The 71013-nt window shown below is 49.0% G+C and overlaps 2 protein-coding genes across 4 annotated transcripts; one reads left to right on the top strand and one right to left on the bottom strand.

The window, feature by feature from the left end:
• Positions 1-3472: 3472 nt before the first annotated feature.
• On the top strand, positions 3473-23746 carry RBP3 (retinol binding protein 3). The gene is made up of 4 exons (XM_073354890.1): positions 3473-6520; positions 13638-13828; positions 21852-21994; positions 23418-23746. Exons 1-4 carry the CDS (start codon positions 3473-3475, stop codon positions 23744-23746), a joined length of 3711 nt encoding a protein of 1236 aa, XP_073210991.1.
• A 9533-nt stretch (positions 23747-33279) lies between these two features.
• On the bottom strand, positions 33280-65803 carry ZNF488 (zinc finger protein 488). Of its 3 annotated transcripts, XM_073354887.1 has the most exons (5): positions 65631-65803; positions 56826-57019; positions 44035-44257; positions 36652-36880; positions 33280-34678 (listed from the first exon to the last, which is right to left on the bottom strand). In XM_073354887.1, exons 3-5 carry the CDS (start codon positions 44248-44250, stop codon positions 33510-33512), a joined length of 1614 nt encoding a protein of 537 aa, XP_073210988.1. In that variant the 5' UTR covers positions 44251-44257; positions 56826-57019; positions 65631-65803; the 3' UTR covers positions 33280-33509. The 3 variants fall into 3 exon arrangements, with proteins under 3 accessions (XP_073210988.1, XP_073210989.1, XP_073210990.1); XM_073354888.1 differs by lacking the exon at positions 56826-57019; XM_073354889.1 differs by lacking the exons at positions 56826-57019; positions 65631-65803 and having other exon boundaries at positions 36652-36876; positions 44035-44107.
• Between the last annotated feature and the right edge of the window lie 5210 nt (positions 65804-71013).

Genomic DNA, 71013 nt, shown 5'->3' with positions numbered 1-71013 from the left:
GGCCCAGCTGCTGCCTGAGACAGCAGCAGACAGAACATCCTGTACTCAGCACTTTGGCCACAGAATGTTCCTTCCTTCAACAGCCTCCTGCCCTGGCTGCTTTGCAGGGCTGCAAGCCGTTGGGGTTCCCCCCTTCCCTAGTTAAATCTCAGGGGTGACACCGTGTATTTACGGGAGACGCATCATTACCTTTAAAGAGCGTATTCTTTTGGTAACGGCAGTGTTCTCTATCAGTTTGGATAAACATGGCAGGCCCTGAGTTTCGCAAGCAAACTGAAAGTAGCTCAAAAGGCTAAACTGTTTGAGTCACTCTCGCAGCCTGCAGCACTTCCACTAGCTGTGATTAGGGTTGGCACGTCCCTGAGTGCCACTGCAGCAATAGGCTCGGCCTATACATTGTACGTTTTAGGGCCAGGATCAAAGGGAGGTCCTGACGCTCTTGTGCAATTGGAGATCCCATTGCTTCAGGGACCAGTCAATAGGTCCAACCCCACAATTCACTGGTGGGATGAAAGTTAATGTTACATTTAAATAGTTAGGACCCAGAAGGGGTGAATACCTACATACTGGGTCATATCAATCCACTGGGGATCTGGCTCATTGAATCCAATGGGGCGACACTGATTTACAGTGGCTGGTGTAAATTAGCATCGCCCCATTGGAGCTAATGAGCTAGCTCCCCAGCTGGTGTAAATCAGTGTAGCAATACTAAAGCCGAGGATCTGGCCATTGGAGTTCAGGTTCAGGGTGGAGATGCTTCCTCGGGGTCCAGCTGCTTGTCAGTCACAACCTCTTGAGTCTGCGAAACTGGACTGGAAATTTCATAAGAACATGCTCTCTTGCCAGATTTCTGGCACTGTGATTCTATTTTTATCTTGGGTTCTTGTCTGGCCCGCCCCATCACCACAGCATCTGAGCACCGCACAGCCCTTAATATATTTATCCACACAGCCCCTCTTTGAGGCAGAGCAGTGCTATTATCCCCATTGTACAGATGGGGAACTGAGGCATGGAGAGACCAAGTCATTTATCCAAGGTCACACAGAAAGTCTGTGGCAGAGCCAGGAATTTAATCTGGGTCTCCCAAGCTTGTGGCCAAACCGCTGGACCATCCTTCCCTCCTAGGGTACAGCCTCTTCGTAGTATTTCAGTAGTTTCAAGTTGAATCTATCAGCGCTGAGTCCTCAGGAAAAAAAATTGGCCAAACAGCTCCAGACCTCATGCGTTCATTTCTCAACATGAGCCAAGGTTCAACAGGGAGCCAAGGTCCAAGATACCAGTGACCAGAAGTGAAGCTAGACACATTCAGACTGGAAATCAGGTGTAAATTTTTTATAATGAGGGTAACTGGACCAACTTACCAAAGGTCATGGTGGATTCTACATTACTAGTGATTTTAAAATCAATATTGGAGCTTTTTGAAAAGCTCTGCTCTAGCGCAAACAGAATTATTTAGGGGAGATTCTCTGGTGTGTGTTGTGCAGGAGGTCAGACTGGATGATTACACTGGTCCCACCAGGCCTTGGGAGCTATGAATCTATGGTTAGACACGGCCAAAATTCTTTTTCTGAAAAAAAATGGAAAGCAAAAAATGTTCAGAAGAAATTTTCAAGACTGAAACTCAAAAAAATATCTATATTACCAAATGCTGATTTTTTTATTTTATTTTATTTTTTTTTACTGAAAACAGTTTTTGTTTCAGCTTTTTATCAAAAAAATTTTCATCGGAAATTCCAACGAAAATGACAAAATTAATTCCCCCCCCCCAAATTTCCTGAGAGAAAATTATTGGTATTTTTTAATTATCTCAAGCTATTATTAGAAATTATCTCTGTCTATGTCTATGAAAATGATTTGCCACCTCACCCACCCCCCTCCGCCCAGCTTACAGAGTGGTGGAGAATTCAGATTTGTGACAAAAACCTCATGGAAATGTTTCTGCATTTTTCTAGCAGCTCTGGTTATTCTATTAGCTAAATCCCCACCCTTATAGCTAATGCACACTCATGTGTGACATAAACTACATTCATACTAGCCTACAGAAAATGCCTGCACCACTGCCCATAAAGGACACAGGCAGAATATGAGTCACTGGTGAAGCAGATCCCAAGGCCAGGTAGGACCAGTGTGATCATTTAGTCTGAGATCCTGTGTAATGCAGGCCGTAGAACTTCCTCAAAATAATTCCCATTTGAAGTAGTGCTTTGATCAAAGCAGAAGTCAGCTAGAAGTCAGTCACCACTCCATGACACTGAGTGGGGATGGCCAGAGCCCCTGTGCACCCACCGGAACATGGCAACAGGTTGATGCACATTCTTCATTCTGGAAGCAGGTGAAAGGGCTGCAGCTCCTTCTCCCTGGGCTATTCTTGCATCTGCCGCATGGCTCAGAGGATCATCACTCAGCCAGCACTTGTCTCAAAGGTAAAGCCAGAATCTGGCCCCGTCGTGTATCTTTGTTATGTCACCCCGTAGCTCGGTATGTTGACAGTTCAAATGGATGCCACCATCAGCTGCATCCCGCTCGTGCTGATCCGCTTTCAAACTCTTAATACAATGGGGTTCCGAAGACACTGGAGAACAAAGTTCTATTTTAGTATATCAAGTCGAATGTCTATTGGCTGGAAGCTGTGGCCAGACACGACCATATGTTACCCAGTGGTATTACCAGTAAATCCTCATTGAGTGCAAATTATGAAGATTAAAGTCACCTCAGATTTAGCTGCAGTATGTTGAGGCAAATGTATTTTACACAGCCCCATTCAAAATTATGGGAATTGTCACCACTGAAATGAATGGGCTGTTGTTACCTTGCATTTAATAGGCTGTTTCCAAATGTTCTATGTTTCCCTTTGAGACGCCGTAGCTGCAGACTGTAAATAGAACCTGTTGCAGTCAGTGGGCTGGAAAATACCAAGGACAGAGAATTATAAGTAATCACCGGGGCAAAAATACCAAATTATCTGCTGATCTAGCCTAATTCAAAATGTTCCAGGTATTATTTTGCCACAAGTGACAATAATAGATTGGATTATTGCTCTTCTAATTGTGGTTCTCTGCCAAATGGCTCTGCATTTAAATGATTTGAGGTTGATAAGTCTAGACCAGTTTAAAATGGGCAGTGGTGTATTGAAAGCAGTTAACTGTCAGAGGGAGACCTATAAGTCTAACAACTTGGAATAAACATCTCCTTGAGTGTTCTTCATTACTGTTTCATAAGAGGTTTGGAAAGTGGCATGATGCTGAACTTCATCTATTCATGCACTTTGGCTGATGCACTCCAGTTTAATGAGATTAGAGGTTTAATGCAGATAAAAGACTTATCGAGTCGGTACTCCCAGATTTAACACTGGGCTTTCAGTGCTGATTCACAGACAGAGAGGGTCAGTGGAGAGCTAAACGTGTCTAGATCTACAAGCATCTCTGGTTTCTTATCAAGGTGCAATTTATTTTCCTCCCTCTAATGATTCAAAATGATTGGGGGACCTCTCTTGTTGTTATCAGCTCTGGTTTTCTGCAACGTATGTACTGAGGAAATCTTCCAGCCAAATCTGGTGCGGGACATGGCCAAGGTCCTTCTGGATAATTACTGTTTCCCTGAAAACCTGGTGGGGATGCAAGATGCTATTGAACAGGCCATCAAAAGTGGGGAGATCCTGGACATCTCAGATCCCAAATTGTTGGCCAATGTCTTGACGGCTGGTGTACAAGGTGCCTTGAACGACCCAAGACTGGTGATCTCCTACGAGCCGTTGGCTCCTGTGGCTCCAAAGCAAGAAAATGAGGCTTCCTTTACTCGGGAGCAGCTCCTGGATCTTATCCAGCATGTGGTCAAGTACGAGCAGCTGGAGGGAAACGTGGGCTATCTGAGGATTGATCACATCATCGGCCAAGACGTTGTGCAGAAGATCGGGGCTTTCCTGGTGGACAAGGTGTGGAAGACTTTGATGGGGACCTCTGCCCTGGTGCTAGACCTGCGCTACAACACTGGGGGGCAGGTCTCCGGCATCCCTTTCCTCATCTCCTACCTATTCGAAGCCGGCAAGGTGCTGCACGTGGACACGGTGTACAACCGGCCCTCCAACACCACCACGGAGATATGGACCCTGCCCCAGGTGCTGGGTGAGAGGTATGGCAAGGACAAAGATGTCGTCGTGCTGATCAGCCGGCATACCACTGGGGTGGCCGAAGATGTGGCTTACATCCTCAAGCACATGCACAGAGCCATCATCGTGGGGGAGAGGACAGCTGGGGGCTCACTGGACATCCAGAAGCTGCGGATCGGTGCCTCCCATTTCTACATGACAGTGCCCGTATCACGGTCTGTGAGCCCTCTGAGCGGAGGTGGGCAGAGCTGGGAGGTCACTGGGGTGCCGCCATGTGTAGCCAGCCAGATGGAGCAGGCCCTGGAGAAGGCACTGGCCATCCTGTCAGTACGCAGGGCAGTGCCTGGCATGATCAGCCGCCTCATGGGCATACTGCAGGACTATTACACCCTAGCAGAGCGGGTGCCCGTGCTGCTGCAACACCTCTCTGCCTTCGACTACTCCTCCGTCCAGTCTGCCGAGGACCTGGCCACCAAGCTCAATGCCGAACTGCAGGCTGTGTCCGAGGACCCACGCCTCCTGCTCCGGGTCACCATGCCAGGCGAGGCTGCTACCTCACCCATGGAGGAGGAGACCCCGGTGGCTGCGGACCTGCCCGACAATGAGGAGTTGCAGCGGGCCCTGGTGGACACCGTGTTCCAGGTGTCAGTGCTGCCAGGCAATGTGGGCTACATGCGCTTTGATGAGTTCGCTGATGCCTCCGTGCTGGCTAAGCTGGGCCCCTACATTGTGCACAAGGTGTGGGAGCCCCTCCAGGCCACCGAAAACCTGATTGTGGACCTGCGCTACAACCCTGGGGGCCCATCCTCAGGCGCCGTGCCCCTGCTGCTCTCCTACTTTCAGGACCCCACCACCGGCCCTGTCCACCTCTTCACTACCTATGACAGGCGCACCAACCACACACAGGAGCACAACAGCTGGGCTGGGCTACTGGGCCAGCCCTATGGGGCCCAGCGTGGCATCTACCTGCTCACCAGCCACCGCACGGCCACTGCCGCTGAGGAATTCGCCTACCTCATGCAGTCCCTGGGCCGCGCCACTCTGATCGGCGAGATCACAGCAGGCAGCCTCTCACACACCCGCACCTTCCCTCTGCTGCAGCCAGAGGAGGACATCACCCAGGGACTCAGCATCACCGTGCCCGTCATCACCTTTGTCGACAACCATGGAGACTGCTGGCTCGGTGGTGGCGTGGTGCCGGATGCCATTGTGCTGGCTGACGAGGCGCTCGAGAAAGCCAGGGAGGTGCTGGCTTTCCACCAGGTCATGGGAGCACTTGTGGAAAGCACTGGACAGCTGTTGGAGGCTCACTATGCCATCCCAGAGGTAGCTGGGAAGGCCAGTGTCATATTAAACACCAAGCGGGCCCAAGGTGGTTACCGCTCAGCTGTGGACTTGGAGACATTGGCCTCCCAGCTCACCAACGACCTGCAGGAGGCCTCAGGGGACCACCGTCTGCACGTCTTCCACAGCCACGTGGAGCCCACCGCCGAGGAACAGTCCCCCAACAAGATCCCCACTCCAGAGGAGCTGGCCTACATCATCGATGCCCTCTTCAAGGTTGACGTGTTGCCAGGCAACCTAGGCTACCTGCGCTTCGACATGATGGCCGAGGCGGAGACAGTGAAGGCCATCGGGCCGCAGCTAGTGCGCCTGGTATGGGACAAATTGGTGGGCACTGATGCGATGATCATCGACATGAGATACAACATGGGTGGCTACTCCACCGCCGTGCCCATCTTCTGCTCCTACTTCTTTGAGCCCGAGCCCCGGCAGCACCTCTACACCATCTTTGACCGCAGCACCTCCCACAGCATTGAGGTGTGGACCCTCTCCCAGGTCACTGGCCAGAGGTATGGCTCCCTGAAGGACATCTACATCCTGACCAGCCACATGAGCGGCTCAGCAGCCGAAACCTTTGCCCGCTCCATGAAGGATCTGCACCGGGCCACAGTCATTGGTGAGCCCACCATGGGCGGCTCGCTCTCGGGGGGCATCTACCGGGTTGGCAACAGCTCCCTGTATGCCTCCATCCCCAGCCAGGTGGTGCTCAGCCCCCTCACCGGCAAAGTGTGGAGCGTGTCGGGGGTGGAGCCACACATCATCATCCAGGCGAGCGAAGCCATGGCTGCAGCCCAGCAGATTGCCGCCTTGCGCGCCAAGGTGCCTGGCATGCTGCAGACAGTGGGGAAGCTAGTGGCGGACAACTACGCCTTTGCAGACATGGGGGCCGACATGGCGACCAAGCTTACTGCCCTTGCCCCCAAGGACACTTACAAGATGGTTAACTCCGAAGAGGAGCTGGCCAAGAAGGTGGCAGCTGACCTGCAAGCCCTGTCTGGAGATGCGCACCTGAAAATAGCCCACATCCCAGAGCCCTCCAAGGGCCACATTCCGGGGATCGTGCCAATGCAGGTGAGTCTCTCACATGCTCAGCTAGGGATTCGCTACCATCTGTCACGTGGGTTCTAGGACTGTGTGCAGCGAGTTAAGGACCCTAGCTACATTCCTGGCCCATATTTCTAAACCTCCCAGGTTTCCAAGGCTCCAGCACAGAGGCGAAAGCCCAAATGGGTATAGGGCATGCAGGGCTTTGTAGGGGGACCTTACTGCTCTGGGGCTGCTGAGCTGAGCTCTCCCATGACCAGTGAACATGGAGGGGTTGCTGGGGGTGGGGGGTAGGGAGCGTACCACTGATTACATGGAAGATGTCTCATACCAGGTGACTTCTGACTTCTTCTCAGATGCTCTAGTTTTGCCACGTTGTATTAAGTTGGCCTCAGTAAGTACATTACTTGCATGACCAAGCCTGATAGCATTGATTTTTCGATCTGAGACGAAGTGGTTGCTCTAGGGGTCTTTAACAAGAGACATGTCCATGCATTTTGTAATCTACCCTTCTGCACGTATAAGATAACCTCACCCACCATCTCATTTTCTGTGACTCCCAGGACTGTAGGGAACTCCCTTATATTGACCATCCTCTCCTAACGGGTCTCCTAAGCAACATTAGAGAGCTTGGCCGCGCTTTGCCTTGGAAAAGTGGCTGGATAGATGCTAGATGACCTCAAAGAGAATTTGACTTTTAATAATCCACTTTTGCCCCCGCTGTGCGGTTTGCCTGGCAGCACTTCTGCGTCATTCTCAGCTGAGCTGCTCATACCCGTGGAGTGCTTCAACAAACCCTTTTATTTGATGTGCTGGAGGAAGCTCCCAGGAGTCACTTGTTAAAATTCCATCACAGATGGACTCAGCCCCTCCTTGGTTACAGCTGTAGCATCCCTGACCCAGACAACTTACCCCTAGGGCTCTTAATGTTGCTTTTGGAAGAGCGCCTTATTTTGCTTTTGGAGCGGACCACATGGTCGGGCATCTTCCTGAGGAAAGAGATCCCTGAGCTTCTACCCTGTGAGGTCTTTGGCTCGTACAATTTATCGTGGGGGGTGACCCTGTGCCATGCTCTCAGCCTCTGTCCCTGGGGATCACGATTGAGCATTTCCAGGGAAGGGCACTTGTCTTAGGTTTGTTTGCCCAGAGGTGCTGCCCCTTTCCTTAGCTGTGAGAAAGAATTTGTGCTAAAAACGGGAAACTAATCAATGGATTCTCCATTCCGTTGCTCACCCACCTCCCAGTGGTCCTGGGGCATGGGCATATCCCAGGCTAATGGGGAACTTTTGTGGGAGCTACTTGCTAAAATATGGGCTACACCTCACTGGTGATCTGCTGTCAGGTCTGTAAAAGCGCCATCTAGCAAGTCAATCCCCCTACCCCTGCATGTAATAGTTATTTATGAGTGTCTATTATTGCCTGGTGAACCCTGATTGTTGGAAGCAGATTCATAGGATAAAAATCTAACTTAGCACCTCATAGGTGAAATTTCAGCCCCGGTGAAGCCAGTGGGACCCCACACTCAGTAATGCTTCTGTTCAGTCCTGCTTGTCCAGGGCAGGCATTGGAAGAGGTAGGATGGCTCCTCCGTAAGAGTAGAGGGGGAGAATGGAAAGGGGTCAGTAGCCTCCAAGAGGGAACGCATATCTCAGGAGCAGAGAAGGTCTGCAGTCAGCTACGGGTGGCGAGCAGTCTGGGAGCAGACTCTCTCATGGTAGAGTACAAACCAGGAGAGGGATAAGGGCTGGATAAGGGGAGGCTGGGCTTGGGGAGTTTCCAGAGCCGAGAGCAGGAGTGGACTAAGAGCTGGAGGTGAAAGCCTCAACCTGGTGACAGGGAGAGAGCAGTAGAGGCTGGGGACACTATTGTGCGGAGCACTGGGGCAGCAAGAGGGCCCACGATGCGCCAGCAATGTAGCCTCTTCTCTCTTTCCATAGCCAACTACAGCAGCTGGCCAAGTGCCAGCAGTGAGCGGGCTCAGCCCAGAGTAGCACCATCGCCCCACAACTCAGATGGGGCCCCCGCTCCCCTCTTGACCCTCTTTGCAGGACGGACATTGGCCTCTACCTTGCTCTAGCTGCCACAAGGGGGTGCTGTCTATACATTTTTCCTGAGAACCCCAGTGCCACTGTCCAGAGAGCACATACCTCAAGGTAACGTTGAAGCTCACATTCCCAAGTGGCAGACTGTAGTAGATGAATCTTTCCCAGGGCATCTTCATTCACTGCCATAATAACCCCTCCAGCTCACTGCCTACATCCTTCCTAAAACGAAAGGCACCAACCTTCAGAGCCAGCCAGTCCCTCAAAAGTGGGGTTTGCTTTAGCTTGACCCTGATAATAAAGCAGAAGAAAGTGATGGTGTGCGGGCGGAAGAAGGGGAAGGATGCAGGTGACATGCATGTAGCCCTGGTGTGGCCACCCCATTGAAACAGCTGCTAAACCAGCATTTAGCGAGTGAAGAGATCTCCTCTGTGACAGCGGCAAGGTCAGTGCTAGCTGGAGTTCCCTGGTGCAGAAATGCTAGTTGCCCCAGTCAGGTTTCCCAGGGGCTAGCATTATGTAGGCGTTTGCTGTTCAGAACATAGCCCACACTTTTGCTGTGAAGCAGGGTTCCATATGCTCACAGATGCCTGCTCAGCAACCCCGGCTCCAACTCCCCAGGCTTATCCTCTCAGCTGATTCTCTTGTCTCTTTCCCCCCCCAAACCACAAAGTCTCCAAGGACTTTTCCCTTTGCGTACTGAGACGTCCATGTGAATGAACACCCAGGCCCTGTAAGTTGCATGGGGCTGGGGCAGAAAGGACATGCTGCCCAATTTTTCCACACGTGATGCACTAAGTTCAGATGACAAGGATCACAGATGGGGCCCTTTCCTCCAAGCTCCCATTAACCCCCTACATTTGGGGTTTAATTTACTGAGTCTCCAGCTGAGAATAGGGCCCCTAGTAGCCTCCTCACTGCACATCTCTAGTAAGCAGGATTCATTTTAAACAGCAACTGTCCTTGCATCTCAAATCTTCCCTTTCCTAGGTAAATATTACATATGCACAGTCTCTAACCCCAGGGGTGCTTTCTGGGGTATTGTCAGTATTTGGGGAGGAACGAGGGGGTTTACGGACAGTTCAGTGTGAGTGGGGAAGGGAAGCTTATGTCTTTTTGCTTGGCTACACTAATGAATAAAGGCATAGCACTTTGCTTAAAGGGACAGTGTCAGGACAGGGGTAAAAAAATCAATACCTATTGTATTACCAGCAGATGAAAGAATTTAACTGTGGGCCCAGTTCTCATCTGGTGTATACAAGTGTAACCCCATTAAAGTCAATGGAACTGTGCCAGTTTACACCATCTTAGAATCTGGCTCCTATACAAACCTAATGGACTCTTTGCTGTTTATTTCCTTTTCACATTTCGCTCGGGCTGGACCACGGCAACGCATTGACCCAGATCTCCAGAGCTCTCTTCCAACCCTAATCTTCTATGATTCTATGTCCCTTGCTTTTGCCTCTCTCTGATCCTCACACACTAGCGCAATGCAGTTACATGTAGGATTCACAACAACGCAGCCAGAGCCATTTTTTAAAAAAGTAAAAACACCACACACAGTCTGTTTAAAAGTGCCTGTTCATTTTTGGGTTTTGTAAAACTGATTTTGAACGAAATCCTAAATTTGGCTGCCTACAGTGTACTTGCAAGCTTTCCTTTCTATGATAATATGCCACTGTATTTGTCTGGAAATAAAAATGTTGCAAACTAACTCCAGCCAGAATATTAATTTACAGGACACCTGTTCAAATAGCTCTGTAGCAGTGGGCCGGCTAGTGTGTTTGTGCACCACTGCTCCCTGCTGGGTGGAATTAGAACAGCCCAGTTGTGTGTTTGTCTTGATGCTCTGGCTGGTAGAGTGCTGTGATTACATGAGAACCTCAGTTCTCATTTTAAAAAGAAGTAAGTTTCTAGCCTTGCTGGTTGCAGAGAAGACATGACCTGAATGTAATTCTCATGGTTTAAAAACCACATGCAAGAGAAAAAGAACCCAAAATATATTTTTTTAAAATCTGATGATTTTTAAGCCATCAGGATTTCAAGGCCATATGGCCCATCATTTTTGGATGCCTGGAACTGGCAATGCTGTTTGTTTATAGTACGGAAGTACCTAGAGGCTCTGAGATCAGAGGCCCATTGTGCTAGGTGTTGCACAAACACATAGTAAGAGACATTCCCTGCCCCAAAGACAAGAAAAGAGTGGGAGAGGAAACTGAGGCAGGGAGCAAGGAAGTGATATGCCCAAGGCCATAGAGATGATCAGTGGCAGAGCCAGGAATTAAACCCTACTCTTTGAAGGCCAGGCCGACATCTTAGTCCTGCATCAAGCCACACCATCTCATTCACGTAGCATTACTAATGTGTGCTCAGTGTTTACAGCACAGGGCCCACAGACCCTATCCTGTTAGTTAACAGCAATTCTTCTGTCACTCAGGTGGCATGGGCCTGGTTTGTTGGCACGGGAAAAATCTCCATTCTAATCCCCACTGCTTGCAGTGTTCTTCTTATTAAGGCCCAGAGTGCTTATATGTAACAATTCAACCTTTTTAATTTAACCATGCTGTCATGAATTTCCCATTGTGTAAGAGGAAATAACTCACTACTGTCAACCACCCATGTTTAAAAAACAAAGCACGCATCAGGCCACTCCAAATCATGAGATTTAGAAAGAAAGGAAAGAAAAAAAGCTTTTTATTTGCCTTCCAGCTTTTGAACCATTGGGATACCCATATTTTCCAGCTTTTCACTGCAACCATCAAGGCCAGGTGGAGATACTCTCCTGTTCACATGACTCCAGGAGCTGGGGCTTTAAGGCAAACACCAATTAAACACAAGACTAACAATAAAGTCAGGAGGGCTGGCGACACTTCTAACAAGTGTGGCGCTCCGAAATGGGCACAGATTGGGTACAAGCATGTTCAATGAGCGGGTAAGAAGCTAGATCATAAACCACATAAGTGTGAACAAATACAGAGCTTATTTTTAACCAACATGCTTAGGGGCAGTGGGTCATCCATGATATAGAGCAAGGCCCCACTCTCAGCTCACTCTTACTTCTCCCAGATAACTTGTTTGCAGTCCAAAGTACTCACAGTAACATTCCCCTACCTAGCATCCAATTTACAGAGTCTCGAAATATCCAGTTTCCTCTAGCCCTTCCCCCCGGCTAAGGGATTCCACAGCCTCCTTTCCCAGGGCTATGATATAGCTCAAGCCAGCTTCCCCAGCAGTCATATTCCAGCCCCACTTCATAGAGTTTCCCTTCCAGCAAGTCAACTAACAGCTAGGTTTTGATCCTGGTCAGGTGATACCTCTCTAATTACCACCTGGTCCCATTCACTAGCTGGTCCTCTCCTCCCTTAAACACCTATTCCTTAAAGGGGCCATGTCATGGAACAGGGTGGGCTGGCCCAGAGCTCCCCCTTACTCTCTAATGGGACCAGAACATTGTGAAGGTATATTCCAGGGATCTGTGCTTACGGTTGAAGTCTTATTTGTAGGTTAATTCTTACTGAGAAGAAACACATCTGTAGATGGGGTTTTTTCTGACCTCTCCATTGCAAGGAGGGGTTCAGCATTTCTGCACCAGACCAAAGCAGCATCAGAACAATGCAATGAATGCTGGCTTTTTTCTTTAAACCCTGGGAAGATCAAGTTGCATGGCCATCACAGGCGTGAGTGACAAGGTCAGCAGAGTTGAACTGATATGTCTGCAGCCCAGACAGCGGGGTTGTTTTCCAGAGGGCACAGAGAGAAAGAGGGGCAGGAAGGGAATCCACTAGGCAGCTCTTGCGTTTAGGTCAGTAGCTGGTACCAGCAGGGACTCGGGATCAACAGTCAAAGTTTTGGCTTTGCAAAAGGCACTGGGATGGTGGCAGCAAATAGCTTCAGGAGCAAAGAGGAAGAAAAGCCCTGGGCCTCCAAGTAGCACTGCCTAATGGGCTAGCACTCAGGAGACCTGGTTCATTTCCTACCTTGGGTGAGTTACTTCCCCTCCCTGTATCCCAGTTTTAACATGGGAATAATGATACTCCTTTGTGATGCAGGTGGAGATATACTGCTGGGAAGGGGGCATTTGTACTTGCAGAGGCAAAATCACGATCAATAATGTACATTTACCTTAAACTGTTGGGCTGCATTCAGTCTGGGCAGGCTTTTCTTATCACTGCCATAGCTCAGTGTCCCATCAGCATTTATAAAGGGAGCCTCTCAGCTCTCCGGTAGGGTGGGGACGTTTAATAGGGGGAATAAGGGATTTGCCCAAGGTCACATGGACACTGTGGCAGAGCTGGGATGTGCATCTAGGGACCAAGGACGTTGATCCGTTCTCAGAGACGTGCAGGCAAAGCACTGAAGTCTGACTGGAGGAGCAGGCTGTGGCCCCACTATAGACAGGGGTTACAGGGACTAGAGCCCTGCCCCCAAACCCGACAGGACCCTACAACAAGTGTCGAGTCTGGGCTGTGCCGGGTGGGAAAACAACTGGATCCTGTTGGACCTGACTCAGATCAGCTGTCCTCCTCCTGCCTGTGGGGTTGTTGTGCTGGCCTCTGCATGCCCCGCTCCTGCCAGCCATTGCCACCTAGTTGTGCTGCGAGCGTGCCGAGGAGTGCTCTAAAATTAGGCCCAAGCAGACCTCACCCATGGACACAGTTCTTCTACTCGTTGGCTACACCTTGTCTTTCATTATTTGTTTTCTATGTTTGCCCTGGAACATCCAGATGAACAAAATAAAGTTAATCACTGCCCTGCATGTGAGATTCCAGACACATGTCCCACATATAAGCATCTTAGCACAAGGGCACCACATGATATTCCTGACACATGTACCATGTATAGGAATCTTAGTACATGGCCACCACATGACATTCCTGACACATGGCCACCACATGACATTCCTGACACATGGCCAACATAGCCTCTTAAAACAAGTCTCCCACATGACATTCCTAACACATGCCCACCACATGACATTTTTAACACAAGATTCCTAACATATGCCCAGCATGGGCTAAACCTGACACATGTGATTCCTCTCCAATCTTATGCCAAGAGTGCAGTGCCAGATAATGATTTTTTTTTTTTTGCAACTCTTTCAGATCCCTTCCCCAGAAGTATTTGAAGATCTGATTAAATTTTCTTTCCGCACCAACGTATTTGAAAACAACATTGGCTACCTGAGATTCGATATGTTTGGAGACTGCGATCTTCTAACCCAGGTGTCTGAGCTGCTGGTAGAGCATGTGTGGAAGAAGATCGTTCACACAGATGCATTAATCATAGACATGAGGTAAATTCTGGACAGAAATTCACCACATATTCTGTTTAAGTATCATTTTATTTGAAACAGTGAACTCACAGATTCCAAGGCCACATGGGACCATTGTAAAAAGAAAAGGAGTACCTGTGGCACCTTCAAGACTAACCAATTTATTTGAGCATAAGCTTTCTTGAGCTACAGCTCACCTCATCGGACCATTGTGATCATCTAGTCCGATCTCCTGTGTAACACAGGCCAGAGAATTTCCCCAAACTATTTCGTAGAGCAGAGCTTTTAAAAAAAACATCAGATCTTGATTTAAAAGTTGCCAGTGATGGAGAATCCACCATGACTCTTGCTACATTGTTCCAATGGTTAATTACTCTCCTTGTTAAAAATGTACACCTTAGTTCCAGTCTGAATTTTCTTCAGAACTAGATTTATGTGGTTCACTGTCATGCCATGTCAGCTAATACTGGGGATGAAATGAAGAAAAGGAAAATTCAGGGTGAATATCCAAGGAAAATTTCCTAACAGTGAGATCTATTAGCATATGGAATGATGTCTCAAGGGAAATTGTTCCATCACTTGGGACATAGAAAACTAGATCGGAAAACTAGGAAATATACCATAGGACAGCATTTTTCAAAGTTCGGGTCGCGACCCAGTACTGGGTCACGGCATGTCAGGCACTGGTTGCTCTGGTCAGCACCGCCGACCAGGATGTTAATAGTCCCGTTGGCAGTGCTGCCCAGCTAAGGCAGGCTAGCGCCTACGTGCTCCGACACCGCGCTGCGCCCTGGAAGCGGCCAGCAGCTGGTCCGGCTTCTAGGCAGTAGGGCCATGGGGCTCTGCGTGCTGCCACTTCCCCGAGCACCGGCTCTGCACTCCCACTGAGAGCTGGTGCCTGCGGGCGAGAGCCGCACAGAGCCGTTTGCATGCTTCCGCCTAGGAGCCAGACCTGCTGCTGGCCATGTCAGGCGCAACGTGGTCCGCAGTGCCAGGACAGGCAGGAAGCCTGCCTCTGTACCCCAGCTGCGCCGCTGACTGGGAGCCACCCGAGGTAAATCCGTGCCCCAATCCCTGACCCAGCCCTGAGCCCCCTCCCCCCCCAAACCTGGAGCCCCCTCCTGCACCCCAACTCCCTCATCCCAGACCCCACCCCAGAGCCTGCACCCCCAGCTCAGAGCCCTGACCCCCTCCCACACCCTAACCCCCTGCCTCAGCCCTGAGCCCCCCAAAGCCGGAGCCCCTCCTGCATCCCAAACCGCTCATCTTCGGCCCCACCCCAGAGCCTGCACCTCCAGCCCTGACCCCCTCCTGCACCCCAACCCCCTGCTCCAGATCAGAGCCCCCTCCCACACCCTGAACCTCTCATTCCCAGCCCCACCCCACAGCCCTCACCCCTGCATCCCAACCCTCTGCCCTAGCCCTCAGCCCTTCCCACACCCCTAAACCCCTCATCCCCAGCTCCACTGGATTGCAGGCATCAACAATTATCTTCAACTGGGTCCCCAGAAAAAAAGTTTGAAAAGCACTGCCATAGGAAACCACCCTGAACTGACACAGCACTGGGACCTCCCAGCTGTTTTCCATCTCTGATCTCTATACAAGCACTGACTGTATATGCCTTTGTTTACCTGCGTGTGTTGGTTAATGATATATTTTATTATAGGTGATGGTCAAGCGATTCACTAGTAGAACAATAGATGCTACTGTGGGCTGCACTAAGTTACACCAGGGGATCAGTGCAGATTGGTCCAAGAGTGAGGAGCACGGAGGTGGCCCACCCACCCCCCATTAGCCCTCTGAAGCCCAGTTGCAGCAAGGCACTTAATCACATGCCTAACTTTAAACAACAACTTTACTGAGCCGCCCAATGTATGAAAAATGGTACATATTCTTAAGGGTGAGTTGCTGCTGCTCTTTGTCTTAGCAACCATCTACAGAGGTGCAAATAGTTCACTTTTACACAGCACTCCCCTCGGTGGTTTTCTTGCCTCAGCCCAGAGCTACCGTATATGAGGCCGCAACACAACTGGCAAATATTTACCTAAAAAATAAACCCAGTGTCAGAAACGGTTTCAAACGCTCAAGAAACGCACACATCAATTACAGTCAGGAGTCTCGCCGTATTCGGCATTTTGCTTAAAGCCTCAGCTTCTGGAGTCTGGTGGTTCTATGAGAATCATCTCCACTTTCATTTTTTAAAAAGTAGATTTCTAGCCCTCGTGGGCGCAGCGAGAAGCTGGAAAAGGAGACACAAGCACACGTCAGGGCACAGAATCCAATACAAAGGACCCAATGTTTATTATGGTTTTAAAATCTTGTAACTTTTCAGCCAATCTCGCGTTTCTTTGAGGGGCCCAATGTCTGATTTGTGAATGCTGGGGACTGGCAATCACATTGTTATCTAGGTCTGGCCCCCATCCCTGTGCTATCTGAGCCCCTCACCATCTTTAATGGATTTATCCCCGCAACGCAGAGTTGTTGTCACCATAGTGCAGACAAGGAACTGAGGCATGGAGAGACTAAGGCCCAGATCCTCAAAGGCCTCACTCCTTTTGATTGGGACCTAAGTGACTCGCCTCCCATCATACAGGAAGTCTGCGGTCAAGCAGGGACTTGCACCCAGGTCTTGAAAGTCGTAGACTAGCGCTCTAACCATTGGACCATCCAGGCTGGATTTTCCACCGCAGCTCATATTCCTAGAAGCAGGACACATGTACGGTTAGACACACAAGGCAGGGGAGATGATATCTTTTATTGCACCAACCTCTGCTGATGAGAGCTGAGTAGCTCAAAAGCTTGTCTCTCTCACCACCACAGGCTGGCCCAATGAAAGCTATCACCTCCTCCGCCTTGTCTCTCGGATATCCTGGACTAACACGGCTACACCACCACTGCGTATAGACAGTTAGTTAGTGCTGCTGTATTATTATTATTGTCTTGTCAAAACACTCATCATCCCAGAGCTCTCAACAATGGGCTAGAAAATTTGCAGCGTCCCCCCCCCCCCCTGGATTTTCACAGACAGGAGGCATTTGACATTTTCTGCTCCTTCCATGTCCTGTAGACTCAATCAACTCAACACCATGTGAAATCCGCACTGCAGGGCAGGCAGCTGCTCTGTCATCTCACTGCCTGGCTTCAGGATGGCTTTGAAGCTTTGTCTCTCTCTTCCCCAGCCAGCTGCTCTAGATTTGCATTCTGGGGACTCTCCTTAATAGCATCCTGGTGAGAAACGTTTGTCATCCTCCTTACCCGAAGAAAGTGACCCAAAGATTCAGATAGTCAAAGATCGGAAGGGAAACGGCCAGGGATCTTTGGCTGAATTAAAGTGGTCTTGGATTGATGGCATATGAAAAATAATCACTTTAATTTACAAAGAGGCGTTCCTACACCAAAGGGCTTTACAAACTGGTTTCAAGGATTACTTCCCCTCTCTCTGAAAGGGGCGCTGCCTGTGGGGGGAAAGCTTGTAACTGTTTAACAACACTCAGCAATGCTACGGGGCAGTTTAAGACAGGAAGTGAAGAAGATTCTCCTGCAATTGTAGGGGGGAGTTTAGGCAGGCAGAACATAATTGCATGTGATAGACTGGAACCAGGGATGTTAGTGAAGAGGTTCCACTCACTGCTGGTGCACCTCCGTGAGGCTAAGTGTGGGATTAGCTCTCACCCCCTCCTGTCAGTTGCTCATGCTGCGGCCCTTCTCTCGCTCTGTGTGACTCAGGGTGCTCTCTCTTCATGACTCAGCCCTCTGGCCAGGTCACTCTAGTGTCCCCCCCACTTGTGGGGTAACAAAGTCACACCAGACAAGCTGTCTCAGGTGGTCTTTTGTTCCATGTTGCCAGGTCCTGTGCCACTTTCCCAGTGGCTGGTAGGGGAACCCAGGCCCACCCGCTACTCCGGGTTCCAGCCCTATGACTTGCAATCCAGATCTGCTCAATCTCTGTTGCAGTAGCTGTTTTTCTGGGCTCCTTCCTACCCCATTCTTCTCTCTCCTGGCCTATCTCTGGGTTTACCACCAGAGATTCCTCTGCTTCCCGTGGCTACTTCACCCCTCTCAGCTGCTTGTCAAGTTCCCCAGTCCAGGGAAAGACCAGCACTTACTCTCCCCCTGGATCTTCTCTTTGTCCCTGGCCAGATCTCTTTCCCTCTAGGGAGTTTCAGAGTAGCAGCCGTGTTAGTCTGTATTCGCAAAAAGAAAAGGAGTACTTGTGGCACCTTAGAGACTAACCAATTTATTTGAGCATAAGTATCCGATGAAGTGAGCTGTAGCTCACGAAAGCTTATGCTTAAATAAATTGGTTTGTCTCTAAGGTGCCACAAGTACTCCTCCTCTAGGGAGTGACTGCAGACCTCCTCCCTGCTCTCACTTCCTGGCTTTACACTCCTAGCCCTGCTCCCACCCCAGCTGGGCTTCACCTGTCATTAATGCTTAGCAATCCCTGATTCCCTTCCAGGTGCAATGTCTAAGGTTAACTGGCCCATCCTGGCCCACATTAACCCACTCAGGGCTTGTGTGGGGTAGACATCCCGTCACTCACCCTTCCTGCAAAGGGACCAGAGGACACCAGTTCTCGCTGACAGCACGTTTTGAGGTTTCAACTTTGTCTGGGTTCCATACTGGAACAAAACCAAACCTATCTGCCTTAAAGCAGAGCTGGGTCTAAATGCCTCAGAGTGGGCAGTCGGGCATCGGCACATGGGGAAGTCCAGGTTCAAATCCCAGCTCTGCCTGATGCAGGGCACAATTTTTCATTCCCAGATCATGCTGATTCCAACAGAGCAGATACTTGAATCTGGGTTTCCTATACCCCCAGGGCAGCACGCTACCCACCCCCCTAGAGAGTGTGAGAGATTCCCTCGCTCCCCAGCCTGACAGTCTTCAGCAAAACTGAAACATCTCGGTTCCAACATTTCATTCTGTCAGAAGTGGTCTGACCCGCCCAGCCTCACCCTGGCCAGCACCTCTAGTAGTACGGCTCTGCGCTCAGGATGGCTCTACACCTACTGACGAGGAAAATGGCATGTGCTGAATTACCAATATCCCTTGCTGGAGCCACAATGCTCTTTAGTGTGAGTTCCTCAGCCCAGCCCAGCCTAGCCTGATATAGAGCAAAATTCCGCTCTCTGTTACACTGGTGTAAATCTGGAGTACCTGCATCAGAGTCAGCAGAGTTATTCTCAATTTACACCGTTGTAACAGAGAGCAGAATTTGGCCCATGATTCCCCTTCCAAGCCCTTTCTCATTTCCTTGTGGGGTGGGGGGGAAAGAGGGGGAGCTCATCTCCTGCCCCCAGTTGGCAGTGAGCTCATAATGACAGTCCTGCAGGAAAGGGACCGTGACTGGAGCCCAGTGTGGTTCAATGGAGTTCATGGTGCATGGCAAATGGAAAGCTAAGAGTCCGGGCTTATCCGTTCACATCCGTTAACCATGCATTGCCTCCTGCACCCCATTCAGAACCCTCCAGCACTCTGCACACCCCTCATTACAGTGACAACTGCAGCAGCTTGGGCTGTGACAGGTACAGCTGGATCCCTGCGATGTACTGGCAGCAGAGCCTCGCTCTACTCTTCCCCAGCATTTTTCATCCCTAGATCTCCACATGCGTTACAAAGGAGATCGGAATCATTATCCCCATGTTACAGATGGGAAAACTGAGGCACAGAGTGACAGAAAGTGACTTGCCCAGGGTCACCCAGCAGGCCAGTGGCAGAGCCAGAACTAGAACGCAGGTCTCCTCTGAATCCCAGTCTAGTGCTCTGTCTACTAGCATGCAGGAGAACTGTGTCTCAGGCTGATTTGGCTATCACTGACTCCAGCGTGAGTCCACTGTGGCCATTCCCACATTGCGTAGGAAGCTGGGCTGATTTCCCTCTCTATGATGGAATGACCCCCCTGGATTCTACTAACCCCTCCCTGGGCTGGAGAGCCTTTTTTGCATTGGGGTTTGGCTGGATTGCACTAAATATCAGTTACCGCCAGACCCTACTACAAGGTCTGTGCCTTCCCCCGGATGTTAAATTACAGCCCGGGAACACCTTGCCCTCACTAGCTGGGGAGCAAGGGCTAAACATTTCCAATACAGTGCACCAGACAATGTTCTGATTGAAAGGGGAAAATAAATTAGCTCATTCTCCTCCTCTACACCAGCATGTTGAAATCGGCCCTGGGATGCAGGGCAAAGGGGAAATACTTGTAGCAGCCTCTTGTGACATCTCTGCAGCACATTACATTAATGTGTGTATACGTCTGCTGTGCATGCCGTCAGATATACAGATTAGAGATGCTCTGGACTGTCCACTCGGGGGCGCTTTACACCACAGCACATATGGCATTTATTTATAGGAGAGAAATGGCTGGTGTCATTAATGGGGACATGTTTAAAAGGAATGGTGTGTCTTTGCAGCAGAAGCTCCATCTGGGGTGATACATCTATGATTTATATCTTGAGCTGCTGATGTAGAATTAAAAGGGAGACTCTTAGTTTAAGAATCGTGGGCCAAAATTCTCAGCCTTGCATGCCCTAAGTTAGGCACCTGCATGAATATTTAGATACCCAAATACGCCGGCTGATTCGATGTGGTGCTGAACACTCACAGCTCCGATTGGCTTTCATGGGTAGGGCAGGGGCTGAAAATCAGGCCCCTTATTCTGGTGCCTATAAATGGAATCCAGCACTAGATTTACACAGCAAAGTTTGAATGGATTGGCTCATTTTTAAAGGCCTTTGCTTCTGCTAGTAAGAGCCTTAGGTTAATAAACCCGGAGAACTATAAGAATGTCATGTCCCCATTGACGCCGCTTGTTTACTCTGTGCATTTTGGGGCCGGGGGGTGACCCAGGAAAATAAACCTAATGAGTTTCACTTCTTGTTTCTGGTCAGGTTCCCTTGCAGATTCTCAAGGGCCAGCACAGTTCTGCAACGTTAGGGGTGCAAATACTGCAGGGCAGAATGCACTATGTAAATGGAAGCCATGACGTCTAGGCCATATTACTGGAGGTGTGCAAGCAGTTGCACTCGCTGCCACAGCACCCCCTGCCATCAGGTCAAGGTACTGCAGGGGTCCTCACCTCTAGCACACCTGTTGCTCACCTTCTGCAGTTTCCACAGTATGCATCCGATGAAGTGAGCTGTAGCTCACGAAAGCTCATGCTCAAATAAATTGGTTAGTCTCTCAGGTGCCACAAGTACTCCTTTTCTTTTTGCGAATACAGACTAACACGGCTGCTACTCTGAAACCTGTCACCTCTTTGAGCGTTTCTGTCCACAGCTTAGCCCTCTGGCTCAGTCACCTGTAGTCCAGTTCCTTCTGGGGCAACAGAGAGTCCAAACATCCCAACAAAAGACCCTTTCACCCTCTGGAGCTACTCCTCAAAACACCTTTCCTGAGCTCTGTCCTCAGCCCCATTCCAGGTACAAAAATCCTGGTAGAGGAACTCAGACCCACCTTCTGCCCTTGGTGCCAACCAAGCTAGGTCTGCTCCTTCAGATATGCTGCTGCTTCCATGGGCCACATCCTACCTCCTAGCCCCTTACACTGCTTCCCCGCAACCTGTGGTTCACACAGTCTCTCTTCTGGCTCGCAGCCCTCTCCACCTTTTCCCTGGGTCTTCTCAGCTCCATGGTTCTCCCCTAGAACCCAGGACTGCCCCACTGCCTTTGCCAGGGCCCACCACAGGGACTAGGTCCATCCCTGCAACCCTCTTCAGCTTATCTTCACCATGTCCTTCCCAGAGAGGGGAAACACCCTGCCTCTTCTGTCCTGGCTCTCCTTCTACTGATTGGGTTCTCGCTCTCTTTGCAGTGAGCCTTTACCCGGTCACAGCTGCCTCACTAATGGTAATTAAGCCACTAGATCAGGCTCAGCTTGGGGGTAGCTTAAAGGACCAGCCAGCCAGTGACAAGGCACTACAAAGCAGACGCTTGTGGGAGGGAGATGGGCAGGGCAGGGCAGGGCAGTTGTACTATTTGCCACAAGCTTTCAGTTATGTCCTTACATGCTTCGGATGAGGGAGTTTTTTTTGTTTGCTTTTAAAAAGGTACAATATTGGAGGCCCCACTTCCTCCATAGCAGCCCTGTGCTCCTATTTCTTCGATGAAGGGCACCCAGTTCTCCTGGACAAAGTCTACAACCGACCCAATGACACGATAAGTGAGATCTGGACCCAGCCGCAGCTCACAGGTGAGTTATCAATTGCTCTTTGTGAGAGCTTTTCCTTTCAGGTGACGACAAGTACTCTCGACCTATTTCCCACACCCATGGAATGCTGGTTTCCTAGCAATCCATCAGAGACAACGTTCCCCTACCACTAATGGCCAAGCCTGTATGGAGAATGGAAAAGTAATGAGCAGAGGAAAATGATATACTCCAAATGTCTGAGCTCCCTGAATACTGATCTTAATGTTAAGGGGGGAAATTGCAGACAGTGCTGGCGCAAGGTGCTGCATTGTCGGCCATAATTAGACATGGTGAGTGCTCTGGAGCAGCGTGAATTAGTGACCTGTTTGAGCATGCTGCAAACCCCCAGAACGGACAGAATCCCATTGACTTCAGCGGGAGTTGGATCCAGCCCTACGTATCCGCTATGATGACTGGGGATATCTTCTGGGAGGAGTTCATTTGTTGGTGGCACGGGTTGTTTTTAAAATGAATTCTCTAAGAGAAGCTTCGAGCATGAGGCGGCCCCCTTGCTGATCGCTCAGAGCTGGCTATCTAATAAGCTCCCAGGATTGTCACTCTGTGTGTGGGTCATGCTGACGTCTAGAATGTCTGTACGGTCCACGTGAAGCAGCTACAAGCACTGCCAAGTGCTTTTTGTTCAGAACATCGCCAGGTTCCATCATCACTGGGTTTGGCGACCGTTCCCGACCAAGTTGCATGTTCTCTGCTTTTTCTTTACACTTAATAAATTTGAGGCATGCCACAGCCTGGGCTGTCGCCTAATCATTAACTATAACACCATGGGCACCTATGACAGACAGATACTTAAAGAAGCTTTAAAAGCTTTAAAAAGACTGGATTTTTAAAGGAGCTTAGGATCAGATTTCCAAGTGCTCAGCTCCCTTTGCGACACCTAGAGCTTAGCACCCAACCAGCACTCAGTGTGCTGAACTATTTTGAAAATCTGGCACCAAGAGGAAAATCTACTGCTCCCATCTGATTATGTAAGGGACACAGCCAAGTCAGTTCAGATCCCAATTCGAGATTTTCTATAAAAGGGTTTGGCAAAACCTCTGATCAATGGAAATGTTGTGCCTTTTTTTTATTGTGTTTGAGCTCCACAGAAAGCCCTGTGAATGTAAAACATGTCCCCCTTTCCCCCATCCCCATTTTCAACTCAAGCACCCTCGCAGTCTTGTTACTGCAGGAGAGCCCCAGAGGGAAACTGACTCTGCACCACAAGTGAAACTGACTGGCCTTGCTTACCATGTGTCATCTGAGGGCAAAAAGCAAATTCATACCCTTCAAGCTAGGGAGTGAGTGAGGGTTTCAAAATTCTTTCAGGGGCTATAATGCAAGGTGGGATGGGAAAGCCCTTTAATTGTGCCTTGGCAATTTTTTGAAAGTGAAACTTTGTAAGGACACTTGCTCTTGCCTCTCACAGGTGAGCGGTACGGCTCGCAGAAGGGCTTGATCATCCTCACCAGTGCTATGACGGCTGGGGCAGCCGAGGAGTTTGTGTATATCATGAGGAGGCTGGGCAGAGCTTTCATCATCGGAGAAGTGACCAGCGGCGGCTGTCACCCACCTCAGACATATCATGTGGGTGATACCGGCCTCTACATCACCATCCCCACCTCCAGATCCGTGACCTCTGCTGATGGCACCTCCTGGGAGGGCGCAGGGGTGGCTCCGCACCTGGAGGTGCCAAGCGAGACAGCTCTCATCCAAGCAAAGGAAATGCTCAATGCACACCTGCACAGCTCCCAGTAAACTGGCTGGTGCAGCGAGCTCCCTGCCAGAGGGATCTAGGTGGCGCTTTTCAAAGGCGCTTAAGGGGGTTAGGTGCCCAAATCCCATTGATTTCCTAACTCCCTTCAGCCCCTTTGAAAATCGCAGCCAAGGGTCACCGGGGGCATGACGCACCCCTCTATGGTGGTGTTTCTGTCCTCGTGACACACGCACAAAGTCCATCGTGTCTGCTTTGGAAAATAACGTGTATGTTCCCCCTCCTGTGTCCTGAAGAGGAGTGAAAAATAGATGCAAGGGCCCAATTCCCAGCTGAGTTCATCTCCCGCCTGGCTCCTTGTTCACGTGTTCCAGAAGGACCCTTCTCCACCAGCCCCGGCACAGCCTCCCTGTATTTCTGGAGTTGCATTCCTAGTACTCACTCCCCCAGCTCACAGAGAGATGGGTGGGGAGTGAGCAGGGAAAAGGCAGTGGTGTGACTCTGCCCCCAATGTGCCAGCTGGCATAGCTAAACCAGCAGGTCAGGGTAGGAAGAAAGTAACCACCTTCTGGTCAAAGCCAAGAGCAGATTGCGCCCAGCCCAGGAGCAAGGGGGAAAGCGGTGAAGAACCTACCTTGCCAAGACACAATTCCCTCGCTGGGCTCATCTTGGGCTGGTGCAGTTACATGCTTCTCTTGGCACGGAGTCAGTTAAGGGACAAGCGAGCCCATAGCACCCAAGTATGGTAATTGACATGAGCCCCAATCAACTCAATACATCTCTGAACTTCAGGAACCCTCTGATCTAGTAGTTTGTCTGCCTGTGTAGGGATTTATACATACCCTCCGCTCACTGCGATCTGGGTCTGAACTCTGTTGCTCAATCCCATCTCCACTAAATACCTGTTTGAAGGCCCTGAAGGAAGTAGATGAGCTAGCGTAGGCACCCAGGTTTGGAAACTGGTCTTCAGAAGCTGAGTTAAACGTCGCCTTTCTGCAGTATGTAGTGGTTACACGTTGGGTTTGTTGAAACTCAGCGTGCAGATTTAAAAAGAAAAAAAATGCTGTGTTTTAAACACCGAATCACAAAGAATATATTAAAAGATTGACCTGGAAAGAGTTTTAACCATCAAATAGACTTTGTACCATTTCTGTGATGTTCACCTTTTCAACATCACTCAGTGAAACCAAAGACTGTTCAGACTTCGCTTTCCATTCATTTTCATGGCTGGGTTTCTTGACGCTGCAGGGGGCTGTTTAAATGGATAAAAGTTTGTACAGGACCTTAGCTAGTCAAAGCACTATATAAATGACAAGTATTAAAAACACTAAATCTGGCAATGCCCACAGTTGTCAATGCATTCATAAAAAACACCGTGAAAATATTTGTATCCGTACTAGGTTTTGAAAAAGCCCCTTTGAAGTCTAAATGAACTAGCTTTGCTTCTTTTGTTTTCCGAAACACAAGTCTATATTTCCATGTGAACAAAGGTCATCAAGTGTGAATGCTCCTATTTGTTGTTACTTACTGGCTATTTATTAATTATTTTCCTGTTTTAAAAATTTCAGTCATCCCGTCAGGGGCCAGAAATTCTGCCATGTGACTTAAGTGACAGCACTAATAGCAAATAGAGTTAATTCGTCAAAACACACCCGTGGACCAAAATTTGTTCCCATGAACTACATGGTGATGATTTACAAATGACAGACGCATGACGGAAAATGGGATCAGTCTGGGAAAAGAAACAAAAAAGTTGCATTTTTTAAGCTAATCTATTTCAAATGGATAACTCAGCCAGCTCTGCTGAATCCCACTGGATTTGTCTTCACTAGAAAGTTAGGTCATGTGAGAACATGACCTTGAAGAGTTGTGTTAACTTACACAATGTTAACCATGATTTAACACTTAATGGACACAAGTACAATTGTGTTTAACACCCCGTCAGCTAGTCATGGTTCACCTCTACAGGGCTTAAAATGGACCAGCTGATGGGGTGTTAAACATGACTTGTCCCTGTCTACACTGACTGCTAAGTCATGATCATCATCATCTATGTTAATACAATGCCCCAAGGTAGTGTTCTAACACAACCTAATTTCTCAACAAGAAAGACGAGGGCCATTGAAAACCATTTGTATGAAGAGAGATTGAAAAGGCTGAGGCTGTTAACCAGAGAGAAGAGATGAATAAAAGGGGATGTGATAAAAATACTCAAGATAATGCATGGGGAAGAGAAGGTAGCCCAGGAGTTCCTGTTTCCCATCTCATAATCCACAAACAATGAAACTGAAAGGAGGCAAATTCAAAATAGAGAAAAAGGAAAGACTTGGAAAGGGAAGCCTGTGGAACTCATTGCCACAAGATGTCATTGAGGCCAAGAGCATAGCAGGATTCAGAAAAGGACTGAACACTTCTATAAACAATTGTAACATCAGGCGTTATAATGGTAAATACTAAAAAAAACTTTGATGTAAACTCTAAAGATGGAGGGTTTAGATCCCATCCAATCTTCAATGGCTGGGAGTCAGAAAGAAGTTTGTCCTGAGGCAGGTGTCCCACAACTGGCTGCTGCAGGGACCTTGAACCTTCCTCTGAAGCATCTGGTGGTGGAGACAGGGTACTGGGCTAGTCTGGGAAGTGCCATGTTCCTCATAGAGAGGAGCCCTGGGAGCAAAAGCACCGCGCAGGGTTGTCTCCCAGACAGCGATGGACATCTGAGAGCACACAACCCCATCCTGAGCAGCGCGTGCCCCAGGCGGGGTTTGTACCATGGGGGAGGTGGGAGGGAGAGACAGGAAATGGAAAACGGAGTACCCTAGGGGTTGGTCTTGGGGCTGGTTTTGTTCAACATCTTCATTAATGATCTGGAGGATGGTGTGGATTGCACCCTCAGCAAGTTTGCAGGTGACACTAAGCTTTGGGGAGAGGTAGATATGCTGGAGGGTAGGGACAGGGTCCAGAGTGACCTAGACAAATTGGAGGATTGGTCTAAAAGAAATCTGATGAGGTTCAACAAGGACAAGTGCAGAGTCCTGCACTTAGGACGGAAGAATCCCATGCACTGCTACGGGCTGGGGACCGACTGGCTAAGCAGCAGTTCTGCAGAAAAGGACCTGGGGATTACAATGGATGAGAAGCTGGATATGAGCCAACAGTGTGCCCTTGTTGCCAAGAAGGCTAACGGCATATTGGGCTGCATTAGTGGGAGCACTGCCAGCGGATGGAGGGAAGTGATTATTCCCCTCTATTCGGCACTGGTGAGGCCACATTGGGAGTATTGCGTCCAGTTTTGGGCCCCTCACTACAGAAAGGATGTGGACAAATAGGAGAGAGTCCAGCGGAGGGCAATGAAAATGATTAGGGGGCTGTGGCACATGACATATGAGGAGAGGCTGAGGGAACTGGGCTTGTTTGGTCTGCAGAAGAGAAGAGTGAAGGGGGATTTGATAGCAGCCTTCAACTACCTGAAGTGTGGGGGTCCAAAGAGGATGGAGCTCAGCTGTTCTCAGTGGTGGCAGATGACAGAACGAGGAGTAATGGTCTCAAGTTGCAGTGGGGGAGGTCTAGGTTGGAAATTAGGAAAAAACTATTTCCCTAGGAGGGTGGTGAAGCACTGGAATGGGTTACCTAGGGAGGTGGTGGAATCTCCATCCTCAGAGGTTTTTAAGGCCCGGCTTGACAAAGCCCTGGCTGAGATGATTTAGTTGGGGATTGGTCCTGCTTTGAGCAGGGGGTTGGACTAGAAGACCTCCTGAGGTCTCTTCCTACCCTAATCTTCTATGATTCTAAGGGGCCAATAAAGCCGAAGAGAGAGATGAGGGAAGGGATGAAGCAAGTGGGGGAGTGAACACACTGAGGAGACGGGCTCAGAGGCAGGCAAAGGGCAAACCAGAGGCAGAATGTGTGGAGGGACAGGGGGAGGGGAGCGAAGGGCTGGAGAGAGAGGCTGAGGGGAAGGGAGGGAATGGGAGCAGGAAGGGGAGTGAAAGGGGCCACATGGTGGGAAGGAAAAGGGCAGAGCGGGGAGGAGAGGAGATGGACCAGGATGGGAGGCAGCTATCACGGTCTCACTTGGGCACTGCAAGTTTCTCTCTTCCTGCACTATGAAGGTCATGGGCCAGATCCCCAGCTGGTGTAAATCAGCATTGCTCCCATGAAGCCTGTGCAACTCAGTTGGTGCCCGCCAGCCAAGGATTACAGCTGGCAAGGCAAGTGGGCCAGAGTGGCCGCATTCAGCGCCGACAGCTGCCAGGGCTCAGGACAGGATGCATGCTGCAGTCCCTGCATCTCAGGGCAGGGGCATCCTGCAGCTCTGGCGGAGATCACTGTGTCACAGTGAAGAGCCGCTGCTCCCAGCGGGGAACAGGTCCCCTCTCACCCATCTTTCAGATTCCCTGCCTGGTAGTTTCCCTTTTCTTGGGTCCATCTGACTCTCGCTGCTCGGGGACGCTGGCCCCAGGTTCCTTAGCCCGAGCACACAGGGCAGGCGACAGGAGCTGTGTTCTGTGGGCCCGGACAGGAAAAGGAACTGTGTATGGATGGCAACCTGGAGCAGTGGATAGGATGCTGGGCTGGAGGCAGAAGATGCAGGCTCCATCCCCAGCTCTGCCATTGACTGGCTGGAGGATCCTGAGCAAGACACTTGTGGCCACATTTGCCAGAGTGGCCTCTGATTTGGGGTGCCTCAGTTTCCCACACTGCAGCCATATGACAGCTCTGAAATGGAGCTGTGAGCTGACAGGGGGGAGCCCTCAGGCCTGAAGAGCCCCCCCTAGGGCCAATGGAGACAGCAGAGATCTCCCACTGCCTTCCTGCAACCCCAACCACCAGCACTTGTTCAGAGAGCTCTGCCTGAGTCTACTGACCTCCATCTTTGGGCTCCCCTAGTGCCACCCACTTCCAAAGGGGCTAGGAGTCCTGGCATGTTACTGGGGTCAGCAGCTCAGAGCACAGGGACTGGTCTCCCTGACCCCCACCCCTTCTGGGGACCGCAGATTTCCACCAAGGAATGGCTGCCGCTTGATTTATTAGCTCTTTGCGGCTATGGACAGAGACAGTCTCATTCCCTGGATAGTGACCTTGGTGCCTCCGTCTCTGACCACAGCACAACAGCCCTGGGACCACACCTCCCAGCCAAACACCAGCTAATTCACTCAGCCTCCCAACTCCCCTGCGACTCGCGTCTCCCAATTGACTGACTGAGACAGAGAGGCCCAGGGAGGTAGCGGCAGAGCCGGGGCGGAACGCAGAGCTGCTGACCTTCGGTCACAGCCTTTCTTCTCCAGCTTAAAAATCCTGCTCCTTTCCTCCTTCACTCGGGCCTGAGAGGGATGCACAGAGCTGCACTGGACTTAGTCCTCAACCCCTGCGTTAAGTCCCTCCACCGCCCCAGCCCCCTCTCTGCTCCCCGGAGTGCCGGCTGGATGTCCTTTCATCTGCACCAAGTTAAATGTTCGGACTCCTAGACGTGGACTGAAAACACTTCCCGGGTGATGCACTTGTAGGAAGTTTGTTTTTCTTTGTCCCGTTTGGCTTTCTCCTCCTTTCTCCAGCAACAGCTGGTTCTGCAAGAAATCGAATCCCTCCATTCTTGGGCGGACACACTGGATTATGTTAGCAGGCTGAGACGAGAGGCTCTTTAAGCATGGATGCGTGAGGAAAGATGTGGTCCCTCCTTGCACTGCGAGCTTTATGTGTAAGCTCATTGTGCATACTGGGGCTTCACCAGTGCTCTCTCTTATCAGCACAGGTGGGGCTGACAACTGAGCTGGGACCATCAAGTCTCTCATCAGTCAATGGTTTGTGTGCATTCCAGCCCTGCTCAGGAGAGCACTGCTGCTTCTGCTTGAAATAACCATGTACTTTGGTTGACTCAATGTCTGAGATATGGATCACTATTTGCTCCAGCTGCCAATAAGCAAGGGCAACACAGCAGAGATCTGCAGTATGGGTCCTCCCTATGTGCAAGAGGAAAACTCGCAATCCTCACATGCCAGGGGGCTGCTTTCACTCACCCTTTCACAGGGGAGGAGGGACACGAGGAGTAAACGCTGACCAAAATCACCCTAGCACTTGTTGGTTTTAAATTCTGGATTGCAAGCGGCTTCTGTCACTGTTCAGATCTGGTTCTATTTTCTATTGGTGTGTCTAATATAGGGTGACCAGATAGCAAGTGTGAAAAATCGGGACGGGGTGGGGTGTAATAGGCGCCTATATAAGAAAAAGCCCTGAATATCGGGACTGTCCCTATAAAATCAGGACATCCGGTCACCCTAGTTTAACAGATGGAACTTCAGTGGAGCCATATTCCACCAGACTGTGCAGTTCTGTTGAAATCTAACAGCGTTGTGAAATTAGGTCAATTTCACTGGCATTCCATTGAAGGGAAAACAATTTCCAACATCCCGGTTCAAGATCTTCAAAATGAACCATTTCAGGTTTTTATTTAGAAATGACTTGCCACTTCAGTTGTTTTTCTGTTGTATCATATTGCATATTGTACTGCAATACACAACATTTTTAAAAGTTAACAGGGCCATTAAATATTTTGAACGACTCCAAATGCTTTTTTTCCCCCTGGAATTTTGAAATTGCTGGGTTTTGTTCCGATTTGGAACACAGCCAAATTTCAAAACTTCAAAGTCCTTCATAAAGTGGAACTTCTATCTCCCCCCAACCCCCTTCTAATACCGGAGGTATTTACACAGTGCTAATGGCTGAGTTCCTATGGGCAAGGGATTCCCACAAACAGGTTAGCTAAAATATGACTTTTCTCCTCAAAGAAAACAATGGCATTGCATAACCTGTGAAGAAAAGTCTTCAGGGCATCCAAGATGCAGGGCCTTACTGAATCTGGCCCTTTGAGCTGGTATTGAAGTAATTTCCCAACACAGGGGTAGAGAGCAGTGTGCAGCTGGAGGTGCTGACTTCCATGTGACATGCAAGACCAAGGCCCTAACCACATGGTCATTGAAGATCCAGGATTTTTTTTTACAAGAGTGTGAGAAAATGTTATGTCACAGCTGCATCAAATGGCCTTTGTCTTACTTATCCTGGGCCGACTCTGATCTCAGAAGATGCAAATGTCAATCTGGAATAGCACCCTGGATTTCAGAGGAGTTATTCCTGGCTTTGCACTGGGGTGAGATCAGAAGCCATAATCCTCCTCATATATGAACACTTCTACTCTACTGAGTTCTTCATTACGCTTTATGGATTTTGACTTCTCCTTGACAGGCCAGCTCCCAGCTAAAGCCAGACAGAGCTAAGTTTGGCCCAGAAAACTTAGACATGAATAAATTCCTTATGTGATAAATTTCATTGGACACAGACGTTAGAGGTGGAAAAGATGCAGGGGGCGAGGAGGAGGGGGGAAATCACATCTCACCCTGCCCAATGCAGGATTATTTCTTGCACTGCGTGTTCAGTTCTAAATGACTCCAGGAACAGAGCTTCCACCACATCCCTTGGAAGACGGCTCTACAGTCCAACAGACCTCCCAGACTCAATTTGCTTCCTCTCAGTTCTAGAGCATAAGCCGCAAGCTGTCACATGTAATCATTCCCTTGCCTTATCTTGGGTAAAGCCTGGGCCTGTCTAGCTTGGTTTTTGGCCTGCATTTATATGGATGGGAAACTTCCACCCATGAATGCTGGGAAAAAGACACCCCCTGATTCATGGAGCTCTCTCAAGAGCTGACAGGGAGTGTAATAGCGCATTGGATCCAACTGCCAGCCACCTAGGCCTTCACAGGTGTGCTCCTGACCACTCCGAATTTCCCAATGACATCAAGGGAGATCGACTGCTGAGCCACTTGCCCTATATACTTCAGTGGGACTCCTTCAGTTAAGACACTAGGTGCAGCTCTGGTTCCCCGGCTCCCGCAGACTATAGTATAAACAGGAGTTCAGAGACAGACAGCCAGAATTAGGGGCCTGGAAAAGTCAACATCTGAAGAGAGACTGAATAAGCTGGAACTGTTTGTCTTAGACAGAAGATGAGTAAGAGGGGACGTGATAAAGGGATTCAACATCATGCGTGGTATAAAGAGGATCGAGCACTTATTTTTACCTTTGGCATGATACGAGGGCAAGGGGCCACGCAGTGAAACTGAAAGATGACGGATGTAAAAACTGATCGAAGAAAATGCTTATTTTAAAAACACAACATACCATTAGCCTGTGGAACTCACTGCCACAAGATAAAGGTCAAGAGCTGAGCAGACCTAAACATTGACAGCCTATAGTGAGACCAGCCACGAGTACCATGAGGTAGCATTTCTTTTCGTACGGGACCTAGCCCTCATGTTTCAGGGAATAAACTGAGCACTAATTGATGGGGGCTGGAATAAATTTCCCCAGCAGCAGGTTTTTCCATAACTGTCCATTCCTGGGAATTTAACACCTTCTTAACAAACAGCTGTCCCATGGCGGAAATGGGCTATTGGCCTAGATACTCTGCTCCAGTATAACAATTGCTATGTTTCCTTATTACTTTGCAAAAGAACTGCTAGCAGTAGAGGGCCCGTAACTCAGAACTGAGCAGTTCTGATTCCATCTAGCAGAGGGCACTGGTGATACATTCACCCTGATCAGGGCATTAACATGGCCAGTAGTGAACAATGGACCAAATTCTGCCTCCATTGTACCTGTACAAACCCAGTGAATTTCATGGCTGAATTTGGGCCTGTGTCTATTTGGTAACAGTGAGCACAAGCCACAACATAGAGATCTGGATCTCGGTTTAAAGAAAGACGTTTCAGAGTTTGCAGAGTATGAACAGAACCCAGATCTACTGATGTTCAATCACATCCTCTTCTGAGTTTGGTTTGGTCCATTACAGAAGAGGGGTGTTTACACAATTCAGATGGTGTTTGGATCACAACTCCCTTCAGCAGCCCTGGGGCAGGCCAGAGTCGAGGTTTCGTTTCAAGCCAATCACTGTAATCAAGTATGTCTATTTCCTTTACACAACCCAAGCTAGGAAAGTGGCACCCTCTAGAGTCTGGTCCACATAAGAGGATAACAGTCTACTACATCTGTCAGCAAATGGTGTTATTCCTTTAGTTTAAGTATTTGAGTCTGAAGCTTTTTAATGCCGAGTGTCCGAGGTTCAAGCCTGCTGGCACTCAACCAGCCCCTGTTACTAGAAGTGGGTGAAAATTTTCTGTCAAATACTAAATTCACTGAAAAATGGAGTTTCGGTGCAACCAAAACACTTGATAAATTTGGGTTGAATTCAATGAATAATTTTGGCCAAATAAAAAATGAGGAAACATTTTTTTGAAAAAAGTCAAAACGTCATTTCAAACCAATGTTGGAAAGTTTTGTTCAACCCAAAGAAAGCATTGTCATTTTTTTGTTTTGGGGAGAAAAATGGGAAAAAAAATCAGTTTGGGTACAAAACTAATTGATTTTTTTTCAGATGATTAAAAAAAAAATCAATTATTGGCTCAGCTCTAATTGTTGCATATGCATATAACGGCACATCTCACATGCGGCTGCAACAGATTGTTGTCTGTAAAGCAGCAGCTTCTAGCCTAAATTAATAAAACATTTCAATTAATTTCATCATTTTATTTCCTCAAAAATATACCAACAAGCGCTTGGCTGCATTTTCAAAACCGCCGACCCCTTGGTCTCATGTAAACATATATTTTTTGTGAAGCATCGATTATAAATTATTGTAAACAGCTGTTTCCTATAAGAAATTAATTTAAACACTGGAAAAAATAATAATGATACCAACTAACGTTTTCCCTCCCCACCCCCCCAAGCTGGTCCTGCAGTCAGATCAATCTACCCAGCTCTAATTATGAGAGGTCATGTGTCGGGATAAATGGTGCCGTTCCCGAAAGTACTCGTGACAGATTGGACACGTCAGCGCCTCCTCCCGTCTCCTCTTGCACTGAGACTCTGCCGAGGAGTAGTCCTTTTTGTGATGGGACCGCATGTGGAAGACTAAGTCGGACGTCATGCGGAAGGAGAGGTTGCATTTTGCGCACCAGTTCTGGGCAGCCACCCCGAAGGACGTGAAGGTGGGCGGCAGCAGAGTCAAGGAGGAAGAAGAAGAGGAGGAGGAGGTGGTGGTGGTGGTTTGCAGCTGCCCCCCAGTTGGTTTTGGCCACGGTTCTGAGGTACATGGGAAAGCGTTGCTCCGGCTGATGCTCGTCTGCAGTGCCTGAGAATTACACAAGTCACCGACAAAGAACGTGGAATTCAAAAGGTTGCCATAGCACATGACATCTGCTGTGGTGATGAAGCCAGACAACTCCCCCAGGCTCTTCGGTAGCTCGTTCATGAGATGGGAAGAATTCCCGGCAGGCTTGTCCACCAGACACTTGGTTGGCTTGCTAAAAGCACTTTTCTGTTCCCCCCGGGCTCGGGTGGGCCATACGAAGGAGAACGCGCTACTTGAGGAGTTCAGTACCACGTCCTTGGGCATCTGCTCTTTGCCAAACTGGCCCAGGCCACCCCCTTGCTCCACCTCCTTCGCTCTCTCATTCCTCAACCGGTCCTTCATCCTCCTGACCTCGGTGAAAGCACTCTGTTTCTGCTCCAAGGCATCCTTCTTCGCCGACAGCTTCCCTGAGCTGAGCTTCCAGACGGAGCCAGCCAAGGCGTGTTCCCCCACCGCCTCCTCCTTGCCCCCATAGCTGTGAGCTTCCCCCAGGTTATTTGTCTTCTCCAGCAACACAGATTTCCTGCTCCTGTTGTTCTCTGCCTCTTCCGACTTTGTTCTCTTCTCCCCTGGCAGCCCACGGGGATCATCTCTCCGCATGGCTATTTTGACCTCCAGATCCCTTGCCAGGCTGTGGAAGTTTGTGGCCTGCTCAGGCAAGTGGCCCTTCCAAGCCTTCTGCTCCTGCAGATTTCTCCACGGCGGGGCATTCTTCTCTGGGACACAGAGGAAGCGGACGTGGGCCAGATAGGAGTGCCCACCTTTAAAGGCCTGCTCGCATTCCGGGCACCTGAGCTCTGCGGAAACAGAAAATAGCCATTGAGTTTTGCGTAGTCAGAGTCCTGCCTGCTCCTAAGGCCTGGCTGCTCTCGCTGACACTAGTCTAAACCAGGAGCAACTCCATTGCTGGGACACTGGGGTCAAGCTAACCGGAGTGCAGGGTCAGGTGCCATCTTGCTACAGGAGGCACCTTGCATACATTTCCTTCCATACGCTCTACAGCCCGATGCTGGCTGCTGAGTCATGTGCTCACAGCAGACACGGGCCTGAATTGACCCTTCGAACTCTGTGGCAGCTCAAAGCCCAAAACCCAGATCTGCGCCTGATCTTGCCAACAGCCAAATCATCTTTACAATGGTCTCGATGAGAAACCCAGCTCCAAGCACCCTGTGGATCCAAAACCAGAATCCAAACGTGGCAGCACCTCTCTCTACTCCATAGAACACTCGGGAAGCCTGCATAAGGGGACAGCCCTACTAGTTGTACGGACAGAGTTATGCCGGTGTTCTTAGAACACGCCTATTCTGGGATAAGAGCCCTTTTTTCTATTGCATTTACATCCCCTCCAAAGTGACATAAGCTAAACTGATAAAAAGGCTGTCTTATACTGGATATCTATGTGGGAGGTGGTTATACCAATATAACTCTACTGATTTAAATTCACACCTAAGGTTATATCAAAAAAACGTTCCCACTTTGAGTTGGTGTGATAGGGCCCTCAATGGCCGCGAAGCCTAGTGGCTAGATCATTGGTTAGGGGGGCTGTAGGGAGACCTGAGCCCTCCTTCTCCCTCAGGTCCTGGCCCAGGGTCCTGTGTTGCTCAACCCCTAAACAGGGAAGATGGCTCTTTCTCCCAGCCGTGGCGGGGGGTGTTCAGGGCCTGTTTTCCTGGCCTGCTCCCTATGCAAGTCCTTTTAGTTTGGGGCGTGGCCCCACTAGTCCAGTTGCCCAGGGCCATCCCTACCCATATGCAAAGCATGCAGCTGCGTAGGGCACCAGGAAATTTGGGGCATTGGCTGCAGATATAACGGGGCGGGGCTATTTGAACCCGGAGGTTTTCTTTAATCCCTGCTACGCCTGGCAGCAGGCTTTCTGCTCCTTCACAGCTGGTAAATTTCCAGGCCACCATAACCAATTTTAAACCGCTCTAACTGTGTCTACACACACACACAAGTTGCACTGCTTTCACTAAAATCAGTTTGAAAGCAGACTGGGTGCAGACTCCTGTGTGGACACACTTCTATCAGTTTAAAATGGGTTATAGCAGACAGTGAATTTACTAACACAACCTATCTTGCTACAAGCCAGATTTAAATTAATTCAAGACCCTCCACACTGGGTTTTGACAAAGTCCATTTAAATATCACACCATAAGTTACACTACAGCCTTGTGAGTAGATGTGGTGTGAAGCTGTCAATCTTTCCCTAATGCGCAGTGTTTCTTTAAAAGACTATTGCTTTCTGTGTTACTCATTTTCAAAGCAATTCATGGAGTATAAGTGAATCTCTCCCAGCCAGATGTGTTACCAAGAGTCCCTGAGAATCAGGACCATCTGCACTTACCCAGGTCTCAGCTAATTTAAGCAGATTGAGCTGTATCAAGAAGTGTTCAGACCATGAGCTGTTTTCTGTAGCCCAGTTCAGTTACATAATTCGAGCTCACCTCTGACCCTATGGCAGCACACCCGAACCCCTAGGCTCGAGCGGCTAGCCCAAGTCTCCACCGGAGCAGCTACCCTTAGTGAGCTAGCTCAAGCCCTGTTAGCACAAGACTGTCAACCATGGCTGGAAGACTCCCTTCATTGACTCCAGCTCAGTGCACCAAAAAAAAGATTTGCTTCTAACTGCCCAGCCCTGAAAGCCCAGCCTGGGATCGGAGAGTCAAGTTGGTCTCTTCCCCGCTTGCCCAGCATCACCTGTAACAAAGATCTTGCTCTCAGTGATACCCGCACAACCTCAGCATCTGGCAATTTTCTCTTCAGTACTCACCAGTTTGGAGAGTCCTGGCTTTGATGGCGCTGAAACCCAGGAGCCTGGAAAGCTCCTCATCGTACCACACAAGGAGCTCCTCGTTTTTGCCTATTTTCCTAGTAGATCGATAATACAACTGGCTGTTTTTTAAGTAGGCTTCCAAGTTCTGTTCCTTGCTATTGGCAGCTGCTTGAACGAGCCTCATCCAGGGCAGTCCAGCGGGGCTATGCACCGAGGTGACATCTACCTGTTAGACACAAGGCAAAAAGGGAGACAATAGGGACCAAGGATGCATAAATTCATCAACTCTCTCAGCAAAGACTGTCCTTTCTTGTCTTGCACGTGATCCAGTATGTAAGGGCCGTGGCCCTGACGCAGCAAACGCTTACACAATGGGCCTGATCACAATGTCTGCAGCCTTCCTGAACTACACCTCGCGCCCATGGGACCACAGAGCCTGCAGCTGTGGGAAGGCTGGCGAGATGGTGGGGCCATCTGCATCAGTCCATGGAGCAAGACAGAGACACCAGAACGCGGCAGGCGGCACCCTCTTAAATGATGGAGAAACCTGTGCTGTCCTACTCAAAGAGTGACTCCCCCTGCCCCAATACCCACCCTCTCTCCCTGCCCTGCTGCTCCCATGCTGCCTCTCCCCAGTCTTCCTCTGCAGCATATGTGCTCTCAGCCCTGACACAGTCATTTGGGAAATCTCACCTGCCCACTTTCCTCTCTCCTCGGGCTACAAAGAGAAGGAGCCTCCCCAATACACACAAACACACACACACAAGGTTCTTCCTCCATAATTTCAGTATCGCCCCATCTCCAACAGGCCATGTCAGGACAGGGCTGTCTTCAAGTGATTGTGACACTGCTGTTAGTTTGCTGCTCTGGGACAGCAGCTCTTTCCAGACCTGACACACTCACTACACCTAACACACCGTTGTCACAATATATACCCATAAGGTGGCATGTAATATATCACTGGACAACTAATAACTCACTGATCATTAATATTCTTGCATGGTACATGTAGAGGGTCTGTGCAAAGAGTTATGGATGTGTTCTTGGATTACGTTATTAAAATGTGTTTGGCAAGCAGTGCGTAAGTCCAGCCTGTGCTAGACAAAGGAATGAGTATCTGATTGACAGGCAGGGAACACAAAGGTACGTTTAAACAAAGCCATCAGCCTCATGAGTGTGGGAGATAGCCTCCGGATTATAAAGTCAGGGGGCCTGAATCTCAGCTGAGAAGTAACTGAATCAGCTGATTACACACAAGATTACTGTATTATAAAAGTGCATCAAGTCAGGTCTTTTCTGAAAGCTAATGACACACTGGTGATTAATATCACTGTGAAATGTCTGTATTAACACTCCATGAGGGATTATGGCTACTCACTGATATTACGCTTTAAAATCTGTGACCACAGGGAGAAACAGGCTCTCTTCCAGACAGGAAGCAGGGAAGGCATCTAGCTACCTATCTCCAGTGAAATTAAGCAAGCCCCATTTCCATACAAATCAGCAGGAACATGAGAAGTTCACAGGAAGGGAAGCGCTGAGTCTGGAGACAGAACAGGGAGCTTGAAAGAACATAAGGAAAGAGAAGAAGCCATCTCAATATCCACAAGGGGCCAGACCTCTTGCAAGCAGAGAAAGACAGGAAGCTGAAGTCTCTGCAAGACTTGCTATCACTTAACCTACGCCCTTTTGTTAATAAACGTCTTTTATTTTTACTGGAACCCAACTCGGTGCTGTGCTAGCAGGGCAGGGTGTATTTTCCCCAGCTGTAATGTGCTTTTGTCACTTTCAAGGAGCAACACACCGTATTCATTCTCGTAGTGCTCCAGTACAGAGTTGGCAACGGCAGGACAAATGGTCTGGGGGAAATTCAGGACTGACAGGTGTTGGGGTCCCCCAGCAAATAGTAACCCAGGCTGGAGGAGAGCAGAGCAGGGCTGGGCTGTTGTGCTGTAGACAGGCTGCTGGGGTCGGAGCGCTGAACCAGGGCTGCATGGCACACAGACACTCAGGGGACTGCACGCTTGTCTGCTGGCTGTCGGCATCCAGGCTGTGACCCCCCGCAGCAGAGCACTGAAGGCACCCAGGGTTACAGGGCTAGCAGTGACACTCCCCCTCACTGGTGTGGGTTGCCCCCCCACCCCGAACGTCAGCCCTCCAGGCCCTGTGATGTGCGAAGAGCTGCCCAGAGCAGCTACCTGTTCCTTCCCCTCCCCTGGGAGCCCCTCTCCCCTTGTGCCTGGGGTGCAGTGTCTGCCAGCCAGCGGCACACACAGGTAATTCTAACCCAGCCACTGCCCACCCTCCCAACTGGCAGCTGGCTCCTGCAGTCCCCATGCCAGCCCAGCTTCCAGCTTCCTCTGTCCATGCAGCCCTCCAAACTCTCCTGGCCAGCCTTGGCCATTTTACTCAGAGCTCCCTGTGTTTCCTGCTCCCCACCTGGCTGGCTGCCTGGCCTCTATCCTGCTCTCCAGCGCCCATTCCCCTGGCAGCACTCAGATCCCCACCGCTACCAGAAATGCAGAGCTCCCTGCCCCTGCAAAGCTCCTTCCCTGGGAGATTCTCGGATCACCTCACTGCCCAGTCATTCAGCCTCACTCACATCACACCTGCCCACCCCAAGATAGGCCAGGACCATTATCCTTGTGGTACAGATAGGGAAGCTGAGGGAGATGAGGTGACTTGCCCAGGGTCACCCATCGAGTCAGTGGCAGAGCAGGGAACTCAAGATTCCTGGTCTGCTCTCTAGTCAATAAGCCTCGATCTGGAAAGCATGAGTATGGTATACCAGATAGAAACCAGAAACTCCATTACATTGTTCTCTGTTGTCAATTCACTCCAGAAGAGAAAGTCATAGAGAAATTAATGTAAAATGATAACCTCTCCCTAGGCTATAATGAACAAGCCTATAGAATTTAATAAATAACTAGATCCCTGCCCACTGAATCCTATAGGACAGTTCAAAACCCCTACAGAAATTATCTCATTCTCCATTAAATTGTGGAGGGCTTCAGAATTATTACTGCAGAACCCTATTAAACATCTATAGAGTTCTTTGGATTTCATCTCTACTAATGCCTATAGAGCTTTTCCATACAGGATATTATTAAATACAACTAATAAGCACTTATACCTTGCTCTCCAGCTTCAGAAATAGTGCAGTTTATTCATATATTTGCATCAAGTAAAAAATTCAAATTTATTTCAAGGTATCCATAAAGGACAAGCACTCAACAACTGAACACTGCAGACTCAATTATTTCTGAAATAATGTGGTATCGCCTAGTGGTTCTCAGCCAGGGGTCTGGGGCCCCCTGCGGGGCCGCAAGCAAGTTTCAGGGGGTCTGTCAAGCGGGGCCAGTCTTAGACTTGCTGTGGCCGAGGGCAGAAAGCTGAAACCCCACTATGTGGGGCTGACGCCTGGGGCCCTAAGCCCCACCAGGAGCCTGAGCAACTTTGCTTCGCAATGCCCCCTGTGGCATGGGCCCCGGGCAATTGCCCTGCTTACTACCAGCTAACACCGGCCTTGGCTTTTATATGCAGAAAAACAATTGTTGTGGCATAGGTGAGCCATGGAGTTTTTATAGCATATTGTGGGGGCCTCAGAAAGAAAAAGACTGACAACCTCTGGTATAGCCGGTAACAGCTAATTATAATATACGTGCAATATTACATACGACCCCCCACCCATATAAAAAGAATTATATTTAGGTTACAAAGTCAAGCACTCAAAAGTTAAAAAATGCCAGAATTTAAGGTATTTAATGTTACCTGTGCAATCTTAACTCCGCTCCCTGGCACATCTGCATTATGATATGCTCTTTAATTACATGATCCCATAAAATTTTTTCCGCAAGACCCCAGCTCATTCAGTGCACAAGATGGACGATGCTCTGAGAATGACACAGCTATTCAATATGACTTTTATCCTCATTGCTTTATGTGCAGCCCTGCCTTATTCACTGCATGCCATTCTAAACTTGCACTGAATAGGGAATTATTAGTTTCCTCATGGGCTTTCCTTTGGGGCTCATCACAGCAGTATCTAAGCCTAACGAATATTAATTGCAAGGTAGAGAGGGTTTCCACAGCTTGCAAACAGAGGCACAAAGTGATTAAGGACATTTGGAAAAAAAAAAAGTCTGCTAATTTTTGAGTGCCTCAGTGGTTTTGAAAGAGAGAAGTTTGGAAATGAAGCATATTTAGTAACAAGAATGATTTAAATTTCACCCCAAGTGATTTCTCTCTCGGTTTCTCCACTAAGTGCCTCGCAGCTATGCCATGGGGTTTTGTAGGAGAAACAGGGTTTTGGACATCGCTGCTCTGTTTTTACCCCTTGGAATGCAAGCAAAAGTATGAGCACATTAGCAGCTTGGCCAGAAGAATGAACTATTAAGAGACAAAAAGAACAGGAGTACTTGTGGCACCTTAGAGACTCACAAATTTATTTGAGCATAAGCTTTCGTGAGCTACAGCTCACTTCATCGGATGCATTCCTCATGAAGTTGATAGATTCCACTCCATACGGCTAAATTCAGTGCCTTGCATAATGACAGGTTTCAGAGTAGCAGCCATGTTAGTCTGTATTCGCAAAAAGAAAAGGAGTACTTGTGGCATCTTAGAGACTAACCAATTTATTAGAGCATAAGCTTTCATGAACTACAGCTCACTTCATCGGATGCATTCATTGGATGTAGCTCACGAAAGCTTATGCTCAAATAAATTGGTTAGTCTCTAAGATGCCACAAGTACTCCTTTTCTTTTTGCGAATACAGACTAACACAGCTGCTACTCTGAAACCTGTTAAGAGACCATTAGTGTAAGAGTTAATTAGTGTAAAGGAGAGAATAAATTAGCATGCCCTGCAACTGGTTCTCTTTAAACTATATGGTACTTAATGATGATTGACAAATATGGAAGTCTGATGCCCCCAGTGGTTGTAACTAATAGCTAGGACAAAGGCTGTCACTAATTAAGGCCTTGTCAGAAGTGCCCAGCACCAACTTCCCACTCTAAGCACAGTCAACGGATACGCAGGATCTCTGGAAATTAGGCCCTAAGAGAGAGGGCTGAACACATGAAAAGGGGACAGGGAATAAGTGAGAGGACAGGACAGAGCAGAAGAGACATCAAAGCCTAGCTCAGGGTGTTTTGGTCTGCATGTGGACGTACTGCAGCGCCCAAAGCCCAGCTCCTCTGCTTATGAGTCCTCTGGACAGTGTGTGTACCTCCCTTGTGGAGGGAAGGGGAAGGCCTCAGTGGCCCAGAGAGGCTCAGTCGCAACTCCACTATAAAGAAGTTTGGCTTTCAAGGCCCCTCGGGGAGGGAAGAGAAGGGACCTTTCAGGAGAAGGCAGCCGGCAAAGGACACTGTAACTGGCTGGGCATGGGGCAGGTTGGGATTAGCAGGCCTGACTGATTTACAGATGGCTGGGAGGAGGACATGGGGTAGATCAAGTTGAGGGAACCCTGTTATTTCTCAGGTCTGGGGTGCAGAAAACATCAAGGGAACTTGTTAAATTGAGGGTCCTGGGACTCCATGGAATCATAGAATCATAGAATATCAGGGTTGGAAGGGACCTCAGGAGGTCATCTAGTCCAACCCCCTGCTCAAAGCAGGACCGATCCCCAACTAAATCATCCCAGCCAGGGCTTTGTCAAGCCTGACCTTAAAAACTTCTAAGGAAGGAGATTCCACCACCTCCCTAGGTAACGCATTCCAGTGTTTTACCACCCTCCTAGTGAAAAAGTTTTTCCTAATATCCAACCTAAATCTCCCCCACTGCAACTTGAGACCATTACTCCTCGTTCTGTCATCTGCTACCACTGAGAACAGTCTAGAGCCATCCTCTTTGGAACCCCCTTTCAGGTAGTTGAAAGCAGCTATCAAATCCCCCCTCATTCTTCTCTTCTGAAGACTAAACATCCCCAGTTCCCTCAGCCTCTCCTCATAACTCATATGTTCCAGTCCCCTAATCATTTTTGTTGCCCTCCGCTGGACTCTTTCCAATTTTTCCACATCCTTCTTGTAGTGTGGGGCCCAAAACTGGACACAGTACTCCAGATGAGGCCTCACCAATGTTGAATAGAGGGGAACGATCACGTCCCTCAATCTGCGGGGAATGCCCCTACTTATACAGCCCAAATTGCCATTGGCCTTCTTAGCAAGAAGGGCACACTGTTGACTCATATCCAACTTCTCGTCCACTGTAACCCCTAGGTCCTTTTCTGCAGAACTGCTGCCGAGCCATTCAGTCCCTAGTCTGTAGCGGTGCATTGAAATCTTCCGTCCTAAGTGCAGGACTCTGCACTTGTCCTTGTTGAACCTCATCAGATTTCTTTTGGACCAATCCTCTAATTTGACTAGGTCCCTCTGTATCCTATCCCTACCTGCCACCGTATCTACCACTTCTCCCAGTTTAGTGTCATCTGCAAACTTGCTGAGTGTACAATCCACACCATCCTCCAGATCATTTATGAAGATATTGAACAAAACCGGCCCCAGGACCGACCCCTGGGGCACTCCACTTGATACCAGCTGCCAACTAGACATGGAGCCATTGATCACTACCCGTTGAGCCTGACAATCTAGCCAGCTTTCTATCCACCTTATAGTCTCACCCTGCCAGCCCCAGGCCACTCCAGGGGCATCTTTCTCCAGACAGTCCAGACTCCCCTCTGGGCTCTGGTGGCAAAGTCCCAAAAAGCAGCCTGAGAGTCTGGTCCTAGAATCCAAACACACGCTAACAGCCCTGACTCCTCCCTCCTGGTGCCCAGGCCCCCTCCAGAGATCTAATCTGGCCGCTAGAGGCAAAAGCAAAGGGGAGGAGACCCCTCCATGGGGCTGCAGCTCCCCCTGCCGTGCAAGGAGAGACAGGGTGGAGAAGCATGCTCTGCTCACTCCTATGCTCTGTCTGGACAGGAGCAGCCAGGGCCCATACTTAGACTTCAAACCACGGCCCCAGAGCCACTCACTCTCCCTTGGGGATGGCAGGCAGTCCCTGCAATGGGATAGTGTGACCCCTCCTCCGCCTTGCCAAGCCCTCTTGGATGTTCATCTCCGAGTGAAGACATGCCCCTCATTCCCCCCTATCCCAGATCAGTTCAGCGGCAGGTCCAGGGTGTCTCAGAGTGGGACGGTACTCATGCTTTGGGCTCTTTCCCCCACAGGAACAGTCCTTGCTGGGATCCCCTCAGAATCCAGCCTCCAGGTCAGCACCACGCTGGGCCAGTTTCCCCTCTCGGCGGAGCTATTAGCTGTGCCAAACCAGGGATAAAACTATATCCCATGCCAACGCCCCCGGCCGAGAAGAGCAATCCGGAGCAGGCGGGGAGAGGTGACAACCTTTCCAATACAATATAAAATACCAGGCTCTCCTACCTTAAATACATAATGGATATTTCTTCTCTCGGAGCATTTCAGGGCAATAAAAGCAACAGTGTCCACCAAGGTGTTCTGCAGCATACACGGTCCGAAACTGGCTTCCTCTGGGATGTCTTGGGTGGTATGGACAGTTGCAAATACATCTGGGAAATGATGATGTAGGAGCTTGTTGTCACTCGTCCAGAGGAGTTTAGGCCAAGATGTCAGTTCCATCCTCAGTCTGCAACAAAGCAAGGAATCACTTACACTGGGGATAGGAAATTGAAGGGGGGGAGGGGGTTAATACCACAAAGGCAGTAAGGAATTGGAATTGAATTATAACCGGATGGGATCTTTAAAGCTACTTTAAAGCTACTGGGGACCAACGCATTGGCATTGGTGGAGATTGCCTGGCACATGGGAGCTTGCGGCTTTATTGATATCCAGAAAGAGACAAGCTATTCCGCACTAAAGCAGCGATCTTAATCTGTTGAATAAACCAGTCTATTTTTTCCAGGGCGCTCAGTCAGCTGCTCCCACGGCCCAGTAGCTCCCACAATGCTGACCGCTTATACCCAGGATCATGAAGCTTTGGGCACAGTAGGGAAAATCTCCAGTTGATGAAAAGAAAGCCAAGCTAGTCCACCCTAATCTCAGCCCTGTCTATTACAGGATCACAGGCTGCCGGACTTTCTCAAGACACAGTCATTGTCTGCTTCCGCCCCCCAAAATGGAAATGCTGGGATTGTTCCAAATGCTTGTGGCTTTTCTACATCAACTGAAGATTTCTCCCACTGTGTGTGCTGCCTTTTATGTCTTGTTTGTACTTTGTAGGGTGTGAGCCCCGGTGTCCTGGCCAGATTCCAGCCGTGGAAATTATGGTCCATTACCTAAGATGCCCCTTTCTTTCCTGGCCTGCTTCGTTGAGCCTTGATGCTGTGTGCTCTTAAATGGCTGCCGTGCTGCACCCCTGAGGTGGCTGCATTTCAATTTACATTCGATTAATTAGTAAATAAAGTGATTTGAGATCCTTCTCGGTTAGCGTGAAAGGCACGGTATAAATCAGAGGTAGAGAAGCAGGAGTGGGTTTTGGTTTGGCAGAACCTCCTCAGTCCAGGTTTGGGTTTTGCAGAACCAAACTAGGGATGGTTTAGATCCGAGGTGGGCAAACTACGGCCCACGGGCCACATCCAGCCCACAGGACCCTCCTGCCCGGCCCCCGAACTCCTGGCCCGGGAGGCTCACCCCGGCCCCTCCCCCGCTGTTCTCCCTCCCCTGCAGCCCCAGCTCACTGCTCCACCAGCGCAATGCTCTGGGCGGTGGGGCTGCGAGCTCCTGGGGCAGCGCAGCTGCAGAGCCTGGCCTGACCCGGTGCTCTGTGCTGCACGGTGGCGTGGCTGGCTCCAGCCGGGCGGCGCGGCTGTAGTGCTGTCAGCCACTGGTGCTCCAGGCAGCACGGTAAGGGGGCAGGGAGTGGGGGGAGGGTTTGGATAGAGAGCAAGGGAGTTTGCGGGGGCGGTCAGGGGGCGGGGGGGTGGAATGTGGGTAGGGGTCCCGGGGGGCAGTCAGGAATGAGAGGAGGGATTGGATGGGGCAGCAGGGGGCAGTCAGGGCGCAGGGTCCAGGGGCAGTCAGGGGACAGGGAGTGGTGGATGGGGCAGGAGTCCCAGGGGGGCCATCAGGGGGCAAGAAGCAGGGGGGGTTGGATAGGGGGCGGGGGCCGGGCCACACCTGGCTGTTTGGGGAGGCACAATACAATTTTGGAAACCTGATGTGACCCTCAGGCCAAAAAGTTTGCCCGCCCCTGGTTTAGATCCAGATTGCTTTCAATCTGAACACCCAGAATCCATGAGGCTTGGATAAAAGGGTTGTTTTGTCGCATTTTATTCTGATTCATTTGTGGCAGTTATGAAGGCCCGGGCATACTGTGACTCCTCTGCCTATGTCCCGACATGGCGATCTCAGACATCGCTAACAATATAGCCGGGGCAGTAGGTTCTTGCAGTTCAGCTGGCTTGCAGGGACTAGTGAGTGACTAGTGGGCAATGCTATTAAATGAATCAGCTCAGGGGCTCTCTCTAGCACCTTGGGCCTGGGCCTGGGAATTCCACACACGGTTAGGTTGCAGGATTGGGCCCTTAGCCATTTCAGGGTTCTGTGGGTTATTTACAGAGACACAGCTCCATCAAGCTCCCACTGAAGGCAGTGCAAAGATCCTCATTCACTCCAGGGAGAGCTAGATCAGGTCCATAAAGCAGAGAGACTGAGAGAGAACAGTAACAAGCCCTGAAGAGCTCTTGACCTTAGAAATACCGAGATGGAAGGACAGATGAGCCAATCTAACCTCTCTCACCTTGTGCCAATGGGATTGTTTTGTTACAATGTGATTTAGAGCTTAAGCTAACGGGATGTAAAGCACTCAATACGCAAGGGAGCGGCACTGACCCAATTCCGGTTCTACCTCAATTTAATCAAATCAGAACAGTTTTCTCATATAGGCAAGGTCTGCGTCCCCGTCCTGCAAAGATTTTGTGCTTAATGTAATGCACTGTGAGTAAGTCTTTGCAGGATCACGGTCTAAACAGACAAGATGCTAAGACAGACAGCAGATGGGAGGGGAAACAAAGGGACAAGGTGGTAAAATGCCAAGTGCCCACAGTTACGTGGCAGGTCAGTGGCAAGATGGGACCAGATCCTAAGTCTCCTGACCCCCAGCACCAGAGACAAGTCACACTGGTGCACGCTGCCTCTGGCTGCATTACGCTCCTCATGGCTGGTGGAGGAACTAGACTGGACAGTTGTGCTTTCACAGTTGTGCTTTCACAGTTGTGCTGATCAGTTTCACTTCCTGGTCCCCAAGCACTATCCCATGCCCAGTGTTGCTGTGTTTGTGTGACACCACCACTGGGATACTATATAGCTATAGAATTTCTTTAAACACTGTTTTCATTTAAATGTGTGGGAGGATGGGGTTTACTTAATGAAAACATTCTGCTCACATTCGTTTTTAGAGAGCACTTCAAAAGAAGACAACAGAGCATAAAAATGTTGGCCTAAATTACTAAAAACAAAAACAAAAAACTGTGGGAATAAATTGTGGGCCCTGGCCCAGATCCCTTGTCTAGCAAGGTTACTCCCTTATCAAGGCAGGTAAATGCCACAAGCTGGGAATGGTGTTGTCTTCCTGGTATTATTCCATCTACCTACCTAAGTTCCTAGAAAACAGCTCCCCTCCCTGGAACTGGCCAGACCAGTGAACTGGCCTGACTAATACAGTGTTGTTCCCCTTCCCATGCAATGCAGATAGCAGAATAACCCCCTTGTGAGGAGTAGGGGCATCCCAGGGCAGGCCCGCTCCCTGGTGGAGGAATGTCACAGGCTGACTGGCCCTTTAAGGCAAGAGAAGCTCAGCCTGGCCCCTGGTCTAGCAGCAACACCCCTCTCCCCTCCCCTGCAGCTGATGGTAATGTGGCAATTGAATGATAATTAGTGAGCCCAGGTGTGAAAGGGGAGGACCAGACTATACAAGCTGAGGGGGCAACCAGTGAGGGGAGGGGCTTGGCTTGTAGAGTGAAAAGAAGAGAAGCGAAGCTACAGGGCATACTGGTGTAGGTGAGTGGGAGCTCTGAGACAGGCCTAGGCAGGCAGGCCCGACTGACCCACAGGGTGCAGGTTTGGCTTCTGTGCAGGAAGCCCTGGGTGAGGGCCTGCAAGGAGCAGAGGGATCCCCAGTGGGAGGGAGTCAGTGAGGGAAGCCCTGCTAAGACAAGAAGCAACAGAGGGAAAGCTCTGCAGGAGCAGGTCAGGCTTCTGTGGGAGAGGCCTTGACATAGGGTCAGTAAAAGCACCTCAGTGGAGCCGGGGGGAGGTGCAGGAGGAGAGTTACTCACTGGATGTTTAGCTTGGACCTTCTGTTACCCTGGAAGGGAATTGAGCTTCGTGTGGCTTGGTTGGAGGGCTGAGCCCCTGAAGACCTGGTGAGATGCAAGTTGGCCAGCAGGAGGCCCCAGAGACAAGGACCCCTTGAAGCATTGTGCTCTGACACTAGGGGTGTTGAACGCTATCTTACAAGGAAGAACCACTGAAGCTGGGTATATTTGAAGTGTAACTTGCTTTACTTACACACAAACAGGTTCTGGAACAGAGGTGGTTACAAACTGCACCCAGACAATACCCACTTCTGGAAATCTCAGCCCCTGCACCAATGTCTAGTTCCCAGGAAGCTTCTCTGTCCTGAGAATTTCACCTCCAACTAGGGCAAAGCGTAAACTGTCTGCTACCTGCCGCTTCTCTTCGCTTAACTTTTTCTCCAAGGACTATATACTACATCACAAAACCAACAACCTGCAAGCCTGTCTGCCAAATACTGAAAACTTGCTCATGTGGTAAGAAAAAGAGCATGTGAGGCTATGTGTCACAGTGCCATCTGGTGATGGCTGCCATAATATATTTCCCCAAGACCTGTGCATATCTGGAGTGGTCCACAGAGGCACAAGTCAGTCACGTGAAGGCTCAAGGCCTTAGCAGTGCTGCCCAGCCTCCTCTTTGATGCGTGCCCCCCCCCCCCAGCAGCCATGCTACTGGGGCACCCCACTGAATAATGCCCCCAAAAGGGACCTTTCCAAACTGCATAGGGAAAGTGGGTGTCCTAATACTGACAGCTCCACAGCGTGTGTGTGTGTAGTGATGCAACTTCTGCCACAGGCCCAGCCCATCTCCTCTCCTCCAACAAATCCCAACCAACCACGGAGGGTTTCCAGAGGTTTTGGGTCAGAGGAGGGAACTATGTCACGGAGAGCGCAATCCCTACTTCTGTGCCTGCTGCCCAGCAGAACCTGCTGGCTGCCTCCCACTCATCTCTGGCCATGGAGGGGAAGGGAAGATATGGCTCCTTGTTAAAGGGATCCTATTGTCACACACACAGCTATAGGGAAGGTTGCTGCAGTGTTCTGTTACTACCCGGGATGACTCTGTCTTCTGTAACACTGCACTCTCTCTGCATGACAGAGCATCAGGGAATGAGGATTGATTGGGAATCTCAGCTAGTATCTCATTAGCCCATTTTCACCCCATCCCACCTCTAGCATCTCTCCAATGCAACACGCCAGCTTCATAAACCACATTCATAAACCAGTCGGAGAACACTTCAATCTCTCTGGTCACGCGATCACAGACATGAAGGTCGCTATCTTAAAACAAAAAAACTTCAAATCCAGACTCCAGCGAGAAACTGCTGAATTGGAATTCATTTGCAAATTGGATACTATTAATTTAGGCTTAAATAGAGACTTGGAGTGGCTAAGTCATTATGCAAGGTAGCCTGTTTCCTCTTGTTTTTTCCTACCCCCCCCCCCCAGATGTTCTGGTTTAACTTGGATTTTAACTTGAAGAGTGGTCAGTTTGGATGAGCTATTACCAGCAGGAGAGTGAGTTTGTGTGTGTATGGGGGTGGGGGGGATGTGAGAACCTGGATTTATGCAGGAAATAGCCCAGCTTAATTGTCATGCACATTGTGTAAAGAGTTATCACTTTGGATGGGCTATCACCAGCAGGAGAGTGAATTTGTGTGGGGGGGTGGAGGGTGAGAAAACCTGGATTTGTGCTGGAAATCACTTTAGATAAGCTATTACCAGCAGGACAGTGGGGTGGGAATAGGTATTGTTTCATATTCTCTATGTATATATAAAGCCTGCTGCAGTTTCCACGATATGCATCCGATGAAGTGAGCTGTAGCTCACGAAAGCTTATGCTCTAATAAATTGGTTAGTCTCTAAGGTGCCACAAGTCCTCCTTTTCTTTTTGCGAATACAGACTAACACGGCTGTTACTCTGAAACACGCCAGCTTTGTTTGCTTGTTGCTCAGTGACTGAAATGTCCAAAGATCAGTGGTAGACAAAGTCCCCATATCCTGCAGGATTGGATGCCAATGCCTGTGAGTGACAGCTACGGCTGTATTCATACATACAGAAAAGCTGGTTACGTGAAAAGCGGGAAGCGTATTGTCTGTATATAGGAAACAGGCTTGTTGTGGTAAGTCTTGTACTGCCTGCTGGTGCTGAAAGCATCCAGCAAGTGAAACTCCTTAGAAGTTGAATAATTGATTAAATGCACCACCTAGTGTTTTGCCTCAGCATAACACCGCACTCTGAGATAGTCACAGCAGGGCAACCTTCTAGTTTCTGTAGTATACAGGTTCTTATCCTGCCCTCATCCCCATGGTATCTGAGACCCAGATCCACGAATCTAAGAAAGATAGGTGCCCCTCCACCTAACTCATCTGTAGGGCATGATCCTGTGGATGGCCTCTGAACATACCCACTGGATCTGACCTGCAAAGACAGATGTTCCTCCACCCATCTTCTCCTGGTTCGTAGATTGCTCTGGGGCTTAGGCAGGAGATAGGCATCTGGGTGCCTACAGGGAGCCAGCAGCGTCCAAGCCCAGAGACTGGAATTTAGGCACCAAGGAAACTCTTATCCTGAAAACACAGGCACTGAGTGAGTTTAGGCACCTACAGAGTTAGGTGAGAGTTTTGTGTGTTGCAGTGATGCCTAAATTGGGACTTAAATGCCTATGTGTCTTTGTGGATCTAGGCCAGACCTCCTTCCAGTAGTGCATTAAGCAATGTGTCTAACATCTATCTCATGTGGTTTGTTCTCTCTCATCCCCTCTCTCTGCAGGGAGAATTGTGTGTGCAGTGGGGTGGCTTATTGGCGTAGAGTTTTGGTTTGTGGGAGGAGGGGGTATGTTAAATGTACATGTGGTTCTGGGTTTATGTTAGAGAAGGCAGCTGGAACTTGTTGCAGAAGATGGGGAGATCTCGGATGGTCCTTCATTCCTGGGGGAGTCTGTTCCACAGTCTGGGACTGGCCCCTGAGAAGGTTCTGTCTCCTGCCCAGATGAGCTTTACTCTTGTGGTAGAAAGTTCCACTGTACCTGAGGAGCAGCATTATTGTCCATGAACTTATGCCAGGGCTACAGGCTTTGAGAGACCTGGTACGCCTTGAAGATAAGGACCAAGACCTTGAACCTGACTTGATAGTGAGAGACTGTCTCCTCCTTGACCTTTTAACCACCCTCCCCTTGAGAGATAAAGGTAAAGGAGCCTCTGCAAAGGAATTAGAGAGAGAAAAGAGGGCTAGAGGGATAGTGTTGAGTGATGGAGAGGAGCCAGACCTCTATGGACGCTTATCAGGCAACGTGGACAGGAGGTGGGGCAGGGTTTATCTGCTGGGAGAACGGCAGTGAATAGAGGGACAAAGTTACACTTTAATGGAAAACTGGCTTTTTTTTTTTTCTCTAAACCAATTTTTTTTTTGCAAAAAAAGTGTGGCTATTATTGAAACCTTTTGGTGGCATTTTTCATAAGTTTAAAAAATGATAAATACCATTTGTCATGTACAGAAAGCCACACTTTGCTGTCTGATAACCCTTCCAATCAACATTTCTGGTTGTTGGGTTTTTTTAAAAAACACACAAAAATTCATGAAACTCCCAAATTGGGGCCATTTCAAACCCTGTGAAACACAAACAACTTCAATATGTTTCATAAACTTTTGTTTCCATTATCTGAGCAACTCTAGCATTGAGGGGGAGAGGAGGAAGAGGACTAGGGTGGAAGATGCTGAAGAATGGAGAAAGAAGGACAAAACTCCATCATGGTTGAAAGAAACTAAGTCTCTGGAGTCAATTCTGCCTCAACTAGCCCAGTGCCGCCCCAATGGAGTCAAAGCACTCAAGTCAATGATGTGACAGAATAACTCTCCTTGGAGTATGAACACTGGACTGCTCAGGAGCTAATCAGCCCCACACTCTTGCTGTTCTCCCACCACTCCTTGCAAGTCCAAAAAAATACAAACAACTAAGGAGCGGACGTCTGCAAGGTCAGAACTGACTGCTGTCACATAGGGATCTGCTAAATTCTCTGGAGGGGTTTTCAGCAGGTATGTGACTAGTCTATAGCAGAGTGTGATGATCTAATACAAAAAAAGCTGCAGCCTAAGAAATGCAATGCAATGTGACAGCTTAACATTGCAAATACACACCGACCCTTATTTAGCATACACACTAGAAAGAAAGGAGCCTAACGGTAAGGTGGTAGAACAAAGTTCATTGTTAGGGATGGGCCAAAATACGGAGCTGAAATATAAATGCCTTTAAATCTAACCTTCCACCAAAATTAAATTCCTGGATATGAACCTACCTCTGTGGGTCTGATTTGCGTTTGGATCCAAAGCCAAAGGGGACACCTGAGTAAGTCTTTGCAGGATCACGGTCTAAACAGACAAGATGCTAAGACAGACAGATAAGATGGGAGCTTGAAATCTCAAACCTCAACCTTGAACTGATTCAGCCACAACCCCAAATTCTGAAACACCCTAAACCTCATTTGGGTCCTGATCCAAACCTGGTGTCCTCAGCAACAGAGTCAATACTGATTGAGGAAAGCCACCATCATTATTAATTGAGCACTTTCCATGGGGCCATAATTAGTGAAGGAGAAGCCCTATTCAGACACCTAACTTCTCTTGGAAACCAAAGTAGGTGTATTGTTCAGACAGTACACTGATGAGCACAGGAGAGAGAGAGAGAGAGAGAGAGAGAGATCTTGTTCTCTGTGGCTTTGTCTAATCTAGCCTTAGCTGACTCAAATGCTGGGACCACCACCACCATCTTTACATGGGAGCTATTTCCTGATATTGAACCATCCCTTCTCTTCGCTCACGACTATCCCATTATTCCCAGATATACCCCGTTAGAATATACTGAACTATTCCTCTTTCACTTTCTGGCACTTACACCTGTCAAATACTTGCTGATGATTATCAGCGTCCGCCTCACTCTTTGTTTGCCCAAGGTAAATGCATCTCCTTCTCCTCATTAGTTTCTCAGAAGCCAAAGCTTCCAGCCCTTAAATCAGTCTGCTTGCCCTTCTGTGAAGTCCCTCTGGTACAGAAGTGCCTACAGCTGAACACAGGTTTTTCTGACTATGCTCAGACCTAGATACTGCATTGCCAGATCTACTGATAGATGGGAAGGAGTTCAGGAAAGAAGAACACAATTGAGCAGGCAGCCAGGAGGAGTGATTTGTAAGGAAAGGCAATGTGGCTCATTTAGTGAAGTGACAGCCAAGAGGTGGCATGTTAAGTCTCCAAATAGCTGAAGGCATGGACACCAAAAATGAAGGAGAATTATCTAAGGCGGTAGCCAGGGATACAACTAGCAGCCACCAGTTGAAATTGAGAGGTAAATTATAATAGATAGAATCTACCTCATACACAGCACACTTCATCAATAGATCTCAAAGCACTTTACAAAGAGGTTCAGTATCATTATCCCCTTTTACAGATGGGGAAACAGAGGGTGAAATGACTTTCCCATCATCACCCAGCAGGCCAGTGTCAAAGCCAGGACTCAAACGCAGGTGTGTTGAGTCCCAGGGCAGTCTGCCCTCTTAGGAGTAGCGCTGCCTAGGGGTCAGCCATCCCAATCACATGGCATGGCCCTTTAAGATTCTGGGAGGTTTTGATGTAGCAAAGACCTAGGAACTAAGGTATTGGTGGAGAGGAAGCGGTCCGGGGAATAAGTAGCTCGTGGAGAAGGTCAGTTCCTGTTTCTTTAAGGTCCCGGGGCTAGGAGCTTTGCAGAGCGCTGAGCTGGGAGAAGGGGGCAGGCATATATGCTGCTTCATGCCTCGGAGCATCAAAGACACTTGTAGGAGATGACTGCCTTCTGAGCCTGAGGACCAGCTGAAGGAGAAGTTGGCTAAGGACCTGGAGCTGGCCTGCATTATAACCCAGCCCCAGGGAGGAAGGCTGGGGACTTGCATCTCATGGAGAGGGACTGGAAGCACAAGTTGGCTCCTGGAGGAACTGGGGCACAGAAACCTATTGGGGCTCCTGTATGGACCCAGAGAGGGCATGAACTGGAGCAAGTAAACAGTGAGTGAAGCACTGAAGAAAAGTTGATAAACCAACCCCACCCCCAGGGGACAGATGTTCTGAATTAAGCAGGTCTGGCTGACTGACTGAAAGGGCACTAAAGACAATGCACCTGCAGGGCTGCAAGGGGGTGTGTTTGACTGCAACCCCCCCCCCCCCCCATAGAACTCCGCCCAGAGGCTGAATAGCAGGACAAACTACCTGGGCCATGAGTTCTATTAAGGCCATGCTGACGCCCCTCCCCGGCTTGGGCAGTGGGGGAAGGAAACAACCCTGCACGGCCCCACACAGGCACCAGCACTAGATCCTGTGGTGCCCGCACTTCTCCTGCTGCAGGCATGAATTGCAGTCTCCCCAGCAATCCTGACCCGTGCCCCCTTCGATGCAGTTACGTTTACAGAACCTTGTGGCATGCCTCTTGCCACCTCGACAGTGGCGTGCTTCAGTCCAAACGCCACTATTGGGAATGCCCTCACCTCCTGGAGAGACAGCCCTGGTGCGACAGCACCCTGCCAGCACCCTTGCCCCTTCTGTATAAGCAGCTCCCACCTCCCTGTGCTCTCCCTTCACAAGGGCTTCTCCACCAGTGGGACAAAATGACTATTGACAGGTACTCTCCATACTATATCACAACTGAAAGCTCTTCATGTGGATGAGCGTAGGGGCTCATTGCTTTATGGATTCCTTGTCCCCCAGAGAGTATCTGATACCCCCGTGTTATGTCCCTGAGTATAGATTTTGCATCTTGATTCTGGAGATAACTGACAGATCTGTCAAACAGCCACTACCTGTAGGCAGGCAGCTCCCGATGGAGTGTGCACCTGGGGACGTCCCCGTGAATTCTTCACTAGACGGTGCACGAAATAGATGGTGCAGGACCAAGACAACTGCTTGCTCACACTCCCAAGAGTTTTTGTTTGTTTCTTGTGGGCCCAGTTCTGCTACCCTCGTTCACAAGACAAAGTAGCCTCATTGGAATCAGTGGGGCTATAGTAGGGTAAGTGAAAGATACTCCTCAGTGAGTAAGAGTAGCAAAAGCCAGCCCCCAGAGCCAAGCTCTGGCTGTATCTATTCAGTGGAGCTGCCTTTCAGCTATGTCATCTCATCTGCCCTGGATCTGAGGTTCCCTTAGTGTCCCAGGTAATGCTACTCTGAGCAGTCTGGGGTGATCGAGTGTGGTCATGTTTGACATGGATATACCACTATACCTGGCACTCACGGAGCTAGAACTTTCCACCCACAGATCACAGTGATTTACAAGGGGGTGCCACTATTCGACACACAGGAGAGTGGGGCTGCACACAGACAAAGTGGCTTGTCTGAGGTGGTACAGCTAGTCACAGTGGCAGAGTCCGGAACAGAGCCCAGATCAAAGCACCTGACTGTGTTGCCCTATATCTAAGCACTTAACTGCCCTTATCACCCCAGGACCGGAGCCCCTGTTCACATGAGATCTTTGGAAATTAATAATACTGACAGATCTTAAAACTGAAATTAATAATACTGTACATTGATTTGGCACTTTTGATCATAAATCATCCTAGAGGGCTTTATAGACAAGAATGGATGTGCAAACTACATGCAGGGATTGCTTTGTCTATGCCAGGTGGTGAAACCGGAACAGCACTGAACGGCCGAGCCGGTTGAAAATTTTCCAGTGGAACAATTGCATCAAAAAATGCTGATTCAAAACATTCCACAGGAATGTGTCAATTCTATTGAAATTTCCTATGGGAACCAGGCAGGCTGACCGGCCAAGCAACCTACTTGCCTGCTCTCCTGCCAGTTCACCTGCCCACCCACTTCCCTGGGCTTTCCAGCTCCCTGGCATCCCACTGGCAGGATCCTGGGCTCTCAGGTTCCCTAACAGCCCACCTGGCAGTCTGCCAGCCTCCCTGGGCTTCCTCCGCAGCCCACCTGGTAGGCTGCCAGGGCTTTCTGGGCTCCTTGAGCCGCTTGCCAGGCAGGCTGCTGAGCTCCCCAGCTGGCAGGCAAAAAGATGGGCTCCCCAGCTGATGGGCTCTCTGATGCTACCTGGCTGGCCAGCTCCCCAGCAGATGGGAAGCCTGGGATCCCTGTGAGAATCTTTCATTTCAGAAACCCCAAAACGTTCCTACCAGCTGGGCCACCCCTGGAAACATTCTAGGGTGGGTTTGTTTGTTTTTTAAACTTTTTGTCGTTATTCAAGATGCATTTCCGCCCCCCCCCAAACACTCAGTTTTTCACAGGATGGAAATACATTTCCTGGCCAGCTGTGCTGAACAGTCCCCACACCGTACACTACACAGCAGCACTAGCCCATAGGGCAGAGCGTGAAGAAGTATCCCACCTCCAACTGAAGCTGCAGGGCGAATTTAAAGCAGCGTGAATCCAGTTACATACACTGGATCCTGGGTAAGACACCAAAGCTTTAATGACCACAAACAGGGAGGAGTCATGATCTCAATTCTAACACCCGAACCAAAAGCCAGCATCTTAAGCACTCGACCAGGGGAGTGACTATACACACTCTGTGGAAGAGTCCCAGATTATCCTCCAGAACACAGCAGGGCTGGAGCTGTCCGGGAGTCATTGATGGCTCCCTGATTCTCCAACTTCTACGGGCTACTCCAACTTCTACTAACTGGCCACCATCCGTAGAGGGCCCATACACTAGCTGAGCATAGCCAGAGTGCAGTATGCTATAGCCACACCCCCAACATGCACACTATACCAGATCCAAAGTGTAGGGAGAAGTGGCACAAGGGCTGGCTATGCCAGCTGAGAGCCCCCTGATGCTGGGGGAGTTCTCAGCAAATGAGCTGGAATGCAACCAGGAATCTGATCCTGAATTACCAACACCACTGGGTTTTCCTTAGAGGACTCACCTCTGCTTCCAGACCTGACCTCACTTCTGTTGTGAGAGATGACAGCACAGAGTCAAGTGGCTGGCAGACACTGGGGATAGATTTGGCCCATTAAGTATTTCCACTGCTGTATTTACACCAGAGGTCGGTCAGTCAGTCAGTCTTGTTTCTAGGACTTCCTTGCTTTCTCTCAACAGTAAAGGGATGAACATAGCCTGCAAACAAGGAAAGGCAATGATCACAACCACTAGGCCAAGTTCTATTGTGAGTTAGCAGTGGTGTAAACAGAGTAACTCCACTGAAGTCAGTGGAAATTAAACCAGTGTAAAACTGATGTGTAAGAGAGGAGAATTAGGCCCTCCAACTTGCTGCCCACTTTTGGCCTTCGAGAGACAGAGCACCACATGGAGCGGGTGTAGGTTTCATCTGAAGTGTTCAGGGAGCAGGAGAAGTTGACAGATCTCCTTTGAGAAGGAGAGAAAAGGACTGAAGAGAAGACAAAATGTTAAGCCCAGAACTAAGACAATACTTTGGTTTGCAAGGCGAATTTCATGCAAGGATCTCATTGAACTTTCCAGGCAATTACTTAAGACTCACTACAGCCTTATAGAACAGATCAACATTGCTACCCCCATTTTACAGGTGGGGGAAAACTGAGGGGGTCGTGGCTTGCCCAGGATTTCCCAGTGAGTCAGTGGCAGAACTGGGAATGGAATTGAAGATTTGAAACCCAACCTAGAGCTGGGAAGCCAACTGCTTCCCCGATTTTCGGCCCTTTGCACAGGTCAAAAGCAAATTCACAATTACTGGTTTTTGGTTTTGCTTGATGTTTTTTCTAATGCGAGGCTCAGCTGGAGGGGAGATGATTTCATATGAAGCCCATAAGCAATTTGTCTGTGTTAAGACATAGCCCTGTCACTGAAACATTTTAAAATAATCATTTTCCTGACTTCTCTCATAATTTAGATCCTAATCCAGGTAAGCCAGCCCCTCTCCCAAGGCAGAACACTAGTGCAGATATTTCCTCTCTCTCTTGTAAATGTCTACATTTCCCAGTTCTTGCATCTTGGTGTGGCCTGGGAATTTTTCAGGTTGTTCCCTGAGAGATGAGCAAACACTTTCTCCCCCCTACCCAGAAAGGGGAAAAAACAAAACAGTGAATTCATTTTCTGTGCAGCCCTGACTTTCCAGATCCCTGACTTTCCAGTGTTTGACCTTAAGATGTCGCTAGTAGCTCTTGGAAACAGCCTGACTTCCTGCATTTCATCTGTGGGCTTAGTGAAATAGCAAGCTAGAGGCAATCCTAACAGGCGTTCCCCCATCCTCCAGCTTTCATAGAACTTATCATGAAAAAGAGAATAGAGGCAGTTTACTTATTTATTACAGGGAGGGCTGATAGCACCACCTATTAAGTTTGCTCAATGCTTCCCATTATCAGACCCTGTTTTCAGTTGCTTATAACTTTTTCAAACTTTAACCATTTGGGCTGAAGTTTTCCATGCCAGGTGTCTACCACAGGCTGAATTGCTGTGGATAACTTCAGCCAAAATGGTTCAGTTGTTGCCAAAAATGAAGCTAAGGAAAAATACATTGTTTCACCCATGCTATAATCTTCCGGTGACTTTTTCTTTGAAAAGCTTTAGCATCCCTATGCTTTGGAGCAGGGATCTGAGACATGTGGCAGAAGGTGACATTTGTGACAGGGCTGGGCCTTTTGCTGTCACTGTGAATGTCTGCCCAAATTTGGCCAAGTTACAAGCCTGGTGGGAGGGGGGAAATGTAGTTTGCACATGCTCTGTAGACTTATTAGATTTTAGTAGCTAAATTCCCCCAAGATTCCATCTGCAATGGGCATGCTCCAGCAGAGGGCTGCAGTTGCAGTTCTGGGCTGCTGGGGGCCTTGCTGGGTCCAGGGTCATGCACCTGAACAGAGAACAGGGAGGCTGGCTCTCCCGCGCTCTTAATGACCCTTCTGCTGGGCCCATGCAGCGCAGAGGAAGGAGCTGCCTGATTTGAAAGTGGATGGGACAAAAGCCAAATCTGCAGTGGGGTCAGAGGGAGTAGCGTGTATGGTGAAGACGCACTATGCTGATGTGACAGGGCTCTCCCATCGGCATGATTACTCCACCTTGGCGAGAAGGAGAAGCTATGTCAGCAGGAGAGCATCTCCCACTGGCACAGCGCCGGTGTGGACAGCACAGAACTTGCATCACTCGGGAAAGGGAGGGGCTTTTTCACACCCTGAGCAATGTAATTTAGATTGACTTAAACAGTAGAGTAGATCTGCCCTGAGTCTCACCATTCCTCTGCTGTCAGCAAATATCAGTGAAACCTACGGGCAAAGTGTTCTGTCCTCCACCAGTGCTGCTCTACATAAAGGATGAAAACCTATCAATTCCTTTGTTAGCTCATCTGGCAGAGATCTGTGTGGTGGATTGAAAGGTCTCAGCCTTGCTGATGATGCATGTGAGTGTCAGTATAATGCCACATTCTGTCTTTTAAGTTTGCTTTTTTAAAAGCCTACATCTCTCACAAACAAGTCTATGTTAAAGGTTGAGAAGTCAAACGCTGAAAAGTTAGCAAATGCCAGAATTAAAGTTGTATATGTAACCTTAATTCAGCCTCCTTGTGCAGATGCAATATGAGGCAGTCTTTATTTACATGATTATGTAGGACTTTTTCCAAATTAAGGTTGCATAGGAAGTGCCAGAATGAATATTGCCTAATGTTTGAGTTCTTGGCTGTGTAACCTTGATAATGTTTTTTAAGCTTAGGTTTTGTGTATATATAGTATGTAACAGGCAGTCTCTGCTCCATATAAATGAATACAATTGTCTCTTCACATTGGGGTTTGAGGAAACATAAATTTAAAATAGAAAGGAACAGGTTTCTGAGAGTTTGTGTTTGAATTTATACAAAACTATGAAAAAGTCTGCCACCTGATTTTTGTGTTTTTATTAGCGGCTGTTAACAGTTGGCTACCCCCATTCTCTAACCACTAATAAAACTCTTAGAGGGCAATAATAGTGAAAAGACCAGGATTTGGAAAGCTGACAAAAAGGGTAAAGGTGAACTGATTGATCTAACTGGTTACTTTGTCACTGTAATAAATTAACACTCCAAATCACGGAAGCACTTAAGCACATGCTTAACTTGAAGCCCATGAGTAGTCACGCTGAAGTTCAAACAGTGGTGATCACATGTTTAAAGTTTAGGGTGACCAGATGTCCTGATTTTATAGGGACAGTCCCAATTTTTGGGTCTTTTTCTTATATAGGCTCCTATTACCCCCCACCCCTGTCCCGATTTTTCACATTTGCTATCTGGTCACCCTATTAAAGTTGCTTAAATTGCTTTGCTGAAATGTGGCCTATTAACCAGTTATAAGAAACATGCATTAGGGCCCAGATGAGCAGTGGCTGTATTAAAGAAATTATAAATCCCTAGAACTGGTCAGAAAATACCAAAGATTACTGAAATTTCAACAAAAAAGAGGGGGTGGAAAGCTTTCCCCAAAATTTCTTTTTTCCATCCAGTTGTGTAAAATTTCATTGAAATTGGAGGAGGAAAACTCTCAGTTTGAGTGCTGTCTCTGTTTTTGTTGACCCCATTGCACAGGTGTGAATCCTAATCCTACCCTTAGAATCCAATCTTTCAGCCTGCCCCAAATCACATTAGAGTCAATTGAAGTCTTTCCATTGACTTCAGTGGGCCTCTTTTGTGTCCCCATCATGGTGAGAAGTGCCCTGGTGAGCAGACAGTCCTGGCAGATCCACAGCACGGCCAGCCCAGCTGTGGTGACTATATTGTTTGTTGGGTCCCAGACCCCCCACCTTCTTCTCCCCACACACATTTGGGACCTAGGCATAGCCCTAGTTTGCCTATGTGATAATTCCCCCTGGGGGCAGGTGAGGAGAAAAATGTGATTGAACCAGCCCTGCTCACAAGAGTAGCTGTTCCCAAGGGATCTCCACTATTCCTGTCTCCCCAGCTGCAGCCACTTACCACTGATTTGGCAGCTTCCCTAAAAAAGGCAGAGGTAGCAGCTGGCTAGCACAGCCAGGTGAGACATGGAAGGCTTTGAGTAGGGGCCCAGTTTGCACTTCAGAACCTCGGGAATGGAAACTGACTAGACAGAAATTGGCCTGTTTGGAGGGGATGGGATCCAGTCCGGATCTCTTATTCCAGATCCAAACACCTCCAAGCCTCGGCGGGGTTCAGACTTTTTTAGAGCTATGATGTCATCAACGTCCAGCCCTGGAGCAACTGTGGATTGTAGACCCCCCACACTTTTTAGTCAGTCTCTATTCCCCGTATGCCGCAGTACACACCATACAGTCAGTTGGATTAGGATGAACCAGCAGATCTCAGCTAGATACGCAGCACAGTGACCCACAGTGAAGTGGAATCTCCCCAGAAAACGGTGCGGGGACCGCCACCCTGGATCAGAGTAGGGAGGTGATCTTGTGGACCACCGCAAGGGAGCAATTTCATCTGCTGAATCCGAGCCGGGCAACTCCCCCACTGAAGCCCAGAAGTGACATTTCTGAGACTCAGCACTGACATGCGGCTGGGTGAACTGCCTGTGATGCTGTATAAATAGTGAGCCGTGCCCATAAATTCAAAAGGCTGGGATTTGAAAAGAGCCTAAGGACCAAGGCACCCAACTCCCATTGGCTTTCAAATGGAATTGGGCACCTAACTTCCTCTGGTTGCTTCGAAAACCCCAGGTAGAAACTTAAAAAGAGGGTCAGCCTTTTTAAAGAGTGAATTCACTAACCCAGCACATCGTACCGAAAGGTTGTCTCTTCCCCGACCACACACGACTGCTAGAGCTGACTGAACTATTATATGGGAACAATTTATCCACTGGGTTTGGCCCTTTCCATTCCAAGGCCTATACACAACCGAAGACCTCAAAATAGAGCTTAACTGGGATTTCACATTGGCTTTGTGCCGTCCCCATGCCCTCCATGAATTGTCTATTAACATATCTTGAATTTTATGAATTGGTTTGTTATTTCTAAGTGAGGGACGAAGGCTTTTTGTGCACATATTTAGTCTCTGGTGGTTTGCAAACTATTCAAAGCAAGTAGTCCAGAGTATCTGAAATTCAATATTTGAGCTGTGTGCCTGGCCACCTCAGTTGCGTGGTCTGGTTTCTGGTTACCCTGTTAAGCTCGGATAACCCGACCTCTATGAATACAACTGCCTGACTGCATCTTTGGGGTGCTGGATCACTCAAGGAGGGGAAACAGCAGGTCTAAGAACTGTCTATTAGCATTTTAAATCTTTTCTGTCCCCTTTTACATGAAAATATATATATATCTGGCCAAATACATGGACCTTAGCTTTTTAAATTGCCGAGTTCTCTGGCTGAGGGAGAGAGAAAGCTATAGCCTTGATTTATTCCCTGGCAGAGAGAGGGGAGGGAGGGAGAGAGAAAGTTACAGACAGTCCCTTGAGTCACTTAATTGACAGTCCCAGAGCTCTGGCCAGCATGGTTTGGAAAGCTGCATTCAGCAACACAAGCCACTTTGTATAATTGCCAGCTGCACAGAGTGAATTCACTACTATGCACCACCATCGTGTGTAGCTTGCGTGCTTCAGGCAGATGACTGTATGGTCCCAGGACTATCTGCATGATTCCACAGAGTGATTTTCCTCAACATTGACTCTCCTCTATCTAACTGGCCCATATATCTGGGTAGTACCAGGAACAAGTGCAGAGTGCCTTCGGGCAAAGGATCTGTCTGCTGTTTGCGCATCCTGCCACCACCCACCCTACTCCCCCTCTCACTGCTGCTCATGCTGAGGGATTGTTCAGTTGTTTGCATGAAAAAGATCACTGACTTTCTCGTTCTCCTGCTCCCACACAAACACAACCACACAAGCGGACAAGGTGAGTGCTTCCAAGACCAAGATCCTTGTTCTTACAGTTATGTACGTTCACTCACTAGACAAACTAAGCCTGGAATGAAGATATAAATTTTTAATAGTGAGATTAATTAACCATTGGAACAATTTACCAAGGGTGGTGCAGGATTATCGCTGACAATTTTTAAATCAAGATTGAGTGTTTTTCTAAAAGATCTAGTCTGTTCTAGGAATTATTTTGGGGATCTTCTCTGGCCTGTCTTATACAAGATGTCAGACTAGAATCACAATGGTTCCTTCTAGCCTTGGAGTCTATGAATAGCTAGATGCACACAAACATCCGCACAAACAAAAATCAGTTTCATGAATATTCAGAGAAAGAAATGACCAAAAAAGGTGCTAACAAAGTCAGATTCAACCAAAATTTGTAACTGGTGAAAATGTTCACAAATCATTTCCTTTCACTATTAATGCAATTATAATCCAATTTATAATCATCTCTTTTTTTTTTTTTTGACGTTAAAAGGACTTTCATCCTACCGGTTTACAAGATTTTTAAACCACATTTTGGTTGAACAATATTTGTAATAACCAAGAGCTACTAAAGATACCAGGATTAATATTGGGTTGGCTGTGTGTCTGTTCCTTTCTGAAAGTTCCATACGTAGCTATTACATCCTTGGCATACATATATACTTTGAATATTATAAATTATTCTCATTTTCTCGTTATGATGGGGGATATCTGAAAGGAAACATCATTCACTTTTAGGTGCCTAATACTGAAGTGATGGTTGAGGTGAATACTACTATGTAATGTGAAGATTTGGTGAACAAGATAAATACTGAGTTTAAATTACTATGATGAGCAACTTTTATTTTCCTATGAAAGATTTATTTGCAAGAAGCTATGAATAGGACTTAAAATAACTTATGATACACTATTTGCTTTTTCCCTCATGATATTCTAAATAACTTCTAAAATAAGCAGTATATCACAGTGTCATGGGGACATAATTGTACTTGTATTAACAAAAGTATCATTACAAACATTAAAAAAACTACACATAATATGCTAAGATTTTAGCTAGCCGTTTTCTTTAAAAATTAATTTGTTTTCCTATTCGCTTGTTAAAATAATCACATTCAATTAGCAGAATAGAGTATATTTTGACTTTGCATTCATGTAATGGTAATAATGCTCAATCCTCTTTTTCTATAGGATTTTGGTTCCATTTTGCAACACATATGAATTGTATTGAAATACCATAAGTCACCTAAAGCCAATCTATTTTCTCTTTATGATCCAGTTTTTTATTTGATTTACTTGCACACATAAATGACTGACCCAAAAAAATCTCAATATTACTCTTACAGTCTTCGTATTGCCTAGAGAAAAATCTCTCTCCCACTCTCGCCTTCTGTGGTACCAATTATCTTTATTAAATGGTGACCAAAGCTGTCAAGCACCATATTTAGAAATTTTTGTGAAAAAAGACTGAACACAAGGGATATTTCCTGAGTGATGGCTCACATTCAAATACTGCATTAACTACAATTGTAACTGATTTTTTCTGGACAACTGAGACCCTAAGAAACAGCTGTAAATTCCCTCTATCAAATGTCTATTGACATCCGTTTCAAGCAGCAGGTGTTTGATAACAGAAGACATTATTCAAACGTTTCACACACCCATACTAGACTGTTTTCTACCAAGTAAACTCTTCCATGGAAGGACTGGCAGATTTAATGGGGTGGGGGGGTTAATTGACAATGGAAACAGATTCTTATTTATTTGGCCAGGAGATTTTTGCTAAATGGATTGAATCAGATTTAGAGGTCAATAGGAAGAAAGAGGTCTATGCCAAAGAAAGTTCACCAATACTAAATGGCAATTAGTCCCTAGATAAAAGTGTCTAAACCATGATCCTATTGTGATAGTCGCCAGATAGTGTTTTGATGAGCTATTGTGGTTGTAAGGGTGACAAGAAAAAAAAAAGGGGGAAATGATTATTTAAACGGCTCCACTAGAAAACAGCCTGGGGGGGGGGGGGTGAGAATTGGTTAAAGATTCATGGGGGGAGGGAATTAAGACAGGTTGTTTTTGTGGGGTAACCTTCACAAAGTGCCTTCTTTCTGCCCTGCCAGAGGAGAGAGGAGATCCTGTTTGCACAGAGAGATGTGCTATAAAAGAAACACGAAGCTCGGAAAAACACTCCCAAGTGTTCGGGAGGTAAGCTAATTTGATCGTCCTTCTCTGATCATTTTCCCTGCTCCCCACGAGTCCCACACATCTGCCCCTGTTGAGATCTTATCTGAGGTGCAGGAAGTTCTTCCCCACCCCCATCACTTTCCTTGGCTTGAGTTAAACGGGCAGTTCCAAGGAAAGGCCAAGCGAAGGGAAAAGTCTGAGTGCAGGAATGCTTCAGAAGAGCAGCTCTCTGGACCTTCCCCACCCCTGCTCTGTGCAGGGAGGCAGGGCTCGTTCACACGCTGCCCATAGCCCTTCCCAACCCTCCTGGAAGACCAGGGTCAGTCCCTCGAGGAAGGGGCACCACCAAACCCCTCCTGATCCCGCAGTCCCAGGTGCGGGGGGAGTTCACCCTAGACTCCCTGCTGCTCTGGCGGCTCAGCCGGGCTGCCGCCTCCAGCCCTGCGAGCCCCAGCCAGCTGCCCTCTCCAGCGCCGGCAGCGAGCGAGGCCAGCCCCAGGCCAGAGCGATCAACTTTCCCAGGTGTCCCAGCCGGCTCCGGGGGCTGATCCCTGCCGCCCGCCCGCCTGCTGGCTGAGCAGCTGCTCCGCACCCGCCCATCCCATGGGGCACTGCCAGCGGGGGGAGGGCGGGAAGGGCCCCGGCCCCGGCCCCCGCCAGGCGCGGACACACGCTGCCATGCCCCGCGGGGAGCCCGGAGCGCCGCGCAGCGCCCGCTCCCTCCGGCCGCTCGCTTACCAGCTGCCGCCGCCGTTCCGAGGGGGAGCGGGCAGGCGAGGCTGCCACTCAGCAGCGCATCCCGGCTGCAGTCCCAGCCGGAGCGGAAAGCGCCCGGGGGAGCTGGGCGGAGCGGGGCCGCCGGGCGAGGGGCCAGAGCCAGCTCCGGGCGGCGGCTGCAGCCTGCGGTGCCTGCCCCTCGCTCGCCCTGCGCCGGGCTGGCGGAACTCAGCGGCGTGACAGCCCCGGCCCTGCGCCCGCCCTGGTCCCAGCCCCTCTCTCCCGCACCCGCCCACACTACCGCACACCACCTGCTCCCCCGCCCGCCTTGGACCCGCCCCCCACGGCACAGATCCACCCACAAGTCCCCTGCACCCGCCCCCCTACGGCACACCCCTTTCCCCCCTCCCTTCACTGCATCCGCCCCCTACACTCCACTCCCCTGCACACACACACAGCACAGCCCCCCCGGCACACACCCCAGCTTCCCCCTTGTTCCCCCCTCCTTCCCCCAGCACATCGCCCACCCTCCCCCTGGTCCCCACCTCCAGGGCACATCCCCCTCCCATCTCCATCCCGCCCCCCCCATGCCACACCCACAGGTCCCATCTCCTGCTTCCCTAAATCTCTTCCTACCCCCATCTGTGGTTTCCATCTTCCCCCTCCCTATGCTCTGTGTCTGCCGTGCTCCCAGCCCCGTCCTGCCGCGTTGCCCCCCATCCCCAAGACCCAGTCACTGTGCTCCCCATCACCACCTGTGCCCCTCTCGTGCGCCCCCTCTCCACTCCCACTGCATCCCGCCCTCGCCCCCCGAATCCACTCTCACCAATCACAGCTCCTCCCCGCCTCAATCCCCCCCCGGGCCGTCTCTGATTGTCTTTGTGCGGGAGGCGAGGTCCCCTCTACAGTCTCCGGACAGACACAGGGTCACCGGGGCAGACAGATGCTTCCCAGCGAGTGATCGCTGCAGTTGGTAGCCTGGCACTATTATCGTCTCAAGGAGTTTGATAAGCAAGGAGATCCTCCCAGTGCCTTCCTGGCCTGATCCCCCTGGCATCCTGGGACTCGCCCTCCCCAACACCACACCCCACTGGGAATCCCTGCCCCAGAAACACTCCCACGAGCTAGGGATTTCTCCCCCATACACCCCTCCCCAGGAACACTGCAGCCTTCTCACCAGAAATGCCTTCTCTCAAGTCACCCCTTCTTCTCCCAAGAGACACCCCATGGAGCCCCACCTCTCCCCCCAGGAACTAACTCCCCTGCCGGCCCCCCCTTCTTCAAAGAAACTCTACCCCAAGAGCCTGGGGGAATTCTGCACCGCTGTGCATGCACAGAATTTATGTCCCTTGCAGATTTCTTTGCTTCCCTGCAGAAAAATGACATTCTGAAATGGAACCAAAGGGAAACCACAAGAGCAGTCTTGTTACCCTTCCCAGCAGTATGTTTCGGGGCCCAGGGCAGCTGGCAAAGAGGTAAATCACTATGATGCAGGAGGTGGGACTGGGGAAGACCCAGCCGGTGGCTCGACCCTGCACCGTGCTCAGCTGCTAGTCCCGGCTGGGCTGGGGAGGAGGGGACTGCCTCTTCCCTTGCACAGCATCCAGGGCCTGGTCAGACTCATCCCAAATTTCTCCCTCAGCGGAAGGAAGCTCTGCAAACTCCCACCCCGCTTCCTGCACCCATAGCTCCTCAACTGCAGGGGGAGGGATCCCTGCACAGGGAGCTGCTCCCACATCAACCCAACCCCTGTGTCTCCACACTCCCTCATACCCAGACCCTCCCACCAAGCCCCACCCCCCTGCACTCAGACCCCCCTCCGATGAGCCCCACTCCCCCCTGCACCTGGACCACCCCAAACGAGCCACCTGCACCTGGAGCCCCACTCCACCAAGCCCCAACCAGCTGCATCTGGATCCCACACTGAGCCCCCCACACCCATGCCCCCTGCTGAGCTCTATCTCCCCCCAAGACCCCCCCCACTGAGCCCCAACCACCTTAATTTGGACCCCCTGCAGAGTCCCATTACCACTGCACCCAGAACCCTACAACAAGCCCCTGTGCATCCATATCCCTCCACACCCGGATCCCCCACTGAGCCCACACCCAGATTGCCCCACACAGAACCCTCTCAAGCCACACCTGGATCCCTCCACGCTTGGTTCCTGCCTTGCTGAGCCTGCCTGCCCACACCTGGTGCACCTGGAACAGAGGGGCAGAGCCTTGGGGTGTTTCTAGGGCAAGCCCAGTCCTTGTGCTGTGTCAGGGTTGGGTGCAGCCTCACCGCTGAGGCCGTGTCCCAGGGGGAGCTGCACAGTGATCTCCCACCTCTGTGCAGCCAGTGGCCTGTGCTCCCCAGTGTCATGCTGGAGCCTCCACATTTATTTGACAAACAAAATTTGCAGAATTTCAAAATATTGTATACAGAATTGTTTTTATTTTATGTATTTATTTATTTGGGGTGCAGAATGCCCTCAGGGGTAGCCTTTGTATATTACAGGAGGTCAGCACAGCCAGCCTTCCAGAGCAGCTCTGGCTTGTGCTGTCACATGTCCCCTGGTGCCATTGCCGTTCCCAGGCCTGCACTGGTTAGACTGGGTCCTAGGCACACACCTGGTCCTGATTCTGGAAAAGGTGCCAAGAGCTTAGTGGAACTCCTTGAGGAGTTGGAATGCACTTCTGATGAGGAAATCTTTATCTCACAAGACGAAATACAGTCATTTATGGCAAACAACAAGTCTTTTTACAGCAATAGAGAACAGTACCGACAGCGTCTGAAGGAGAAATTTAATAAATACTGCCGCTTAAATGATCACAAGAGGCCCATTTGTAGCGGTTGGTTGACAAGGGCTGGAGCGAACTAAATACAATAAAATAGCTCTGTCTTTCATTGACATCCTCAAGATGACTACTGCGCCTTCTCTTTCAAAAACTTAATTTAGTGACTTATGGCAAAATTTTATCTTAAAATCAATGTGATTCTTTTTCTTTTCTTTCTTTTTTTTTCTTTTCTTTTTTTTGGTGGGGAGATTAGTGGAGGTGATTTTGTTAATTTCACCCCACTCTCTTCCAGTCTGCAGAAGATTAAGGGGGTTAGAAAGCAGGTGTTTATTAAATAGTTAACTCTGGTGAGATACTTGGTGCTACTAGACACGCTGCTCAATTCCTCTGGATGGGACTTGGAAAAGAGGTTTCCTTTGGGGCTTTCTTAAAAATGTTCTGTAAAGCAGGCGCCCCAATCTCTGACTGAGTGCTCTGATTTACAGGGCTAGGCTAGGGATTCTGGCCACGTCTGGTCTGATGGTAAAAAATGTTTGACATTAAAATAATCTTTGCTTCACAGGAGGCACTCGCAGGAAAGAAATTATGGATCTGTTTGGGGGTATCAAACGACTTCTGAAACAGCTGGTATGTAAAATAAAACCATCAGCTGTCTTGTCATGATCAAATATTCCCTAAATCTGGGCTAGCAACATTGCTTTTGAAAGATGTCGTTCCCTATAAATGCCTTTAACGCCTGGTAGAAAATTCTTGTGAACATGTTGACAAATGAAATAACCCGGGTTATTTGATTAACGTCCATGTAATCTAAATATTGGCTTGTATTGAGAAAGGAAATGTCAGCTTTGTAATGCTTTTGAAAGGAGGGATTTTCGCAGTAATTCGAGAGTAATTTTATACCAACAAAACCTACACTACGCGAAATATACTGAAGGGATTAAAGAGAGGATAGAGCAGGGATTTTAACTTTCTATAAGAATTCCGATCATGCAGAAAGGAAGATAGATAATCTGGTAACGGGTCCAAACATTGCATCCAGCTATTATTCCAGCGGCTCATCACCAGTCAAGGGATGGGTTTATCTGGTGCTGCGGCCTTTTAATCTCTCTTTGGACACGTTTTCTGTAATTGGATGTATGCGGCCGATAAATGAGATCAGCAAATTCACATTGTTGGAGCTGTTTGTTTATATTTCTCAAATTGCATGCAAATAGGTTAATAATAGACAGGGAACTCATTCAAAAAAACACCCCAAAACCCCACCCTTTTCATTTGGGCGCTGGAACCATTACAAGAACATGTGCTAAGATTATTTGTGTCGATTCCCTGATGGAAACAGGATCTAGAGAGGTTAGTGTCAGATCAGCTGATGGGATTGGATGCAGTTGGTTTGGTTTTATTTTGAGCAATGCATGAGCAAATGAATATAGGCGTTCTTGTCATTTTCAATCGTGCAGCTCCCCACCCCACGCCCTGTCCCCTCCCGCCCCTGCTACCCGCCGCGCGCCCAGTTTGATTAGACAAAGGGGTTAGACGCCATCTCACCTACCCACCAGTCAGAGGAGTTGTCAAGTTTGCACAGGGCATGAAGCAATGAACCGGTCATCTCTCTATGCTGATGCTGATTTTATAGTCAGAACGTGAACCCTGGAAATATCAAAATGTGAAACAAAAATATAAGCTCTGCAGAGCTGGAGTGGAGCAAGAATTAAGTCAAAATCTCCCCTAACCACTGTGCTGTCTCCCCTAACCCTGACACACATTGGTATTTAGAGTATGAAGAAATCATTGCCGAGTAGTTCTGTAATATCTGGACACAGCAAAGGGGGGTGGGGTGAGGGGTAACAGACTTTTAATTCAGACTGTTCTTGATTCTCAGATCAATAATTATAGTTGCATGATTATTACACTATCCCCAATTTTATACAGGCCTTCAAGTATGCCCCACTGTTGCGCTGCAGGGTCCCAAGGGGCATTAATAGATAGTCGCTGGGGTGTTCTGTTTACTGTCTCTCTGCACGTGTATCCCGTGTCTATACAGGAGCAATGCAATCGATTGTTTATGAGGGAGCCGGAATGAAAAAGTGATACCCTGCAGAACTGGTAAGAAACATGATGAATGTGCACGAGCCACTTAAACGTCAAAAGATACGCGATGCCTACTCCGGTTTATTCCAGGTTGAAAAGCGCGGTGTGGGGTAATTATACCTGCAACACTGACAGGTACCAGATCTTTGTCGCGCACCAAAGGGATCCGAAGCGATGAACATTTGGCTTTGATTTTAAAAGGCAATTTACTGGATGGATTTCAAAGCATACAGAGGGGTGGAAATCTGTTTCTGATCTGCCCTTGGCACATTTGCGCCTCGGACACGTCTGCAGCAGCCCGGGAAAGAGACATTTCCCTTGGAAAGGACGCCTAGTGGGAGGGGATTCTCACTGTCCTGAAGTCACTTGTTCATTTTGTGTGTGTGTCAACATATAGGATGTGGGTTGCTTTTATTTCCATCTCCATGATCTAAGTTAACCATTGGGGCTGAAATGGCCAGGGCAGCAAAAGTGGTTAACACACGCAGTGCATTCAACTTCCGACGGGCATGGTTTATACCGAGCACATTGTCTA

Source organism: Lepidochelys kempii, chromosome 7 (genome assembly GCF_965140265.1).
Source record: "Lepidochelys kempii isolate rLepKem1 chromosome 7, rLepKem1.hap2, whole genome shotgun sequence".
NCBI lineage: Eukaryota > Metazoa > Chordata > Testudines > Cheloniidae > Lepidochelys > Lepidochelys kempii.
Note: the sequence above shows the minus strand (reverse complement) of the source record. Positions and strands in the feature narration are given on the sequence as shown.

Coding starts and splice junctions, on each gene's coding strand:
- RBP3 (XM_073354890.1), top strand. CDS start 3,473: ATGATTGGGGGACCTCTCTTGTTGTTATCAGCTCTGGTTTTCTGCAAC. Junction 6,521..13,637: donor CGGGGATCGTGCCAATGCAG/GTGAGTCTCTCA, acceptor CAACTCTTTCAG/ATCCCTTCCCCAGAAGTATT. Junction 13,829..21,851: donor GCATTAATCATAGACATGAG/GTAAATTCTGGA, acceptor GCTTTTAAAAAG/GTACAATATTGGAGGCCCCA.
- ZNF488 (XM_073354887.1), bottom strand. CDS start 44,250: ATGGAACTGACATCTTGGCCTAAACTCCTCTGGACGAGTGACAACAAG. Junction 36,881..44,034: donor ATATCCATTATGTATTTAAG/GTAGGAGAGCCT, acceptor TGTGTCTAACAG/GTAGATGTCACCTCGGTGCA. Junction 34,679..36,651: donor AGCCAGGACTCTCCAAACTG/GTGAGTACTGAA, acceptor CTGTTTCCGCAG/AGCTCAGGTGCCCGGAATGC.